General features: G+C 37.5%; 1 protein-coding gene and 1 non-coding gene across 4 annotated transcripts; one reads left to right on the top strand and one right to left on the bottom strand.

Moving 5' to 3' along the window:
• Nucleotides 1–33,317: 33,317 nt before the first annotated feature.
• LOC121375980 (protocadherin-9-like) lies at nucleotides 33,318–56,729 on the top strand. 3 transcript variants are annotated; one of them, XM_041503727.1, is made up of 4 exons: nucleotides 33,318–33,582; nucleotides 49,699–52,663; nucleotides 54,353–54,449; nucleotides 55,080–56,729. In XM_041503727.1, the coding sequence occupies exons 2-4, from the start codon at nucleotides 49,805–49,807 to the stop codon at nucleotides 55,481–55,483; spliced, it is 3,360 nt and encodes a 1,119-aa protein (XP_041359661.1). In that variant the 5' UTR covers nucleotides 33,318–33,582; nucleotides 49,699–49,804; the 3' UTR covers nucleotides 55,484–56,729. The 3 variants fall into 3 exon arrangements, with proteins under 3 accessions (XP_041359661.1, XP_041359662.1, XP_041359663.1); XM_041503728.1 differs by lacking the exon at nucleotides 33,318–33,582 and adding an exon at nucleotides 47,215–47,780; XM_041503729.1 differs by lacking the exon at nucleotides 33,318–33,582 and adding an exon at nucleotides 49,113–49,212.
• Trnal-caa lies at nucleotides 46,264–46,384 on the bottom strand. The gene is made up of 2 exons: nucleotides 46,347–46,384; nucleotides 46,264–46,309 (listed from the first exon to the last, which is right to left on the bottom strand). It is a non-coding gene; the product is annotated as a tRNA-Leu (tRNA).
• Nucleotides 56,730–72,089: the final 15,360 nt, after the last annotated feature.

The following is a 72,089-nucleotide window of genomic DNA, read 5'->3' as shown; positions in this document are numbered from 1 at the left end:
TATTTACAATACTTCTTTTTGTTGTTTGTCAATATATCTGTTTATTGATATACGCATATGTCAGGTAATTGTTTACACGCAGGGGATGATTGTCAATGGTTAGAGCGATCACTTGATAAATTATCATACTTTATCTATAAATTGCCCGGTGGTAAAGCGATCGCTTGATGCGCGGTCGGTTTGGGATCGATCCTCGTCGGTGAGCCCATTGGGCTATTTCTCATTCCAGCCAGTCCACCACGACAGATATATCAAAAGCCATGGTATGTGCTATCCTTTCTGTGGGATGGTGCATAATAAAAGATCCCTTAACCATATGTCTGATGCCATATAACCGTAATTAAAATGTGTTGAGTGCGTCGTTAAATAACACATTTCCTTCCTTCCTTATCTATAAATCTGAACGACAAAATCGTTATCGACGATTAGGTATCTGCATAATACAAATTGGAATCAGCATTTGGCAAAATGGTTGATTCCATGAATCTCTATCTAGTGTCTCGTCTATATCAATATTTAATATTCAGCATATTTTGTTTTATAATAGTAGTCCAGTGGTAAAGTGCTCGCTTGATGCGCGGTTGGTTTGGGATCAATCCCAGTCGGTGGGCCCATTGGGCTATTTCTCGTTCCAGCCAGTGTATATCAAAGGCCGTAGTATGTGCTATCCTGTCTGTGGGATGGTGCATATAAAAGATCCCTTGCCTCTGATGGAAGTTAATTAAAAGTTAATTATTGAACCCCGCCCCCCCCTCCCCCCCCACAAAAAAAAAAGAAGAAAAAAAAAGAAGCCCAAACACACCACCCCACAGAAAACCCAACAGCAACAAACAAACAAACAACAACAACAACAACAACAACAACAACCAAACCCAAACAAACAAAAAAACCCACTTAACTGAACTCACGGTTTTTGTTTTGTTTTGTTTTATCCTAACTGCAGTGAGTGACAGTGATTATTAACAATAATTAGAAGGTTATGATATTTTAAAAAAAATAACACTCGTATGATATAACAAGTATTTCTTAATCGTTCCTCTGTTTATGTTATTACTCTTCGTACTCAAACTGTTTTGTACTATTTGAAAATACTCTTCACTTTTTATCGGTAATTTGAACGCTGTGATTTAATTCATTATTTTCGTGTGTTCCATTGTGTTTAATTATTCAAGTGATGGCGACAAAGAACGAAACTGGATCAAACAGCGACAGACGCTCACGTTCCCATGGACGACTCGATAACCGACTTAATTATTACCTACTTGTTATAAATGATCACCGCTTGCGCAATGTTTACACCACGAACTGGTTCTATAGACCACATTTTATCACCAATTAGTGGAAACAGCAGGTTAATTTGCACCTTTCTTTGTGACGACTGAAGCCAGCGAGACTCGTCTTTGATCTTACACCACAGGTACGAGACGACCTTTGCGTCCAGTTCTCGTTAGCAGAACATGACAGAACAGAACAGAACTTTATCACACCAGGCAGTTAAGCAACGGCGTAAATTAAAGTTTGTTTTGTTTAACGACACCACTAGAGAACATTGATTAATTAATCATCGGCTATTGGATGTCAAACATTTGGTAATTCTAACTGAGGAAACCCGCTACATTTTTTTCTAATGCTGCAAGGGATCTTTTATATGCACTTTCCATCAGACAAAAAGCACATACCATGGCTTTTGATCAGTTGTGGTGCACTGGTTGGAACGAAAAAAAAACCCCAATCACCTTAATGGATCCACCGAGGTGGTTCGATCCTGCGACGCAAGCACAACAAGCGAGCACTCAACCGACTGAGCTAAATCCCCCCCCCCCCCCCCCCACACACACAGATAGGAAAGCACATATCATTTTGATATACCAGTCGTGGTGCACTGGCTGGAACGACAAATACACCAATGGGTCCACCGACGGGGATCGATCCCAGCCCGACCGCGCATCAAGCAAACTCTTTACCACTGGGCTATGTCATCGTTCTGGAACTCTACGTTACGAACACATCTAAAAACCATGGATTAAAGATTACAGTTATTGTTTGATAACCGATTTCAGTTTAATACCAATTTCTTTTAGGGCTTTAAAACTGAAAGAAAACCAATTGTCCAGCATTCATCCGCTGACCTCCAGACGGCGTCTGGGAGTTTCTGGTTACGAAGACGTCACGACACCACCCATGACGTTGACGTCTTCTCGAAACACGATGCTGTCGCCACTGTCAACGCGTAACTCGATTCTGTGTTTTCTTTAAATTTGTCAAACTACTTACGTATGGCACCACGTCAGAACTGAATCTGAAAACTGTCATGACGCTGTCTCGGTTCAATTGACCACTCGCTTGTGGACAGGGGATCCGCCCCTTGACCAGTCCGTGCCTAGGGACCGGATTACAGCGGTCACTAACTCTATTAGCGGACTCAGATACAGTGTCAGTATAACTCAGTATAATGAAATTAAAAACGTATAACACCACTGTCGGCTCGTTATGTAGTGATTGTGTCTCGAGGTATGTTTGCGGGTCTTCGCGGTCACTGGGCGAGAACAGAGAAAGCAGCTAGAGACATGGAGCTGACAGATGTCCGACTGGAAATAGACGAAACACGCAGACGTCCAGTTCAATTCAGATTTTCATCTATCAAAGCACGAACTTTGGAAACAACCTTCTTGGAATAATACAATTATGATCATTATACTGTTGCTTTCAAATGATCGTTCTTGTTTATGTTGCTTTCGTAGGATACTTTTATGATTTTGCCGTGTTTACCTTTTATCCCTTTCTTTATTCTTATTTTTGAACTGGAAAAGGGAAGCAATAAACAAGGGCCGCTGGGCACCACATGCTGTAGAGGGCAACCGAACTCGGTGGTGTCGTGGTTAAGCCATCGGACATGCGACTGGTAGGTACATGATTCGCAGCTCTGTACCGGCTCCCACCCAAACGATTAACGATTCAGTGGGTAGGTGTAAGCCCACTACACCCTCTTCTCTCTTACTAACAAATAACCCACATACGGCCCAGATAGCTCAGGTGTGTGCCCAGGACAGCGTGCTTGAACCTTAATTGGATATAAACAAGAACACAAGTTGAAATGAATGGATGGTATGATGAGCGACAGCCATACCCCCCCCCCCCCCCCCCCCCCCGCCCCCTCATTCGTTTTCCCAAGAAATGGTGTTCAGAAATGCCGCATTTGAACACCAAAAACTCAAACTTTTCTCGCAGAGCATTTTCCTATAACACGTTTAGGTCCTTCAGTCTCTCGGATGTACATCGCACTAACAGTGACCCTCCACGTTCAAATACTAGCACACACAACGGGCTCTAATAATTGTTATAGTAGTTACAAATGTTTACCAGCATTAACAAACATATATTTGATGCTGCTGCTATACGCACAACCCATTTGTCGCGTTAGCATTGGCATCAGAATCAACAAACCAGCTGCTGTTAGCTGTTTTTAAAATTTCACCTTTTTTTTCTAAATACCCATTGTGTAACATTGTTAATTCTCTCACGATTGTGACTTTCATTGACATCCTGGCCGTTACATATTCAAGCAGTCAGTTAGTCAGACACGGAGTCATGCAGACAGGAAACCAGTGAGACAGACAGTTACTCATTCCGTCATATCACCCTACATTTAAAACACACATACATACATACATACATACGTTCAGTATAAGACAAACCAAATTCACATACTTTTACAATATAAAAAGTTTGTTTTGTTTAACGATATTACTAAAACACACCGATTTATTAATCATCGGCTATTTGATGCCAAACATGTGGTAATTTTGACATATAGTCTTAGAGAGGAAACCCGCTATATTTTTCCATCGGTAACAAGGGATCTTTTACATGCACCATTCCACAGGCATGATAGCACATACCACAGCCTTTGATATACCAGTCATGGTGCACTGGCTGGAACGAGAAATAGCACAATGGGCCCACCGACGGGGATCGATCCCAAACCGACCGCGCATCAAGCTAGCGCTGTACCACTAGGCTACGTCCAGCCCCTTCACAATATAGAAATCCCGAACCGTTACCCATTGCCTATTGAGATGCTTACCATTTTAACAGCTGCTGTGAGTTTTATGTGAATCCTTATAGTGCTTATTACTTTACGTTTGCATTTTTCATTAAAAAAGAACTTAAGTTTAATAGTCTACAATTTTTCGTCGGTGTTTTCTTACACGATTTCACAATGAAATATTTATTGATATAGACTATTTATACCAATATAAATTTGTTAGCCACACAGTTATTCATTGGCAACCCTTTGAAGAGAAATAATTTATGAGAATGCTCTCCCGTGAACTCTCACAAAACAACGCGAGAACCTCTGGCGATGTAAGGGGAAATTACTCCAGTAAGATAAAACGTTTGTTCAGCGAAGCGTTTAACAGCCTGACTGTCATTAAATCCACCTGCCGTGAAGGGTCTTTGTTCATCTCTGCTCCAAATACGTGCTTCGCATTTCCTTCTCACAGATACGGATTAATAGATGCGTAAAACTCAGAGTGTGCGGTAAAATACCGATCGTATGCAATAATGCAATATACGTATTATAAGATACGAGTGAAAAGGGAGTAAGTCAATTATATAATAGTTCGTGTAGAATTTAAAAGGTTTTTACAGGTGACGTGCATGTAAGGTATTATTATATTAATTGGCGAAATTAGAAACAGTACCCACGGCAAACAATCATGCTGGAACATTCTCTAATCATGGAAAGAATGAATGGATGAATGGATGAATGAATGAATGAATGAATGAATAAATTAATTAATGTTTAACAATACCCCAACACACAAAACTAATGGAAAAATTACCCTTACCCGCATTCACAAGTATTAGTTACAACAAGTGTCTCCCAGAGTCATGGATAACATAGTATATGATGTATTGTTTCAAAACATCTTTTATTGCATAAACAACAATATAATTAAAACGAATCTGCCAACTTACTAAGCCCTCTTCTATATGTATACAATATAATAATGATACATTGCTAATGATCCATGAACTGAAGACAATATCTCGTACGTTCTGTAACAACAAAACCAAGAAGCTCACATAATTTAAATATTAGTATTGAAACTGAAAAATATTAAAATCCACAAATTACAAGACAACAAAGATACTCTCCGGTGTGTTCAAACATCAAACGAATTTTATCATTAAAAATAACCAAACACAAAAGGCTGCCATCCAAAATATATTTAAATTAAGTTTATTCATGTTGAACCCTTTAGTTAAAAATCAGCCCGAGTATTCCGTCGTTAGAAAGCTAAACGGACATACGGACAGTTGTAATCACTCTCTACTGATTATAACAGTCCGAACGTACGTCTAGCTCTCTAACGACAGAGTACTCGGGCTAATTATAAACGAGAGTACTAATTTAAGTAAGTTTATAATCAAGGCTTAAATAGTAAGATAAAATTATATATAATAGTATACATACCTATTGTGACAAGATTTAAAATTATTTTTAGTACTTAATTTTACATTAATTTTTATGATTACTCTTAATTAATTAGATGTGTATTTGTATATACATTGTAATGCATGTATGTGTGGGACACGTTGTGAAATGCAGTGGTAAAGCGCACGCTCGATGCGCGGTCGGTCCGTGATCGATTCCCGTCGGTTGGCCCATTTGGCTATTTCTCGTTCCAGCCAGTACCCCACGACTGGTATATCAAAGGCCGTGGTATGTACTACCCTGTCTGTGGGATGGTGCATATAAAAGAACCCTTGCTGCTAATCGAAAAGAGTAGCCCATGATGTGGCGACAGCGGGTTTCCTCTCTCAATATCTGTGTGGTCCATAACCATATGTCTGACGTCATATAACTGTAAATAAAATGTGCTGAGTGCGTCGTTACATAAAACATTTCTTTCTTTCTTTTTTTTCGTTGTGAAATGATTGGCAATTCGAATTAACACATTCGTATTCGCATTGTAATGGTCAATGCATTTTATCTCCATTGTTTATTAATTTATTTAGATTTGACTTTGGAGATTATCCTTTATGCACCATCAATGTGTAATTATTAACAGTGGTGCTTTAACAGGTCTGGGTGTCTGGTCTTAGTGCAAACACAATTAATAAATAATCAGTTAAATCCGATACCCGTTAATTGCTGATGTCGACAATATCGATTGCAAGCTGGTAAAGCACTTCAAGAGATTTTTTGTAACCAGCTCCTCTGTTTTAAGACAATTCTAAAGGAAATCTGACGCAATTCAAGTTTACCATGTACATAATAGGGTAACTTGACCAATATCATTTTCAAACAATGTACATTGCCCATCTGACTGTATATTGTGTTTTATCAATATTACCGTGAACAGACTTGTTTTTTGGGGTGGACATTGTGGAGCGAATATCACATTTTCTTCACATAAAAAACATTTGAAACAAAACCCCATCAACTTGTGATTGCAAACCGAACCTATATTTGAATACCACGCGCTGTCATGACTTTAAGCTTTGAGTTCTTTTATTCTGGTTTATTGTACAACGCGTCTCTCGCTATTCTGTCAATATTATAGCCCGACGTTAGGCGACAGTGGGCGACACATCTCACTGTAATTGGTGAAATATTGTACGATATGAAACATCTGAAGTACCCTTACTCGACGTTAACGAAGGTATTTGCCGAGGATGTAATAACATACGAGTTTTAGTAAACAGTACAACGCCCGGACGTTTTTTCCCCTCTGTTAGATGCATCCTATTTAATTACAGGGAGCAAGGTTTAACAGTTGTTGAATGTCCGTCTCATGAGCAATAAGGTTGTAGGGCCGATTCTCAATTCCTACCTCATTTCTCCATTTCTAAACAGTGTTTTACAATTACTATTAGTGAATATGAAAGCGATGTTTGCAGTCGTATACATAGAAATGTGCACACATATATATTACTGTTAATCCAACAGAGTAACCTATGTGGCGGCGAGTTTTTCTAACTCAACAAACAGCATGTGTAAATGGTTTTATGTTTGAAGTCTTATGGTTTTGTCAAACACAAAACTTCAGCTAACATTTATCTAATGGTTTTGTCCAAAACGGAAATGAGGCTAACATTTTTCTAATGGTTTTGTCCAACACGAAAATGCGGCTAACATTTATCTAATGGTTTTGTCCAACACGAAAATGCGGCTAACATTTATCTAATGGTTTTGTCCAACACAAAAATGCGGCTAACATTTTTCTAATTGTTTTGTCCAACACGAAAATGCGCTCACATTTTTTTATGGTTTTGTCCAACACGAAAATGCGGCTAACATTTATCTAATGTTTGAGTCCAACACGACTGCGGCTAACATTTTAATAACACGAGTAATCAAGACGCTAGTATATTCTTCATCCAATACATAACATGGGGCTGGACATAGCCCAGTGGTAAAGCGCTCGCTTGATGCGAGGTCGGTCTAAGATCGATCCTCGTCGGTGGACCCATTGGGCTATTTCTTCTTCCAGCCAGTGCTCCACAACTGGTGTAACAAAGACCGTTGTATGTACTATCCTGTCTGTGGGATGGTGCATATCAAAGATCTCTTGCTGCTAATCGAAAACGAGTAGCTCATGAAGTGGCGACAGCGGATTTCCTCTCTCAATATATGTGTGGTCCTTAACCATATGTCCGACGCCATATAACCGTAAATAAAATGTGTTGAGTGCGTCGTTAAATAAAACATTTCTTTCCTTCCAATACATAACATGGACGTTCATATATTACATATACAGTATTGTCTATAAGTAAAGTGCGCAATAGCGTTTACAAGTGTAGCAAGTACAGAGCCTGGATTAGTTATGTACCACTGTATAAATCAATTATAGGTAAATAAGTCACCTGGGAATGTAAATTGGATTCCTGACACTGGGCTTGTTTCATCCGTGAAATACCACGTAATATTGTTATTGTCGATAACAGTACAACTTTGAAACCAGTCTTCAGAAAGAAGGGCATTCGAAGGCAATTGGCCTCTAAACTTGACCTCCAATCCATTCATTCTTTCATTTCAACTTATTTCCGTGCTTAAATCCAATTAAGGTTCAAGTACGCTGTCCTGGGCACACACCTCTGGGCTGTCTGACAGTGGGTTAGTTGTTAGTGGTTAGTGAGAGAAAAGAGAGTGTAGTGGTCTTACACCTACTCATTGATTCGTGGAAACTCGTTCTGGGTGGGAGCCGGTAATGGGCTGCGAACCCAGCACCTACCAGCCTTATGTCCGATCGCTTAACCACGACATTACCGAGGCCGGTCCAAAACAACGTTTTACAGAGATTACGCCAGCGTCTGTATGATGGTGTAGTGGTTAAGCCATCGGGCATAATGCTGGTAGGTCCTAGGTTCGCATCTCGGCACCGGCTCCCACTCATGGAGCGACTCGATGGCTAGGTGTAAGACAACTGCACCGACTTATCTCTCATTAACCACTAACAATTAAATACTAACCCACTGTCTTGGAGACAGACAGTTCCAGATACCTGAGGTGTGTGCCCAGGACAGCGCGCTTGAACCGTAATTGAATATAAGCACGAAAATAAGTATGAACAACAACAATGAGATTGTAGCATGCTTTATTTCCCGTGTGATAACGATTTTAATAATGCATTTGTTATAAATCTGGTAAATCATACACACACATTTGTTACATTAATTGTTATAAGATCCCAATTATGCAACCCCCCCTCCAAAAAACCCCTCAAACCCCCCCCCCCAAAAAACCAACAAAAAAACCAAAACAAAAACCTAGTAGATTCTCTACTTTTTTTCCTATTTTCCCCGTCGTGTTGTATGTCCGTGATCGCAAAGGTCTACAGTTACCTGTGTTATTTTACACGACTACTCTCAATGTCACTAAGCCATAAGAATTAATGTCCCAAAGAGGTGTCATGTCGCAGCTGGTTGTCAGATCTTTATATACAATATAAGCGTGACATACGATATTTACTGGGCAGATTAGTGTGGACTGGACGGGTAATAAATATATTAATTACAGCTGAACATGTGGATACGAGAATCAGAACGTTGATCGGCTGTTGGCCGAGATCGCTCGTGTGACAGGTCATGGGATCGACATCTCTCAGTAGACCCGTTGTTTTAATAATGTCCAGTTCCATCCAGTGCTTAAGGATTAATTTATAATATGCTGTGGTATGTGGTGTTTTGTCTGCAGGGAATCGCAAGTCATAAATGAATAAATTTGAACGAGAAAACAGTTATCGGCGACGAAGACCGTATCTCTGCACAATGCAGAGTCGAATGGGTATTTAGCAAAGTAGTGATTGATTCCCATGGACCTCTATCTAGAGCCTCGTCTATAGGAGGACAGCCACTCCAGAGAAAGTCCTTTATTGGATATTGCATTCTTCTTGCTCTGTCATAAAGAGGACTGCCAATCCCATACCAGTTCACCACTTGAAAACTAGCACAGGACAGAGTTCAAGTGCAATAAATACAGCTGTGATGACCTTCTGATTAACCTTGCTGAGTAACAACCAATGTTGCTGATTAACAGCCTATATTGTCGATTTAAAGCTCATTTTGCTGAACTACGGCCTATGTTGCTGAATTACGACTTGTCCTATTGACTGACAGTCTATGTTGCTGATTAAGAACCTATATTGCTCATTTACCGTCTGTGTTGCTAACTATTTAACGACATTTCAGCATATAAAACTGAAACACCAGCTTCTGGGTGTTAAACGAAGATACGTATATTAAAAAAAAACCTTCTATTAAAATTTTAAATGTTGTAAGGCTATGTTGCTGATTAAGAGCTGGTTGTAGATTTGCCGTCTATGTTGTTTATGAACAAGGTGAGTTACAGCAGACGATTCTTCTCCTATACTAATGTTTTGGACAGACTTAAGTATAGGCAGGAAGAAATATATATAGAATACTATACGAGTTTTCGCTAGATATCATTTTTACGAAACGAGTGAACTTCCCAAGGTATCTGACCTCACTTTCGTTCGGTCAGATACCTTGGGAAGTTCACGAGTTTCGTAAAAATGATGTCTAGCGAAAACGAGTGTGGTATTTTATTTATTACCTACCTTCAAACAATTGAATATTTGTCATAAAAAATTGAAATTCCTGCATTTCGAATATGTAAACATTTTACACTGTGGCGGAATGATATCACAAGACTGTGCACTACAGTATGTCCCAAAGGTCGCCGCTTAACAAAATAGTTTGTTCTACTTCCGGTTTTTTTTAAATCCATATTTCGTCCCCAAACCAGTTCGCTACCTGTCTGGTCGTCCCAGTTTTACATATATACATGTATATTTTTATTACAGAAAAAAATGAATGAAATATATAGTAAAATTTGTGGAATGTTGACAACGTAATTTTTCATGAATAAAAAAAAAGTCCCGGTAGACTTACTGTCCAACCAATGAAAAGACGTACATCCGGTACGACCCTCGTGGTGCGTACCGTATTTGTACGACACCGCTATACGTTCCCCAGGTGGGTGATAACTTGTATTACTGTCCTTAGTGAAATAGAAGTCGATTCTTGAAAAAAATGCATGCTACTCGTTTCAAATTACTTAGAAATGTGTGTAAAAACACCGTAAGCTGTTTTCTGTGAGTCAAATTCACCATATTTCAGCAATGGCACACCAGGCCACGAGCTTATAGAAGTTTAAAGTGTAGTCAATGCTTTAGTTAATCTCGCTCATACCAATCACATACAGTTAAAGTGTGGACACATCTCTATAGTTCAGAGTCTGGACTTTACAGTTATATATACTAGTAAATCTGGGTCCAATTCACAAAATTCTCTTAACTTTGTTATCTCACAGTGCAATACAAAAAAGAAGAAGACTTGCATGGACTATGTCATGTTGCTTATGAGAGTTCTGTGAATTAGATCCCTAAAAGACAAAACAGATCAAAACATATTCCAAATCGCATAGATCTCTATACAAGACACGAGTCGTTTGGACAAAGTCGTCATTTTTCCCTGTTTCCTTTTTTTAATAACTGCCATTTCTTGGGATTATAAATCCAAACACGTACCATGACTGTTCCTAGAAGCGTGGGGGTAGGGGCGTTCACCTTCCTAAACATTATTCGAAACGGTGTCTGTCATTTTAGCTTTTTTCTCTACCTAGAGAAGACCCTATACCCTGTTTGTGTTCAATGCAGCCCCAGTTATTTTAATCTAAACTTGGCCCCGCGGGTCCAAATGATATTATACACAGATTCTGTAAAACCAACAATAAACAATACAGCCATGAAACCATTTACATGTATATTTATTACCTGGCTGACCACGTGTGTAGGTGTGTATGTGACAGGCGTCGGTCAACCCTTCACATCGTCTCTCATCTCCGACCAGGTAGATGAAGGTAAAACCGGACTTAACTTTTCAAAACGCTCACCTTCTCTTACAGCTGCCGCGGTGACATTTATACACGTTTAATTCCAGCACAGAGTCGGGTTTAACATGATCTGTCAGTTAATGGGGGTAAACTCCCGAGAACAACAGGAAACCCCCGTGCAGATTACTGAGATATTTTTATTGCTTCTTAATGTGGGAATCCATTTTGTTTTCATTATGTATAAGGCGATATAACACAGAAAAAAAAGCTTATGTGGTTGAGGTGTAATGTTCAGTAGTGAAGAATTTGACTAGAAACGAAAACCGAGATAAGAATAAATGCAGGTCAGCTAGAAATAGAAGGAAAAAAAAAATGTTTTATTTAACGACGCCACTAAAGCACATTGATTTTTTTATCTTATCATCGGCTATTGGACGTCAAACATATGGTTATTCTAACACTGTTTTTGTGTGTGGAGAAAACCAGTTGTCGCCACACATGCTACTCTTTTACGACAGGCAGCAGGGAATCTTTTATTTGCGCTTCCCACAGGCAGGATAGCACAAACCATGGCCTTTGTTGAACCAGTTATGGATCACTGGTCGGTGCAAGTGGTTTACACCTACCCACTGAGTCTTGCGGAGCACTCACTCAGGGTTTGGAGTCGGTATCTGGATTTAAAATCCCATGACTCGACTGGGATCCGAACCCAGAACCTACCAGCCTGTAGACCGATTGCCTAACCACGACGCCACCGATGCCGGTCAGCTAGAAATAGAAGTATAGCTTAGAATTATAGACCTAGTAATACAAGTACTATTATGTAGCAGCAGTAGTAGTTGTAGTTGTAGTGGTGGTGGATTTTGAATTAATAGTAGTACTAGTAATATTAGTAGTAGCAGTTATTGTAGTAGTAGTTATTGTAGTGGTAGTCATTGTAGTGGTAGTAGTGGTGGTTGTGGTGTTATTAATTGTAGTAGTAGTAACAGTAGTAGCAGTTATTGTAGTAGTAGTTATTGTAGATGTAGTAGCAGCAATTGTGGTGGTTCTTTTTGTAGTAGTAGTAGTAGTAGTAGTAGTAGTAGTAGTAGTAATAGTAGGAGCAGCAGCAGCAGCAGCAGCAGCAGTAGTAGTAGTAGTAGTAGTAGTAGTAGTAGTAGTAGTGGTGGTAGTAGTAGTAGTAGTAGTAGTAGTAATAGTAGGAGCAGCAGCAGCAGCAGCAGCAGTAGTAGTAGTAGTAGTAGTAGTAGTAGTAGTAGTAGTGGTAGTAGTAGTGATAGTAGTGATAGTTATTGTTGTTCTAGTACTATAGCAGTGTGTATGTGGTAGTAGTAGTAGTGGTAGTGGTAGTAGCAGTAGTAGTGGTAGTGGTAGTAGCAGTAGTAGTGGTGGTGGTGTTAGTAGTACTAGCAGTAATAATAATAATAATAATAATAATAATAATAATAGAAGTAGAAGTAGTAGTAATAGTAGATGTAGTAGTAGTTGTAGTAGAAGTAGTAGTGGTGGTAGTAGTAGTAGTACTAGTAGTACTAGTAGAAGTAGTAGTAGTTGTAGTAGAAGTAGTAGTAGTACTTGTAGTAGTAGTACTGCTGATGCTGCTCCAACTACTACTATTACTAGTATAGCAATGACCTTTTTGTGCACCGTCCCACAGACAAGACAGCACATACATTGAACGTCTGGCTAGAGTAAGATGTTGATGTACGTACATGTAATGTCTCCAGTCTCAGGTCAACGACAGCCACGCTGAGGACATCATACAATGGATGTTTCAGCCTCATGTTTTATGGAAGCGAAACAAAAACTTTATTACGTGCAATAAATGATTTACTTCTGCCCCCACATAACGGTTTACAGCGACTTCAAAGCGAGGGTGATGCATCACCTCTCACTGGTGGATGACTTCTGCTGGTGGGTTTGTTTTAAATGTGCTGTAAACCTGACACGACGGCTCATCGTGTGCTCTGTCCGTCCGTATGCCTGCCAGTCAGTCATGCACAGCACCAACGGTGACCTCATAGTCCCGCGTCAACGTCAGTCCAGAGATTCAGAGTGTACATTATAAATATTCATGATGTTTTGTGACAAAATACAGCAAACTGAAGAACACAGATGAATAGTAAAGAGGCTGTTTGTAAAAAGTACATAGATGACTGGATGGAAAGGTATATGGATGGATGGATGGATGGATGGATGTATGGACGGACAGACGGATATGCGGATGGATGGCTGGCTGGCTGGATGGAATGGATGAATGGATGTACGGACGGACGGACGGATATGTGGATAGATGGATGGATGGGTGTACGGACGGACGGACAGATAGGTGGGTAGATAGAAGGGTGTACGGACGGACAGACGGATAGGTGGATAGATCTATGGATGGATGGATGGATAGTCGGACAGACGGATGGACGGACGGACGGACGGACGGACGGATGATTGGATGGAAGTATGGGTGGACATTGGGTGAGTTGATTGTTTGGAGGGACGAATGGGGGTGGACTGTAAAATTAAATATCATCCATGGTATACCACCCGTGAACTGTGGAATATACACTATTACTTAACAATATGAAATTAGGATTATGTAAAACTGACTGAGCACATGATATTCCGTTGAGATCTAATTTAGTTATGATACAAGAACAATATAACACAATATAAGCTTGTTATTTTAAGCATATCAGTAATTGGAATCGATTTTAATTACAGGTTCATCATAACTATGATTTTTTTTTAAGACAGACAGACAAACAGATGAAATAAATGTTTATTAGTCTCACACTCATAAATTTAAAATATATTAATGTTTAAAAGCGTACACGAGCCACAAGTTTCCAACGAAAAATCAACATTGAATTGTAGTAGTGACTGGAGAAAGTGCTCCTACTGGCAGTAGCTAGTGGGAATTTCCCTATTAGCTCAGTTGGTAGAGCGCTGCCTCTCATACTGAGAGTCGATGGTTTGAATCCCCTCAGTTAACGTTGATTTTTCTGTTATAAATATAAAATATACATAAAATTGAAGTGTTTATAATACACATAAAATATATCAAAAATTGATATCCATTTCCATTGGAAATACGTGTTTGTGAAAATGTAATATGACTACGAGTTTTGTGAGTTTTAACCAAATATATCCTGCAATGTGTATAAAAACAATTTGACAGTGTGGTAAAACTGTACAAGAAATTCAATCCAAAAGTATGATTATTTTTATTTTAGCCAAGCGCGAAGTAACAAGAAAAAGTATCATAACATATGTGAACTGCAATATGTCCAAATAAATACTCTACCATTTGGAAAGTGCACAATTCTGCCAAAAAGGTTTGGATATTATTTTCCCATACAGCGCCGAGTACTGTCTGCTAGTGGGTGGCTGTGTTGAATGTTTGAGTGTACATCTAACACCGTGTATAACTTTGATATAGATATATACATCGGAAGCACGCGGCGATCGATCGTGCACAGATGGAGAGAAAGATTGTGGTAAACAGCTGGGAGATATGAAAGTGTAACGATCAGACTACACCCAGTCTGCGAGACACACTTGATTTCAGTCATTCTATACATTGTGCGTAGGCATGTTTTCATGTTGTTATAAACACTACAAGTGACATCCATATTCGTCGAACAAACAATCCACTATCCTCTCTCTCCTCCCCCGCAAATACAAAACATATTAAAAAAAATTATATATTAAATATATAATCCACTATCCTCCCCACCCACAAATAAAAAGTAAATAAATATATTTAAAGGGACATTCCTGAGTTTGCTGCAATTTTTAAGATGTTATGGACTAACAGAGACTTTTAACGATTGTAATTACATAAGAAATATATTTTTCTGCATAAAATATTAGTAGCTGTATATTAAACGTGTTTCTGATGGTTGTAATATTTGTAATAGGTTAAATTTCATTTTATTTCCTAAAATATAGTTTTTCGTACTTACGAAATTATTTGAAGACAAAATCCATTTTGGGTTTCTTACAAATATTAAGACGACCAGAAAAACATTGAATATACAGACACTGATATTCTAAACAAGAAGATATATTTAATATGTAAGTTTAATCGTAGAAATAATTTGTAAGTCGGAAACATCTTACAATGCAGCAAAGTCAGGAATGTCCCTTTAATAATAATAATAATAATAATAATAATAATAATAATAAATAAATCAATAATAATAATAATAATAATAATAATAATAATAATAATAATAAAAATAATAAAGCATACAAAAAAATCCCACGTAACATATTACAGCAAAGATAAAAATAACTCACCCCTAAAAGATTAAAACCCCCACAGCGCCAGTATCTCTAATAGATGAGTGCTGTGCTGGCACATACGTTACATATTTCAGTTTACATGGAACTATATTTTACGTACACGGCCCATATTGGTTGGAACGGAAAATAACCCAACAAATCCACCGAGCCAGTGACACACCGCTATTGTAAACACATTCATGCTTTTACGTGGGCTTTAGTTCAGTCGGTAGAACACTCGTCTGAGTTGCTTGCGTCGTGGTAAACACTGTCTTGTATGTGGAAAGGTGCATATAAAACATGCCTTGCTGCTAATAAAAAAATTTTTTAACGGGTTACCTCCGAAGACTATGTCAGAATGTTTGACATCCAATAGCTGATGATTGAAAATTCAATGTGCTTTAGTGGTATCGTCAAATAAAACAGACTAAAGATTTTATGCGACATATGTTGCGCAGTGATAAACCCACAAACACAAACTTGCATTTCGCATCAAGTTAATGTCCCGAGTGAAATAAGTTTCGCTTTTCAAGAGCTTTCGCAAACGTGTGCAAAATGCAAATTGTTTTTCTATGGACACTGATGTCTACAATTTTGGATGTATGTATAACAATATTATGATGTTCTGGTTCTACAAATAGTGTGTGTTGTAACCTTTAAACACACTGTTTAATTCCAATGTATCAGGTAAGTTTAATTTCTTTGAATGGTGAAGTATTTCGACTTTGTGCATGGACAAACAGCAAACGGTTATCACGGTTATAAACATTGATAAATAGCATCTATAATGGTTGTTTAGTAAACTCGTTTTGAGACTCAAATCATGAAACTTAGGTCACATTTCTTGTGTAAAATAATGAATTTACAATAATAGCGTAAACTGCAGTTAAGTAATCGTCGGATACTCTATTGTACAAACTGTCGGAATGTCTACGATCAACGCTCTATAGGGTGTATACTACCAAATCAAATCCCATAGACGACAATAGTAACATATGTGGCTAAAACTCCTACCTGCAGCGTATCAAACGCCACAAACGCCACGGATATAAATACTACCACTCTTCACCCTTAAAGTGAATCAGAAAATATTGTGGGTCAAGCTGCTCATTTCTGAGATAACGGGTAGCGTCTGTGACTACCCTAGTTCCGCACAAAATTTGAGTACTTTTTTTTACAGGTACCCCATACATGTTCCAAGCACAAGGCTACTTGACACAGTGATACTAGATGAAATAAAATTGCATACATTTTTTGTCCAGATGAAACTATATTTTTCTTTACAACCAACACACTCACATTTATCACCAATCACAGGACTTGTGATGTTCACTTCTCTATCAAAACTTGGGTGCACCTCGAACTTTGACCCACCCGGAAGTTATTTGGTTTATTACTACTTTTAGCTACGCAAATGAACTCAAAACCTGTTTCACATACCTATATCCATTAAAGGTTCAGGCATGTCTCCCTCGGGTCCGACCCCTGGCATGGCCAGCGGTTTGATCCAGGGGAGAAAGAAGCTGTTTGGGATAATGGGAAAATTAATGTCAAAAAAGGGAAGTGGGAGTTATTATTTTGGAGTGTCTTTTCTAAAAAGGTAGTTCAACGACATCCCAGCACGAATAATACATCGGCTATTGGGTTAAAAGGGTATTGTTATGGTAGTATTAACTTATAATATATTTACTATGACACATAACTTAGATCTTGCCAATATTAAACAATACAATTAATTATCTTTAACTATTTACGGCCCTAGAGGAAAGGTTGACGATTTTTAGCTACTTTATTTTGATTACTTATATTCTGCAGGTTATTTGGCAGTTTCAACGTTGTTCTATACACGTATATTTCTGACTTAAGAATCTCGATTAAGCATTAAGTAAACGACGAGTGGTAAATAACGAAATATACAATGTATAATCCGGAAAGTCAAGCGCACATTTGTGTACCGGTTTAGTACCGTTTAATAAGGATTTAATCGTCATTGAGGCCACTTATGATCAAAGCTATGATTAATTGTGTGTCGGTCGGCGTATCAATACACCCCCACCAGTGTTTGCTCTCTCCCCGTTTCACCTGTCAGCAGCAAGCGACCATGTTTGATCAGCAGGCAATGGACGACTTCTGGTCCCAAAAGTGTCGGCGTGGAGACAAACCATGTTTGACTGGAAGCAAACACTTGTTTGTAAGAACTGGGGTCTCTGTAGCGAGGCGTATTGTAGCTAGAAATCCTTGTTCTACACTTGAAGATGAAGAATACGCGAAGCACGTGACATTCAAGTATAACACATTAAAGATGAAAGAAAAATGTTTTTGTGTTCTTTATCGCAATGGCGTTTCGCCTGGGTTTGTTTTTTAATTCTAACTTTAAACTGCTGACCTTCATTAACTTTGGCTCATTGACAAAAAATGAGCACTTTAGATTTGGTCTCTCTATTCGAAGATGGGTAGCTACTTTTTACAATAATGCTGCATCATATATTCTACAAAACGGACATCTCTCGGAACCTTTTAATATCGAAAGAGGTTATAGACAAGGAGATCTTCTATCGCCATATTTATTTATTATTTGCGTAGACATTCTTGGAATTTTAATCCGAAATAATCCTAATATTAATGAAATCGGCGGAGTAGAATATAAAATTGGACAATTTGCAGACGACACACAGTTTTACTTGGGTGGTTCTCGCAAATCTTTGATATGGGCTCTTCAAGTGTTGGATTTATTTAGAAATATAACAGGTCTAAGAATTAACAGAGATAAAACCCCAAACTATTGGATTAGGTCCCCTTGCAAACACCATGGCAGAAATGTACAAATAATTCAGTCTCGATTGGTGCGAATCGAATTTCAATATTTTTGGAATAATACTAGATACAAATTTTGAAAATATTTGGGAAATAAATTTTAATGACAAAATTTGCAAAATACAATCCTTATTGAATTCCTGGCGTGGAAAAATGTACAACAATTTCTGGAATTTCTGACGATTAAACACTTGCTCTTTCAAAACTAATTCATATTTTTGTTTACAAATTTACCACATCCACCATCTGAATGCATTACTAAGTTAAATCGCAGTGTTCTCGCTGCTCCATTTAAGCGGGGCGCCCCGCCCCGCTATTCCATTTTGCCGCCCTCCTTTCACGTTCCCCGCCCTCCTTTCACGTTCCCCGCCCTCCTTTCACGTTCCCCGCCCTCCTTTATTTTTGAGCGCCCCTCTTTATTTTCCAGTACCTATCTCCGCTATTTCCAAATGCACACTTTTTTCCACACAAAAAACAACGATCAGTCTGCATTCGATTATCGAATTATTTTTTCTTTTATATGGAATGATGGCCCGGACAGAAGTGAAAGATCAGTTATCATTAACAATTATAAAGATGTTGGACTAAGACTGACTGACGTATCTACTTTTGTTAAATCTATAAAGGTGTCCTGACTTACACGTTATTTTCTCAGCGACTGTAAATAGAAATTGTTTCTTGACAAATATGTAGAAAAAACTCATTTATCCAAACTTGGTACTAATTTTAGAGAAAATTAAAGATAAGATTAAAAAAAACACAACAATTTTTGGATAGACGTATTGGAAGCTTGGACAGAATTAGGACAAAATATACAAATTGAGACTTATGAGCAAATAATCGATAAGCCGTTATGATATAATGGTTACTTTAAAAACAAAGCACTGTTTATTAAACAATGGTATAATAAAATTACTATATATAGTCGAGACATTCTCTCAGAAACGGAACACATTATTCCTTTTATAGACTTAAAGGAAAAATATAATATCGGTGGGACGTTTTTAGACCATGAAACATTGATACACAATATACCTGAAAATTGGAAAGACATTATTAATAAAATACCCGAAAAAATACTTTTATGCGAGTCATAAGTAAAACAAATAAAGATTGTGGTTTATTTACTAATATTCTTTCTACAAACAGTCGTGCCAACAACGCAAACTCGCTGGTCCACAATTTTGGAAAATAACACCCAGTCTGTGTACCCAACTATTATCACTAATTGATTTTCAATAAAAATTCTATAGCTATTTGTATAAAATTGCATTACGCGATGATGCATTATATACTTTTTTTAAAACTCGATAAAGAAACTATAGGACATTTATTCGCAAAATGTCCAAATGTAAAACTGATTTGGAAGGATTTGGAAAAAATGGATTTTTAACACTACAGAATTTTTTTAATTATCAAATGAAAATGTTTGGTATACAGAGAGGACAGTTTATTACTGTATTTCTTGTTTTACCTTTGTTGTTGTTTCTTGTATATTGCTGAACAAATTTAGAATTATTATTGTTTGTAAGCTACTTGTATATGTACATGTATATATGTTTTTATACCAATACACACACACACAAAAAAAGAAGTAAAAAAAAAGAAAAAAAAAAAAAAAAAAAAAAAAAAAAAAAAAATATATATATATATATATATATATATAATATATATATAAAACTTTGATTCATTCAATTAGTTGAGCCAGTCTTTCAGCTCTGACCAACCGTCTTTAAGCCATCGGACATAAGGCTGGTTGGTACTAGGTTCGAAGCCCGGTACCGGCTCCTACCCAGAGTGTATTTTAACGAATCACAACACCCTTTTCACTCTCAGTAACCACTAACAACTAACAATTAACTCACTATCCTGGACAGCCAGCCCAGATAGCTGAAGGGTGTGCCCAGGACATCGTGCTTGAATCTAAATTGGATATAAACACGAAAATAAGTTGAAAAAAAGAATGGCTCTGACCAGGTTCTCTTAATATGTTGTCCTTTGATTTATTTTAAATTTCATGTCTAGATCTGTAGCTTTTTGTTATTCAGTGATATATGAATTAAACAATAATAATAGCCATTGTTATATATTAATAACAGGGCGAGGCGTAGCCCAGTGGTAAAGCACTCGCTTGATGCGCGGTCAGTTTAGGATCGATCCCCACCGGTGGGCCCATTGGACTATATTTCTCGTTCAAGCCAGTACACCACGACTGGTACACCAAAGGCCGTGGTATGTGCTGTCGTGTCTGTGGGGTGACCCCTTGCTACTAATAGAAAAAATGTAGCGGGTTTCCTTTCTAAGACAAATTACCAAATGTTTGACATCTAATAACGCTGATTAATAAATCAATGTGTTCCAATGGTGTCGTTAAATAAAACAAAACAAACAAACACATATTGATAACACAACTCCAACTGTAATATTGAAATGTAGTTCAGTATTATTACTGTAATACCTCGTCCGCTTGGCCGCGTACGCTTACACAATGCACCTATGTCATTTGTATTACGGGCGTACTCCGTCACTTCCGATACCTCACCTCAAAGCGTGCCTCGGTAGGTAGAGGAGAAATTAAAATCGGAGTACGACGACTGGATACAAAACGCCAGAGTAGGAAGCTGGGACGGAAAGGCGCGTTTGTTTAACATCATACCAATACTTAGTTTGTTAGGTGTTACAGGTGTCACAAGGCGTGAAATATGAGACAGGAACTCTGCTAATACAAGTCAGGGTATCTGTTTTTAGATGCTAGTATCCGGTATTCTAACCTCGCCAAAAGTAAACTGCTGACTCGCTTTTTTTTTAGTTAAAAGTTTGTTTTATTTAACGACACCACTAGAGCACATTGATTTATTAATCATCGGCTAAGGGATGTCAAACATTTGGTAATGTTGACACATAGTCTTAGAGAGGAAACCCGCTACATTTTCTCATTAGTAGGATGGGATATTTTATACCATCCCACAGTCAGGGTAGCACATATCACGGCCTTTGATATATCTGTCGTGGTGCACTGGCTGGAACGAGAAATAGACCAATGGGTCCACCGACGGGGATCGATCTCAGGCGAAAAAAACTACAAATTGGTTATTTCCAAGCAACTATAAAACAAAACATATTTATATTTTATCACTGGTTTTGTGGACGTCGCCTGGACTGTACCCATAAGCGTACGAGACAGGGGGAAGGGGCAACTGACCTCCTCCCTCCCCTTTCCTAGTGCTGGAGCAAAACCTCAAATTCGGGCAAAAATTATAGAGATATACTCTATATAGCTGTTTTGTAGTAATGCTAATATGAATAAATTTTGTTGTCCAGATTCGGGCATTTTCGTTTAATTCGGACAAAAGCCAGCCTGCTCCCCCCTCTCCCCCTATAACATGGGAGCCCGTACGCCTTTGACTGTAGCTCGCCTAAACTAAATGGAGTAGTGGAAAACAAAATAAACCAACTAACTAACTAACTAACTATCTAAATAAATAAATAAATCACAACCAAACAAAAAATATATAATAAAAAAAAAAAAAAAAAACCCACTCCAGAAGAACCAGAAGACAGACAATAATATAGGGTAATTTGGAGCTAAACAAAAATGACACTTCTAAATTAAAATATTGTTCATATCTTTGGGTTAGCAACTGTCCCTTGTTGCCTTCTAGGTTCGGTCATATCTCAGCTTTGTACAGATCTCACTTCAACCCTTTCTTGTACAAAGATATCAATTTCAATATGACAGTTCCCGTTTTTGGTTGCAGTAGTAATTATTATTTATATATACATTCCACACCATTAGTGATGTGATAGTAATTGCAGAATCCACTCAGCAAATATGAAATTAGAAAGAGAATACGAAAATAAAACCGTTACAATTATACCAAGTGCCGTTTGATGTTCAATCAAAGGTGTTTTCGTGGCATGTTGATGTGCACTGACTTTTCTGTGACATCTTCCATTGTGTCGGGCAAGCTTCGAGAAGCAAGGGGATAAAGCCTCAAACGACCCGGCCAGATTCACGAGATTGGCACATAATCGTCTGGAACAACACGCAAAAACAGATATGCACTGTGCCTTGTCAATAAGGATGAAACCGATCCTCCTATATTGTCACTTATGTTTACATATGTCTGAAGTAGGGTTTTCACTAACGGGTTTAAAGGCAAAAGCGCAGGTTCATTTAGCTTAGCGCGGGGCTGCAGTCGCTCTTGTGGGGAAACACTAATCTGATAAAAGTAGGAATTCTCGTAAGACCATGTTGACGTTCCTTGATGGCGGAATGCCTCATTCATGGTGTTGCCGAGAAGTAGAAAATCTAGTACATTAAGCTGTGGAGATTACGCTATTTCAGAGAGACAGAGCGTTCGATACACGCTATCGGTATAGTTATTAACTCAGTGGTATGATATCCACTGGGAGGTGGTCACGTCGATTTCACTCAGTACACATTTCAGCGAGTTTACCGTCGAAATAACTGATTTTTTTTTTTTTTTTTTTTTTGGGGGGGGGGGGGGCGGGACGTAGCCCAGTGGTAAAGCGTTCAGCTGAGGCGCCGTTGGTCTAGGATCGATCCTCGTCTGTGGGCCCTTTGGGCAATTTCTTGTTCCAGTGAGTGCACCACAACTGGTATATCAAATGTCGTGGTATGTGCTATCTTGTGTTACTAATCATACTGATGCAAAGATGTGCAATGCGCAACATTGTCTTATGAAATGTAATCACAAAAGACACGTTTCGTTAATAGAGAAAAGAACACGATAGTTGGCTACAGATAATGTCACCAGTACATGACCACGGTGGGACCGACAACGGATATTCTGGTGTAGGTCCCACACAGTGATGACTATACTGACCACTTTCCAAAGCGCCATAGTTAATGTCATATATTTAGTTTTATGCGAGTTTACTGCATGTTTTAAAATTTACTCTGGTAGAGAAATGTTTAAAAAAAAAAAAAAAATATCTAACGATGTACTCAACACATTTTATTTACGGTTATATGACGTCGGACATATGGTTAATGACCACACAGATATTGAGAGAGGAAACCCCTGCCACGGCCTTTGTCACACTCGTTGTGGAGCACTGGCTGGAACTAAAAATATCCCAATGGGCCCATCGACGAGAATCGATCCTAGATCCTAGATCGATCGCGCATCAGTCGAGCATTGTACCTCTGAGCTACGTCCCGCCCCAATCTGGCAGGGAGTAAATCGCATTGGTCTGTTGTACATTATAAGCTTAATGCGTCCTGTATGCATGGAATAGACATTCCATTTTTAATATCCATGTATTGTGGTTATAAAATACTGAAGTTTCAAGACTTTAGTAAAGTATTCATACCATCTGGGGCGGGACGTACTTCAATGGTAAAACGCTCGCTTGATGCGCGGTCGATATTGTGATCGATCTACGTCGGTGGGCCCATTGGGCTATTTCTCGTTCCAGCCAATGCATCACGACTAGTATATCAAAAGCCGTGGTATGTGCTATCCTGCCTGTGGGGTGGTGCATGTAAAAGATCCCTTGCTGCATTAGGAAAAATGTAGCGGGTTTCCTACGAGTCAGAATTACCAAATGTTTGACATCCAGTGGTCAATGATTAATAAATCAATGTGTTCTACTGGTGTCGTTAAACAAAACAAACTTTTAATTAATTAATCAATGTGCTCTAATGGAGTTGTTAAACAAAACCAACTTTACCATACAATTTTTCTGGGCACGACTTTATAAAACGTCTAGACTCGACGTTAAAGCATAAACAGACACTGGCCATGGTGTACAGATTTAGGCCACGCCAGGAGTATTGACTTTTGTGGAATTTAAATCACAGGTACTGTAGTGCATTTTCCACAGGAACAAATAACCCCCAGGGATCAGTTATAGTAGGTGTCGGCAATATCAACAGTTTGTTTTTTATTTGACCATGGTAACCAAACTCTAAATGTATTACATTATTATTCAGGGTTTACAATATTTCAGCTGAACAAATAGAACTCTTTAAATCTCCACGAACTAAATCATTGTCATAGGTGGTCTGCAATTTGAATATTTGCTGTCAATTTCAATTTAGGTGGATTATGATTATTTAAGAAACTTTTCTTATGTAATGTCATTCCCAATTTATTACTACATCTATTGAAATTGGCGGCAGCTCTCTGTTGAAGTCACACGGAATTCTCACCAGGTAAGAACCAATTTTACCTTCTTAAAACTGACCCTTTATCCATTAAGTTCGTAGACGCATGTCAGAGATTGGAAAGTTCTCCTCTGAAAGGTTTTAGCCCGGGAAGTGAGAACGTGAAGTCATTTGTCGCCTGGATAAGACGTCAATGGCCTCGGTAAAGCCAAGGCAGGTCGATTGTCCCGGCAAATGAAATCCATGACTTGTTCAATGGGTGGTGCTATTTGCCATCAGCGTACTGGTCACAAGTGTTTTGGGTATTAGGGAAGAGATTTGTAGCTTGTTAGGAAATATGAATCAGCCGTGTGCGTGCCGCTGCGATACAGAGAGGGTTTAGTGTCCGACATGCGGAGAGAGAGACACACACACACACACAGGCAGGGATAGAGGCAGAATGTAGCTCGTCGTTTGAGACATCCTTTCCGTTGATCCACGTGCAAACGAAATGCCAGGATAAGAATTCTTCACCATTGTCGAAACCTCACTACACAGACATTTTTGGAATACAAATATCTATTATAAACACAGAGGCACACGAGAAGGAAATACCAGGAAATAACAACTATAGGTTCATGTATGATGTTTATTATAAATTATTAACGGTCAGATATTCAATATTAAAAAGGTACTCTTTATATTTATCAATAACATATCGATAAATTTAATGAGAACATTTTTAATCTGAAAGTTTGCAGAACATAGCATGTCGTACGTTTGCTTTGTTATTGATAACGGTATTGTTGTTTATAGTGAGGTGAAAGTACAAACACTTGCTTTAATTGCCGCGAATAAACTGAAACAGTAACAAAACACAGTATTCCCACTGACTAAAAACAGGATAGCAGTGTCAGTCATCCCTCTTCCACACACACACATACCAAGAAGCAACTTTGCATGTACCGTTTGCTTAATATTCATAATATTATGGAATGTATGAGTTCCAAATTTATTAAAAAGAATGACTACATGAAATGTTTTGCGACTTACTTTACACATGCAATACATGTTTGTTGTTGTTGTTTTTTATAATCTCAACATTTGCCAGTCACTATTCACTCATTCTCTTATCCTAACTTGTATGTATTCCGGCTTTGACTAACATAAAGCAGGATTGAATGAAAACGTTATAAAGGTGAAACGCGCACTAGATCACAGTACTGTAAACGTATTTCCTGTTCCCGCCGTTACAATTACTATGTTCGGCGATTTGTCTCTGCCAGAAGGTCGATCCCTTCGTCTGTCAGTGTCAGGCGGACGAAGTGTGGGATTATCCAGTCGAACAGCATACATCACTGTCTTCCCACTCTTACCTGGTGCGTACTGTCATACTGCGCCCGCTTGGCCGCGTACGCTTACACAATGCACCTATGTCATTTGTCTCACGGGCGTACTCCGTCACTTCCGATACCTCACCTCAAAGCGTGCGTCGGTCGGTAGAGGAGAAATTAAAATCCGAGTATTACGACTGGATACAAAACGCCAGAGTAGGAAGCTGGGACGGAAAGGAGTGTTTGTTTAACATCATACGAACACTTAGTTTGTTATTAGATGTTACAGGTGTAATTGGGACTCAAGGCGTAGAGTATGAAATAGAAAATCAGGGTTTCGTTTTTAAATGCTAATTAAAAAAAAATAAGGTTAGATCCTAACCTCGCCAAAAGTAGAGCCCTCGAATTCCGTTTATTATATACATTAATTCAATTGATAACATAACACAGTTGATTAAACTATGCACATTTCTGGTTAATGCTACCAAATACAGGGCCCAATTTCACAAAACATTGTAAGCCTAGTTTTGCACGTGAACGTAAATTTATGACAAAAACACAATTCTTATTACAATTATAATATAATAAATACGGTTAGAAGTAGATACATTTTATTTTATTTTATTTTGTCCTTAAGATGCCCCATATTCCATAATGATATAATTTTCAGTGTGAAATGGATGTCAAACACGTGTATACGTACGTCCGCTATAACTGATAGTCGCAGATGTAAACTTACAATGCTTTGCGAAATTGGCTCCTGAACAGATCACCCAATAAAAAAGCAACATCGACATCGATTAGTATGTGACGTACACATTAAACTGAAACTGATTATGCTGTGACACATAAATCAACTACAAGCATTAGGGCCGTAAATAATTTTTAGTTGGAAAAGACGTCTACGTTTATTTTTGGATATATGTAAAATACATTGTTTACTACATTGGTGTTCGTTAGATACCATTTATCTTACAACTCGTTGTTTAAAGACGTATTAACTCACTTTTGCTCGTTACACACATTTTGAAACAACTCTTTGTAATATAAATTGTATCTAACAGCGCCTCGTGTAGTATTTAATACAAACTAATAAAACAAAGCATGAAGTCAAGTCAAATTTGTTAGCTTGCACTACAGGTACATGTCTGGTAGATTCATGTACAATACCCATATAGTTAAATCATTTAATAGATTTGAACATTATCTATTTAATCCAATTAAATATATACCCTGAAACGATAATTAAAGATCTGATAATATACACAAGTACTCGTGTGCACGCTGTGAACTAAATCAAAATGCTACATGTCTATGACAATATTATCGTCATTCAATAACCAAAATGTCAAACCCAAATACGTTTATCACACACACAAAAATCATTCACCCCACTGCGTCACAAAGAGTGGTGTTTTGGCTGACAGATTTACTGAACAAACCTCACGGAAAGAACCCATGAGAATAGCTACCCGGGTAGGAAACGTACCCCGAAGCAGACACAAGATGAAGCGATTACCTCTTGGCTTGTGACAAACTTGCTTTGTCTTTATTAAATCCCCAACATCAAACAGACACATTTATGCTCGGTCTAAACCGAACAGGGCCGGTGAAGACCGCCTGGCAGATTTATACTAGGTGCGTGTCGCGAGGGTTGTGCCCACCACCCCCGGGTGTAGCGGCAGTGAAGGGATTAACGTGTTCAAGATTAATGAGGCGTCGTCCCCTGGCCCCGGGCTCGTACAACAAGAGGTTAAGAGGGATGAGGTCCCATAAAACATAGGTTTGAGTGGGATTACCATTTCTGGAAACCGTCAAAGCAGGATTCAGTGATAAATGATACCGAAATGTTAATTGCATCATGTACTGCTTATTAATTAACACCTGTTTAGAATTAGTACTGGGTTAAGAAATTGTCTACAATATTACTATAAAATTTCTATTTAAAAGTCTGTTTGCGTCAAAATAGAACCAATGAATTCCCGTGTAACTCTATACTGAATGATGCTTAAAGAGACAGTCCTGAGTTTATAACCATTTTAAAATGTTTCCGACCAAAAGAGCTTTTTCAATGATGTAACATACAAATTAAATACATTTTCCAATTTAGAAAATCACTGTCTGTATTTACAAGGTGTTTGTTGTTGTCCTAATGCTTGTAGTAACCAAAACTGGATTTTTCTCCCAATAATTTCGTTCGTACGAAAAAAATATATATCACGAATTAAAGTAAACACTGAGTGCTACAAACATTAGTATACGACCGCAAACATATTCAATATACAGCCACTGGTATTCTAAACAAGAATATGCATTTAGTATGTAATAGTAGTCGCCAACAAAGGTCTGTTATCGCAAACATCTCACAATGGCTGCAAACTCAGGACAGTCCCTTTAAACTCACATAAAACAATATTATTACGTTTTAGGCCCGTAACAATTCTCATAACATTTTTGTTTACAAAACATTTATATGTAAATAATAAAATTACCATCAAATTATATAGACTAAATCTCATTTCTAATACAGGGGTAAACAAAATGCTAGATCAGCCAAGGTATGCAGTTTCACCTGCATTATTACTAAAGTAATCGATAATGCGCTGCGCAGGGGTTAAAGGAATACTTGCGCTCATTTTACCTTTTCTGTTCCACTAGTTGTCTCCATACGTATATCAAAAATAATCTTTAACCTGTGTAATTTGATGGTAATTAAAAAACAAAAATTACACTGATTTTTTTCCAGAAATGTTATTGGAGTTGGTATTGGTTTAACAATTAATACTATGTTTGTATATCAATGTTAGCTTTTTTCATTATAGTTACATATCAGTTGATCGATTCCCTTTTGACGCAAACAGACTATACAGTTATTTTTTCAATATTCCGTTTTCTAAAAATATTTTTCAAAAGTTAAAGTTAATCGTTTTACTTTAACCACTAGAGCACATTGATTAAATAATCATCGACTATTGGATGTCAAATGTTTGGTAATTGTGACTCATATTCATCAAACGAAACCCACTACATTTTTTCCATTAGGGCAAAGGATTTTTATATACGCCATCCCACAGACAGGCTACCACGGCCTTTGATATACCAGTTGCGGTGCAGTCAATGGAACAAGAATAGCCCAATTGGTCCAGCGACAGGGATCGATCCTAGACCAACCGCGCATCAGGCGATCTCTTTACCACTGAGCTACGTCCCGCCCCTACGATAGGGATATGCACTAATATGATACGTCCATAATAAGCGCTCAAATATAGACCCCAAAATAACACAAAACGTTAACAGACTGACATAAAACACATTGGAGTGTCTGACACTATATAACAAGGAGTGACACTGACTCATCTGCATAATTCTCTGTCCAGAACATTTCCTCATATTACCAGTCGTCTGCGTTACATACGGCTCGCGTTCCGTTTGACCATTGTCTGAGCCGGACGAATCGGTCAGAATTAGTCTGGAGCGCTCGCTCGGACTCGAGTGGCAGATTTATTTGTAGCCCTTGGTGCTCGGACCTGAAGGATACAAGCTATGAAGAGATCAACTCTCGTTTAATTAATGAGGCGTCCTGGTTTGTCCCCGGGCAGATGGACCAATCTGGTCGTCTCACAGAAGACTCATCCAAGTGGGAACGCAACCATAATTTATCAATAGTGATACAGTATCATGGTCGTCGTATTGGCTTAATTAAAACATATCTTTCACATAAAACCACGCTGCCTGCTATCGGTTTAGTGGTCTGGTGGCAAGGAATGCGACATAAAGATCGAAAAATAAATAAATAAAATGCAATAAAATAGTTTATAAATATTAATAAGATATGACTGTGAGGCGAGCAGGTGACAATACAAGGCAGACAATCGGAACGACGGAGGGACGGACAAAAAGTCGTGTGGAAATCAGGATAGTATTTTAGTAATAAATATGTTATGTTCAGTAATGCATTTTTAAATCTAAACGAATTATCAAGACACATGTTAACATGTTGGGACGCTCTGTTTTCAAACATATTTTAATCATTGTATTTGTTTAATGTGGTTGGAATGTGGTGGTTTTAAGTACTACTAAATGAATTATTGAAATATTCATGACTGCAATTTAAATGTGTGTTCCAAGAATGTTTTCGATCAAAACATATCACATGATTCAGTTTATGGAGAAAGCTAAAACGTGATATCGTCTTTGATAATTTTAGTTCGAATGATTTGGACAATATTTCTATGGTCTTCGGGAAGCCAATAATTGTTAATATGAAAATAAGCACTTTAATTCGTCAGCGACCAGTATTTGATTACATATCGAGGATACGAAATCCATTTGACAAATATGTGCTCCTCGGTAACCCGATGAACGAATGTCAACACCTCAAGCCCAGGTGTCCGTCTGTGACGACATTTTATTGGAGACAACTCCATGATTCATCCAGCAGGTCATTTCACTTTCTACATGATGTTTCTGTCCGGCATTTGAGCGTCATGCGCAAGGGTCGTTTAATATGCAGCGCCACCACAAGGGGGCATCACTGAGGGATAACTTGCACCGCCACCTACAGTCGACGTAGAGGAACTGCTCCGCACTCCTAGCGAGGGCTTTAGTTAAGTGTTTTATTGGTGTTAATGTCCCTCTTTAACCGTCCAATTGCTTTTGTCAGCCACACAGCGGCGCGGCTGGAGTCCTTCACATTACCCTAACAAAACACTCGAAAAACCATTATTTATAGTGCCACTGCAATAAAGTGATAAGTATATCTAACTTCTAATTTAAATAATTCCACGGCTGGAGCGGCCTATTATTAAATTGTCACGGCATCAGTCGATTTGACAAATGTCTAAATAAAGTTAAATCTGCAGATACTTAAAACGCACTTTGGCACGTCACACCGTATTGCGTGTATGGTTGTTAAATAACTTTCAGTTTATTGCAGTCATCAGCTGAGAGTGACGAGTCCGTCATAACTGAACACAACAGAGAGGAATGATGGTTTAATCATATCCCAGCACAGATTAGTGTATAACATCTAGCTTAGTCGGTAGACCGCACGGCTGAGGTGCTAGTGTCGGAGGATCGAACCTTATCGGCGGACCCATTCTCTGGTAGGGTTTTCACCATCTCACCCAGTGCCTCACGATTGGTGGTATATCAAAGGCCGTAGTATGTGTTGTGCTATATGTTGGAAAGTGCTTATAAAAGATCCCATGCTGCTAGTGGAGACAATGTAGCAGGTTTCCTATGATGACTACGTATCAAAATTACCAAATGTCCAAACATCCAGTAATCGATGATTAATGAATTAATCAATCAGTGTGCTCTAGTGGTGTCTTTGAACAAAACAACCTATAACATTTTTTTTTTTATCTAAGGTAAGAAAAGGAAACCATGCTACCTCCACACAGGTTACTCCTATCGAATAATAGCAAGGGGTATTTTATGTGCGATTTCCCACGGACAGGACAGTGCTCACCCTCTCATCTGGTAAACCACTCATAAGACCCTAGTCAGGACGTAAAACATACAGTGCGTTTATCAAAGAACATGGATCATATGACCCATCACATCTCTGGTGAGACACTGACATCCTATATCTTCTAAGTGAAAAAGAAATTCCTCTTCTTATCAACTAATGCATATAAAGTTTGTTTTCTTTACTTCACTAGAGCACATTAATTAATAACTGATTATTGATATGAATGAATGAATGAATGAATGAATAAATGAATGAATGAATGTTTAACGATACCCAGGAACGAAAAATACATCAGCTATTGGGTGTTAAACTATGGTAAATGTAAAAACATAAGTGTGATTATTGGAAGTCAGACATTTGGCCATTCTGACTCGTAGAGGAAACCCGCTACATTTCTTTATTTGCAGCAATGGGCCAAATAATTAATTTGGGTGAACCTTGGGTGTAACCATGAATATTCGTATGATCATCGGTGCATTGTACATTGTGGCTAACTGTCGACGTCAACATCACAATATACTTGGTTATAAGAAATAGGGGATATTTCATGTTTTTGTTAAATATGATTTATATCTCATGGAGTGAAGTTTGCAATCATATCTCACGAGTCGCGCTTTCGCGACAAGTGTCTTATGATTGCAAACTTCACGAGATGAGTTATAAATCATAATTGACAAAAAACATGAAATTTTCTATTTACAGTGTATTATATAACTTTTGGCAATTTACCTTTATTTTTAAAATGACAACAGCAAAATAGTTCTGGCTTTCTTACAGTGATGATAACACTTTCTACAGTGACGATAACACAGCTTAGTGTGAAATAGTGAAATTTTCACTTTAAAATCTGTTATCGTCACTGAGTGACTGATCACACTTTTATTTCACTGATATTTTCAGATATTTCACTGCATGTTATATAATTTAAAAACCCTATATCTGACGGGATTTTAAACAAATATAAACATGTTAATGTTATTTTTGTTTGGTACTCGGCTACATATTTGAGTTTCATTTGAACATATTCTTACCAAAATGTGCGCACCACTTTGTGTAGGGATGATGTAGGTATAAAATATACTTTGCACATTTATGTATAAATATATAACTTTGGATATCTTAACGAGTTTTGGCGGGTTTTTTTTTTTTTACTTTAACGCTAATAAATTGCGGATGCTCCAAATCATTATGAAATGACTTAATTTCCTGCACGAAGCCGTGAAACACGTTTTCATTCACAGATTTGCAATGATTGTAATCAAGTTGTCATTGGATCTGAAGCTTTCTTTCAAATTAACCTTTAAATAAAAGGAAACTGTCAGTTCAGTTTGATCATATTTTAATAATATTACTTTGGTGAAAACCAACCAAAATTCTAGACAGGCAGAAGTGACAGCACCCGTCCCGTTTGCTAATACCGCGCTAGAAGATATGGGTTAATCATAGTCAATTTTATCCGCAATTTTAAATTGAAATCAAATCTAATCACTTTGACAGTTCCCGGCAGGAGTTAACCTTCCCAAAACAAATCTTTGACAGTTTTTTTTTTATTCGGGCTAACTATGCCAAAACCGAATGTCTATAATCACAAACGTGCCCTCTGACCTCCTCATGGCTATATCACCTCATCCACCCCTTTAACTCCCGCTTGCCATGTTTACTCATGTCCCGTAACACAAAAGCGTGAAAAATCTGAAGAAATTTTCCGCCTCGGCTGTCTCACAATGGACATTATGGAGTTGCATGGGCTCTAATTTACACATACCCTCGAGGATAGATTCACAGTGTACGACAATGGCAGTCTTCTCTAGCCTCTCATCTCCTGACAGCGGTAACCACCGCTAGGCGGCGCTGCGGCCAATCGATTGGCAGAGTGTGTGCGCGCTGGTTGACAGTCAAGGCAGGTCACATGTGATGGGGATACCACGGAGGTGTGTTGTGAATATCGGGACTGCGCTCGGATAAAGGGACTAACTGTGCACATGTCGGCCTGGCTATCTAAGCCGACTTCATACGTCTACGAGTGACAGGCAACCCATCCCGAACCGTTAGATCCGCGTGTGGTGTTTTCCAGGTTAATGAAGCTGCGGTATAATGCACCAGGTAACTTTCTGCCATAATAACAATGTTCACGGATGCAACTAGCAGATCGTCACAGCTTTGACAGAACTCAAGTTATAGAAAGTTAGTGGTGAGTATGCTTTGGTAGACTATTTTGTGTAAATGTAAATAATTGTGTGTGTTGTGTGTGGTATGAAAGAGAGAGAGAGAGAGAGAGAGAGAGAGAGAGAGAAAGAGAGAGAGAGAGAGGAAAGGGGGAGAGACTGTGTGTGTGTATGTGTGTGAGAGAGAGACAGATCGGGGGGGGGGGGGGTAAGCTAAGCTAAGTATTTCGTTTAGCTAAATTAAAATAATGAAACAAAAATAAGTAATTTAATCAAAGAAAGTTTTTGTAAAAGTGCATGTTTTAGCAAAAATAATTTAACTCAGTATTATTTTGTATTCATGTGATAAAACAAAGATATTATTTAAAAATAACTAATAGTCAACGAAATAATATCTCTATAAATATAATAGAAATAATTTCTCTAGATATATTAGTCTGTAGGTATGTGAGACATGTTAAATACAATTACACTGTGACGCAATGCAATGTGTAATTTGTTGTATTTTCCTATTAGACGGCACACAATGAACGAATTAATATTTAATTGTTTAATTTAAAGGGTGCCCTCAGTGACGTGTACAAATAATTGTGCATCGACATAGGGATATATTTACCATTTTTTGTTTATTGCTGAATTTTGCAAACGTCAAAATATAAAACGTATCAATTTACTGGTATATTTTTTTTTATTTGTTAGTTGGTGGGTTTTTTTTAGATATTAAAAATATTATATCTTCGTATTATATTAATGATATATACAGCTTTGTAGAAGATTCATCCGCCATACGTTTCGTACTTTCTATACACGAGTGGATGTAATGTACGTTAGACGAATCACCACCTCCCATAACAACATTCTGCATGATCAAATATTTCTTTCTCTGTTGTTCATTATATTCGTATAAAACGTTGCCACACATAGCTGTACAGTAGCAGTGTTAGACCGCCTGTATACACAGGTACAGTAAATATGCCTTTAGATGGACGAAGATGACGAATCTCGTAGCCATGTTGAATCTCACATAAAGCTGGATGTCGGCTTCTGCGTGTTGGCGTTCCGACCAGCGACTGGGGATTAATGTCTATTTAAATTACATGTGTGTTCTTACTCAACCAAACAGTCGCTAACACTTTGTGACACAACGAACGGGAATATAGCTTTTTATAACGTTAACTTGAGAAAGGAAAAACATATATATATATATATATATATATATATATATATATATATATATATATATATGGGGGTTTTAATTTATTTTATCGTTTTATATTTGTGTTATACCAAACAACTACATATATATTAATCTACGACAAAACACGTATACAAATGTCTTACTGTTATATAGACATATTTGATCACAATACCTATTTAAATGTCTATTTAAATTACATGTTTGTTATTACTCAACCAAACGGTCGCTAAAACTTTGTGACACAACAAATGGGAATATAGCTTTGTATAATGTTATTGCGAGAAAAGGTAAACAAAAATATATGGGTTTCATTTGATCGTTTTATCTTTGTGTTATACCAAACAACTATATTAATCTACGATGAAACACATATACAAATGGCTTACGTTTATATACACATATATGACAATGCCTGCGTGAATAACAAATTATTGATAAAACGCTATCTCCAGAAGGCCTATAGGAAATGTTTGAAAATGAAGCTTGTACTTGTAATCATTGTGTCAACTCTGCTCCAAGTACAGTGTTGTGAGGACAAAACCTTTGCCTCGTCATATTTGAATCAATGCATAATTATTGTTTAAAGTTTGTTACATTGTATCATGTTTACGACTAACAGATCCTTCTTGATAATAAATTACATATTAAACATATGTTCCTGTGTAAAATATCACTGTCTGTAAAACAAACACGATGTTTGTTGTTGTCCTAATGAACATATACCAGTATATTACGAAGTAAAATGAATAAAGATTGCTACAGACAATAGCTCACAATTTGAAAAACATTGAATATATAGACACTGGTATTCTAAAAAAGAAAATGTATTGAATATATAATTGTAGTCGCCAAAAAGACACCGTACAAAGGCTGCAACCACAAGACAGTGGATTGAAATCAATGCGTGTGTTTAAATGTAGAAATATATCTTAAACTGTCCTTTATCTGATTCCTGACAGGAAACTGTTACTAAATGGAAGTGTTTTTTTTCTTCAACATTCACTAAATAATAAATGAAAATGTTTATCCTTCCAACCGTCCCAACTGATACACAAGGTATAATGTCGTAATATTCCAGTGTGTTTCGACCACCCCATCACCTCCTCAGCAAACCCAACCCCATCCCGTCATCGTTCATGCCATTATTTTCAAAATAGCCCTTAGTGTGCAACCTTTGAAGACATAAAGGAACAACACATACACGGCAAGGAACATCCCTGTTGTATTACATTTTTAAAATCGTGTTTCCCGGAAGACTAGATGAATATTTACATAATTATTAAACCTAGAAACATGGCGGCTCCCACGTATGCTTTGATCCTGCAGTTTTCGTCGTCTGTATTTCCAACCCAAACTGGCGCTTGTGAGTATTTCAGTTTCAAGATGAATGCCACATTGAGTGCCTATCACTGTCTTGTATATTTTTGTCAGATTTATCAACCGGGCGATCCATACCTGATGTTACAGATCTTTGTAATAGAATAGTTTTTTGCCGGGTCATTGCTAAACATGCCTAAAGCGGGACGCCTTCCTGTTTTTGTTCTGCACGTGGTAGCTGTAATTGTTGAGATTACTGTAGCACGTTGGGTCCAGTGGCGATATTCTCAACATATTCTGTGGCTCTTTATCTCACACCCACGAAACGTGGAATAACCTTATCTGGGTGTGATGGCACCACGCAGTTCCTCTAGTCTGGATGCAGTATTACATAAACACCCTGTTCCACCAGGTTGCACATTGAATACATTCATTTCAATTTATTTTATTGCTTATATCCAATTAAGGTCCAAGCACGCTGTTCTGGGCACCCACCTCAGCTATCTGGGCTCTCTGTCCAGGACAGTGGGTTAATTGTTAGTGGTTAGCGAAAGAGAAGTCAGTGCAGTGGTCTTACACCTACCCACCTACTTGCTCTGGGTGGGAGTCGGTACTGGGCTGCGAACCCAGTACCTACCATCCTTATGTCTGATAACTTAGCCACGACACCACCGAGACCGGTACATTGAATGCAGACCAACATACATCATTTGCAGGTAGGTGGGTTGGGGTGTAGTCAGTCGTGATGATGGGGTGACAAATCTGAACGACAGAATTGCAATACGTGATTGGGGACGTACCTCTGCCTAATACAGAGTGGAATCGTGCTTGGTAAAGTTATTCCAAACAAATGTAGTAAATAAATTAAATTTGACAAAATATCAAAGATGTGTAACAGCTGTGGAAATTATATTACTGTGACATATAGTATTCATTATCTGATTTATGGTTTTCGAACGTAAGGGTTTGGCTGAGGGCTGGCGTTTATGCATACCGCATACAGCATTAATTAAATAGTTTTGTTTTCAATAAATAATATGTATTACTAAACTCCACAGGCATATAAAACTGTGCTTGGTGTTTCCGTTTAAACAATATAACCACGGGATATTATTTTGTATACGCCTATACGGATTGCAGGACTGCCAAGAATGTAGTAACTGTATTTTTACATTGTTTTAAGAACAAAACCTTACCTTGAATGAATGAATGAATGAATGTTTAACGACACCCCAGCACGAAAAAATACATCGGCTATTTGGGTGTCAAACTATGGTAATGGAAATAAAGTGATGATCAACATCAATATAAAAATTCAAGATTTAAATAAAAACAGTGTAAAGAACTGTGCATAAATACAAATATCACAGATAGATACTGACTTTTACTCAAAATTTTAATTTTGTGCTGTATTGGCCATTCGCAAAGAGAATGTTACATCCCTGCACCACGGTGAGGTTACAGCACGCGCAGGGGCCTTACCTTGAATACAAAACAAGGTAGGTCGAACGCACTACACTTTGCAGTCACCTTTCCTATGTCTGTGATTTCAGTGGTATACTCACATGATCAATAAATAAGTGAATAAACAATAAATAAATAAATTACAAAATAAATAAATAATACATATAACAAGTAAGTATTAAGTAAGTAACTAGTAAATTATTATTATTATTATTATTACAAACTAATAAATGCTATAAAACATGAACACTCCCAGCATCATTTTTGCAAAATCATCAAAGTTTGGTTGGGAGTACATTTTCATTTCAACTTATTTCCTTGCTTATATCCAGTTAAGGTTGACGCACGCTGTCCTGGGCACACACCTCGACTGCCTGTCCAGGACAGCGAGTTAGTTGTTAATTGTTAGTGGTTAGTAAGATAGAAGAGGGTGTAGTGGCCTTACACCTACCCATTGGGTTGTTAAAACTCGCTCTGGGTGAGAGCCGGTACCGGGCTGCGAACCCTGTACCTACCAGCCTTATGACCAATGGCTTAACCACGACACCACCGAGGCCGGTTGGTAGTACAAAGGGTACCGTACAAACAGCCTCGTAAAGCAGAAAGTGGAATAAGTCATATCCCTGGCCATCCTTTCACAACATCCATCGACCATCTCGCGGAGTTTGTATAAATACCACTGAAGTATTCTTAAGTCGTGTACAGAAAGTTATTGCTAAGTAAAATTGCTTGGGGACTGTCAATGCGTTGCCATGGCTCCAGTAAACGCGTATGATGCCACAATAAATTACTCAAACAGCGCCTGTTGACATTAGCATGGAAAGTACACTAACGTAACACTTCCCACAAAACGGCGTGGATGCGGGAGTGGGGGGCCACTCCACTTTAATCAGTGACGTAGGTAACGCTTACAGCTCGCAAACATCTAATGGTGGCCAATGATTGGATAAGTATAGATGGTCAGCGAAAGAATTGCAGGTGTTTTCGCTGGACGTCTTAACCATTGTTCTCTGACCTGGGCATCAAAGTACCGACAGTCTTGTAGCAATCCTGACCTCTCATTGTTCGTGTTTGTTGTCGCTGCGAGTGTTGGTTGTGTAACGCTACAAATGTTTACTACCTCTTTCATACGCCCTGTCTTTTTGTATCATTGAAAGGCGGCAGGGAACTAGTTTTTGCAAAAAAAAATACGTTTACCACATATAAATCAATGGGAGTCAATTTGTGCTTTGTTTACTGCGTCATTTGACAACTAGTTTATAACCAGCTTGTCAATAGTTCGCAAATTAAAGGCCATTTCGGTGTCTGTGTGATTAAATTGTCTCATTTGTTACTGCGTCATGCGGAGAAACGAAATTATAGAACACATATATCACTTGATTTATGATGTAGAAACTGCAATCAATTCTAAACACTTTTGTTAAGCAGATATGACAATATCAACATGCAATGGGTATTACCTGATAATACTGTCTTAAGATACCGGCTTTATCCTGAGAAGATTAGAATGGCGAATGCTGCGTGGATATTCGACCCGCTGATATTTCATTTTGCAATCTAAAATGAAGAGTCGGAAAATTATGTTTATTCCAAACGTTTTCTAAGCAAACTGTTTACGACCAGTCTAATAAGGGAAGTTCGTTCTATATACACGACGTCATCGTTGTTTGTAAGATGCTACATTTTATCAAGTCAATAAAAGATTTTTTTTTTTAATTATTTCTTAAATATTTAAGCTTTGTTATGTTTGTCAATACATAAAACCTGTTCGTGTGATCATGTGATTTAGGTATGCAGAACATTTCGCCAAATGATGTATTACGACTTTAAAAATTGCAGAAAATTCTCGAATGGCATATTTGGCAAATGTAAAACATATTAAGGCCTATAACTGAAAATCTAGTCTCAAGTAAACGAGTCGAGACAGGTTTATTTGACGCGATAAGCTATACTTGTGGTCACTGAACGAAATTACAGAAATTGATATCGTGATATATAATTGATATATTATAATTTATATAAAGATTGCAGGATAAACTGTACTAGTGCACAAGGTATAAAGCAAAATGAATTAGACTAAACAATCACTTTATGTGATGTCATAAATCTCAGAAGACGTGTTGTTTAGCTCTTACAATGCTTATCAAACATTTGATTTGTAATAGCATCTTCGTATTAGCAGTAGAATAATTTGTTTAACTATATTGGCAATAATTTTGTAATTGCTTTGTCAATGTATTTTATTAAATTATGTTTTATACAAATATATCTGAAATGTAGTAATAGTTTTAAATTTTTTTATATATATATATATATATATATATATATATATATATATATATATTAGTAATAGTAGTAGTAGTATAATGTATAATTAAATGAAGATACCTTGCTAATTAAAATAAAAAAAAACCGATCAGTACTACATGTGTTAAATATGATATACTAGTAATTGTAATTGTCATTTAGGCCAATTTTGTGTTAGTATTAAAGGAGAAACCTGTAACCGTGTTTATATTTCAATACTTTTTGCCATGGGATATGGATTTGTAAACATGAATCTAACTGCAATAGCATATAAGGAAGAAATGGTGATTTTTTTAAATTAATTATTATATATATAATATGTATATATGAAGATGTTCCTAAATTTCGACTAACTTTACACAGTAATGATTATATACAAACAGCGAGTTAAACAGCCGTAGCGGGGGTTAATGAATCGGGCCATGATCACTGTAGAGATAACGGCCATCGTTTCGCACATACACAATGAATCGTTTTCCAAAGCGAGTGTCGAATTTCTAGAACCATAGGCGCCATTTCTACGGGTGGCTTTAATTTGCATCTGAACAGGCCCGTCTAACTAAACGAGGCACGCAAAACGACATTGCGTGTTAACCTGGAGGTCCGTGTGAATTATTTACACCCAGTTGGAGAGTGTAACCTTATAGCAGCTTATATAAGAAACGATTTGAATAGCGTGTGTGAGACATCGATCGTCGTACCCTCGCACGGGAGATGGGGAAATAACAATTTCATGTGTTAAGTGACCAATGACCTTAAGTAGCAAACACGAAATTTATACCAGCTTCTTATTGTTGTTGTTGTTTGTATAGGTTATTCACATGCCACGGTTTTCGGTATACCTTGTAGTTATAAATACGAAAAACTGTGGTATGTGCGTTCCTGATTATGTTTGGTGAAGTCCATATCAAAGTCCCCTTGCCGCCATTCAGTATGTGGTGACAGCAGGTTTCTTCTCTCATTCTATACCAAATAAGGAAATAACTGTATGTTAGACACCAAAGGGCTATAGCTTAAAGTATGCTGATATTTTTAAATAAAGATTCTGAATGTACTCATGGCCCAACACAAGTTCGTATCTCCTATCTTCAAGGGCATAACTATTTCAAAATGGGCAAATCCCCATGGAAGTCAAATGGGATATACAACTCTGTACGATAGAAATATACACAACATTTCATCTAAAAAGTTAACGACACCACAAGAGCACGATGATTTGTTTTAATAATTGACTAATGATGTCAACCATTTAAAAACCAGCTACATGTTTCTATTAGCAGCAAGGGATCTTTTATATACAATTTTTTGAAGCACTGGTTGGAACGGAAAAATTTAAATCAGAGAATGGGTCCACGGAGGTAATTCGATTTAGCTCAATATTGTGAGGTATGATGGTAAATGTCCGGAATAATATACATGTATGTGAAACAGACGGACAGACACGGAGACAAAAACTAAAGTTATCTCCGGTTGGAAATCTAGGGGACTATTAAATATACCTTGGAGTGATGGGGGCGCTTACCCAAGGTGAGATGAGTTGTAAGAGCGATCCCCCATCTACCCCCCCCCCGTCTCTCTCTGGTCTCCTCTCTCTCTCTCTCTCTCTCCCTCTCTCTCTCTCTCTCTCTCTCTCTCTCTCTCTCTCTCTCTCTCTCTCTCTCTCTCTCTCTCTCTCTCTCTCTCTCACACACACACACACACCGGTGAACAAACTCTTATGGCTCTATTTCTGTCAGTCGGTGTTCTGCGACTGGCATATCACAGGTCATAGTATTTGACAATAACAAATATATCGCTGGTGGAGACAGCGGGTTTCGTTTCTCTTACTGATTAACCAGATAATATTAATCATGTTTTAGCCAAAATCTACTGTTTACCATAGTACCCTTTCATCTGTGCTGTGCAATTTAGGAAGCATATCAGTTGAGAATAACGATATTTTAAAATACTGATTTATCAATCATCGGCTATTGGATTTGAAACATTTGGTAATTATTAACACGTAGTCTTAGAGAAAACGCTCTACGTTTTCCATAAGCAGCAAGGGGTCTTTTATATGCACTTTTCCATGGACAGGACAACACATATCACTGGTTAAGACGGGGGAAAACCCAATCAGCAAATGGGTTGCTGAGGTGGTTTCATCTTTCGACGCCAGCACGTCAGACGAGCGCTGTACCGGCTGTGTTAGATCCTGCCCCTGACAGAGATACAATAAATGTAACTGACGGACACGGATACATGACGATATTAATCGTTTCCGTTTGCATGTTGCATATCTTAATTTTTAATCAGCGTTAATGTTTTTTCCTGGTGGCATATAATATGAGGAAAATAATTTATGGGAAATAATTGCAGTTGAAATTGTTAAAGATTAACTTTTAAGAAATATTACTAGATACTGTTCAAATGTTATACTTTTAATGTACTTATTTGTTTTATTTTTTATTTATTCATTTATTCATTTATTTATTCATTCATTCATTTATTCATTGATTTATTGATTTATTTAAACTATTTTACTATTTTAAGATATTTTTTTCTTAATAGATTTAATTTAATTTAATTATTTCATCCTTTCGTTCATTCTTTCTTTGTTTCTTTCATTTATTGATAATTATTTAGGCATATAATTTTTAAGTAGTATTATTAATTGCCAAATTTGTCGAAGAACTATATAGTCTTCCTGTAATATGATAATGGTCATGTACAGAGAACGTTTATTTTGTAAGGACATTACCGTATTTATAAATTGGAGGGAAAAGAAAACAAATCTATATGGAGTTAGGTTGTTAGTTTTGCGATGTAAACGGTTATTATCGAGTCACTTTAGAAATAATATTACACAACTCTTAAGAAACCGAGGCGGTTGTGTTTCCGTGAAATCGTTTCCTGAGGTGTCACAGAACCCAAACAAAAACCTTTGATTTGATGAACCTAATCGTTATTACCCGCAATTGTTACCACCCAGCCCTCTCCGACAGTAATCTTATTATGTTCCCGATTGACATTTCGCGATAAAATTGGCAGGTTAAAATTGACAGAACGCAACATACGTGACACAATCGTCCAACACGGGACCCGTTCAACCCCCCATCTCGAGTGCGAGACTGCTGTGACGTCAACATTGTATCCCTCCACGGGGCGCAGCGGGCGAAAAATGGGGCGACTGTTCTACATGTTAAAACAAGTGACTGGGAGGGTCTGCGGGGATGATAATGGTAAGTTAAACAAAAGCAGCGAGGGGGCAGACTCACCACAAAGGTTTCCTCTGTAACTGGAAATTACGGCGACGTTGTGCGCACCGCATGACGAAAACTAGACAATTAATGATGAGGGTGGTCCTGCGTTGAAAGACGTTTTTCACACATCGCGATTCACACTTAAACATAATCAAGTCCGTATTGTCGACTGAGAACATATTTATCAACAGTTGTGGTCAATGTTGAACACAACACTTTATATTTCTGTCCGCCAGTGTGAGGTGGCCGCGTCTGTCGCGTTCAAACAGAGGTTTTCTTTTCATCAAGTAGCTAAAGGTAAGATTAAACCATCTATAATATTACATATTATTATATACGAAATAGCGGGCTCAGAAAAGTCAAACGTAGTCCTTTTTCAGACTTTGCAGGTGAAATAGACATTTACATTCCAAACGAACCCTTCACCCCTCCACCCAAGCTATCTTGTTTCCAGCTGGCCATACATGTTTTTCTATTTAACAAAACAAAACGACAGCAGACCATATTTCACATGTTTCGAGCCCTGCATAATATTAAACTACAACGACCACAAGCATTGTGTTGACTATTCTTTCTAGAGTGGCAAAATAAATATCTACGCTGTTTGAAAGACGGATGAAACATACATCGATGTTACTTAGCTTTCTCTAGAGGAAAAAAAGAAAAACTGAATTAAGGAAGAACCGCCCAAGCGCGCTAAACATTAGTTTGTTGTAAGAATTATAATTAATTTTACATAAAATTAAGTAAGATATTTATATGTAATATTTTAACAATGATTATATTTCCAGTCATCATTTACCACATTTGTTAATTATGTGATTTGAGTGCGTTTGTGTGTGTGTGTGTGGGGGGGGGGGGGGGGGGCATTTTAACAATGTATTGTCAGTTATAGTTATAGAGTTTGTCACTTTGAGTGATGTCACGGCTATGGATACTTATTAGGATTACACATTTTACTACGTAATCTTCCTGTCAAGGATTAAGATGGCGGCCATGTGTGGTTACTTTCCGTTTAGTTCCCAAGAGCCACATACTTTGCATCTATTTGGCATAGCTACGAGCATTAAATTCAGGTGCGGATCCAATGGTATGTTAGGAGCGTACCCATGCTTCGAACGTTAAAGTGTATCTAAATTCCTGTGTTTAGCATAAGAATTATACATGTGTATACAAATATTTCATAACAGTTTTGTTATAGTCTACATTTTGATCACACTGCGCCATTTTTAAAGTGGCACCGCCTCCGTCGATGAATCCTCAAATTGAAGTCCCGTAGTAACCAGGGGTGTGTGGGGGGGGGGGGGGGGGGGGGGAGAGTAGAGATGAAAAGAAAAAGTACATTACTTGTTGTACTGTATATAAATAAAGATAAAACTATAGCTTTTGCCACCCACTAAAAGGCCTCAGTTGTCTCTAATTTTCACAATATGCAAATAAAAATATGGTTTAATAGACTTTATTTATTCGCAAAACACTGAATAAATAATTAAAACATACGAAGGAAATGGTATAAACAGCAATGCTAAACTATTTTATCACTGCTAAATATTAGCGGTCACAGCCATATGTATATACTATTAAAGGAGATGTTTACTTCTTCTCTGTATGTCTTCCTGTTTTCATTTTATTTATTTAAAAATAATTTCAATAAGATATTTTTGAAAGCACTAATCCTGAACAAAAATGTGAAGATGAAAACAAACTGGCGCGGACCAATACGTTTCACTTGTTGCCGAGTGGACGGTTCACCTCAGTACACACCAGCAAATAAATCCCCGGGATTTCGATGTCAGTGATTTTAGGATTTAAGTTTTAGGAAAGTAAACAGAGGGTCTTGCGAAAAGGGGCGGCGTTTGACCCTGCGCCAACGGTCGTGTGTGTCGGTGTGTTCTGGACACGATTTTCGGTAAACACTCGACCCGAATGGAGAGGAAACGACAACACAAATTTGTCTTCCCTCTTCACGATTCCAGCACCAATACCAAACACGTCTTTGTCAATATTGTCGCATACAAGTATTGAATCAGCCGCTTTCGTTTGTTTCTTCATATACCAGGTTACGCGTATTATAAGACTTGTATTGATAAACACACCTAGTGTAACTAACCATTCGTTTCATTTTGATAACCTCGAATTGAAGGCGGAGTCTCAATTAGTATTTTATATTACGCCCAAGGTATGTGCAGACCGCATTGTACAGTGGTATTATTGCTGTTTCAATATTATGTTGAATCAGAATAAATTGGTAGAAGAAACTTAAAAACAATCTTAACCCGATTCAGGAGAGTGGAAGGAATAGTTACATTTTTAGTTTTTAAAATGTTTACTCATGAATTTCAATGTTAGAATTGCCAGTATGTAATGTATAAACGTTGACTACAGCTAATTTGCAGTTTTTGTTATTTTCCACAACACAGTATTATATGAATATTTTCTAGTATTATGATGTTATAAGTAATTTAATTTTCCATACTACATTTTTTTATTTTCAATTTAAGAAAGACAAAATCAGTTTAAAGTTTAGCCTTAGTTTACACAAAAAATGCCGTCAAATAGTCTTTTCTACAACTAGAAGAAAATGTAAAATATAATAAGCAAGAAGAAGCTAAGACTAAAGGATGTTTACCTCTTCATATTTTCAGATTTTATAAAATGTCTGCATTATATACTTGTTCATTTATCCCATGATGTTTACCGGTTAAATTAATCGTTGTTTGTCGCTGTCGTCATAATCTGGGGATATAGATAAACGTAGTGACACGTAATCAAAGTCTCGATAACGGCAGTTCAAGAAACACGTGCGTGTTGCGGATTACGATTGTAGACGTTGACGGTTAGTTTCGTATCTAGATTTTGAGTTGTAGTTAAGTTTTGTGGATACTTTACTGGCAACTGTGGGAAAAAACATCACTGTCAATGGCACTTGTCTAGTAATAAATGATCTTGTTGAACGTTGAGAATTGTATTTGCTGATGATGAGTGGTAGACACTGGCGATGTGAATTATTTAAATAGGTGCAATCGGTTTACTAGACATACATAGGGATTAGTTTGTCAGGTTCTAGCATTTAACTATCAAATGCAACAGAAATTTATTCTTTTATTGTAAATAAAATATTGTTTGTAGAAACGGTATAATAGTATTGTAGAATAGTTGTCGCAAAAATAAAAAAAGGTTGTCAGAAGTGGGATTTGAACCCACGCCCACATTCGTGGACCAGAACACTCATTAACACAGAATATGTATAAAGCTTGTAAGCCTTGAGTCTGGCGCCTTAGACCACTCGGCCATCCTGACAATATATGTACAAGCGTCACAAGAAGTCATGATTAAAACTTTTGACTAAATCTGCTTATAATAAGATGAACATGTTCGTCAAAGACATTCCAGAGTTTGCTGCATTGTAAGATGTTTCCGAAAAATAAAATATGTCTACGATTAAACGTACATATTAAAAATGTTTTCTTGTTTAGAATATCAGTGTCTGGATATTCAATGTGTTTCTGGTCGTCTTAATATTTGTAAGAAGCCCAAACTGGATTTTGTAATCAAATAATTTCGTACGTACAAAAAACTATATTTTAGGAAATAAAATGAAATTTAACCTAGTACAAATAGTAGAACGGTCAGAAACACGTTTCCTATACAGCCATTAATATTTTATGCAGAAAATATATTTGATATGTAATTACAATCGTCTGTCAGTCCATAACATCTTAAAAATTGCAGCAAACTCACTGTTACTCATGAATGTCCCTTCAACAAATAATAATCTTATTGCATTAACTCGTATTAATTTAATTAACTTAAAATGGATACCAAGACAGAATTACACAAATATACCAAATAAAATAACACTGACTTTGGGCTGTATTTAGTGTTTTAATCACGGACTTATAAGTCATTTGTGATTTATCCTGTTGACGGACAAACCCTGCAACACAGAATTCTGTTGGAAACGAAATATTATTTGTTGTAATGTTAGCGACTTTTTAAACAAACACATAAACTAATTTCCCTCTAACTTCACGTGGGATTCATTTCCAATAATCTATATCATATACGCAAACCTTGCAAACAGATGTAATGTGACCTTGTAAATCTATGTAACAAACCCTTTTGCCATGGCTACAAGGAAAATTCAATACTTATTTCAATTCTCTTTGCCCCCAAAGACACTCAGGCTAAAAATATAATTGAAATCCAGTAATAACCGTTGACAACACAATACCACTTAACAAGCGTATTAACATTTTCTGTTTTTAACCGTCCAATGATATATAATTGTCGTTATTGACTTCTGGCCAGCAGACGACTCTATTGGACCGCGCGCCAATAGGAGGCAGGTCCATGTTGTAGCGGTGTATGGTAAACTGGCCGCGGCGGCTGTGGTCACAGCGAGTTGTTTGTGTAGCACTGGCGGCGGCGGAGGCTTTATCTTGTCAACTGCTGCCACTGTCATGTAGGAAGTCACACTGTCCACTCGAGGCCCGTCAACCCCCGTACACACATGCGGAATATATAAAACAGTATATCAAATGAAATGCAAGTGTTTTGTTGCGATGATGTGTTAGGAAGTTGGTTGTTGCCTGTGTTAGTGATCATCACTGGGCAGTTCGTCATTTAAGTCTGGATTTACACGTCTCACTTGTGGATTATATATTCCAGTGTGCTTCAAATGATTTTCTAAAAGGTAACAGTATTAATTATAAATAGAAATTTCATATGCTATTATCTAAAATTTTTTTTTTTTTTTTAATTTTTTTTTTTTAAGTGGTCACCAGTAATGTTCACCTTTTTCAAAATGTCAGTGTTAGTATCGAAATTAGTATTATTTTCTATTTTAACGACCCCTTGACACATTGTGTATTGAATGTATATTATATGTGTGTGGCTTATAATGGTGACATATGATCGATAGTTTCAAAGAAGAAACCTGTTGATCCCACTCAAAATATATTGTATGCATAATTTCCTACAGAACAGAACACACCATGTCCTTTAATATACCAGTCGTGGTACACTGGATGGAATTAGCTACTTGAAAAATCAGATAGCAACAAGTCCATCAATGGGCACCGAACCTAAGATCCTTGGCTACCCGGTATAGCCACCGAGCTATACACCCGTGTCTGTGTTTGAAATAATGCGTTGAAAGATAGTATCACCAAACACACACGCAGTTATTAAGATTAATGTGATTCACGTGAGCAGTTCTACCCACCCTGGGTTTACCCTGGCGGCTTTCTCCCTCCCCACAGGTGTTTTGTATTCACACCACATAACACTCTACCCGAGATGTTCCTGGTTCTTTTCACAATTCTCTACCTCATTGTCATCATCTTTCGTTACTTTATGTTTTCGGTAGTCAGTGTAGACTCTGCCGCCGTTTGAATCCTTTGTAGGACTTTATCCTTTTTATAAGTGGCAATTCTTCTCCTTTTGTATAGCTTATTAATTTTCCGCCGTGTAAACACAACTCTGACATATCTGCGACAATAATTGTGTATTTGTATTGTGTGTAAAGTTTACAGTTGCTGAGCACGAGATCCCACCTTAATAAACGTTATAGAAACACGGCAGTTATAAGTCAAAGGGCTTGGAGACGAGGTATTGCGATCCCACTACGGACTGTTAGGCACTGGCGAGCGGGTCTTCCTCGTAAATTACTGCAGATGTCATATTACAAGTTCACAATCTGACAATAACAGATCAAAATCTGTAAAGACCTTCTTCTGACACTTGACGACTTTGAAAACATTTCGCGAGGACACGACTATTTATTATGTCCCTGGAGTTGCGTGTCGCCAGTTGACAAGTGTCCGTTGCCGAAGCGAAGCGTAACATCCCGGTCTTGACGGGCCGTGGCAAGTATACGACCCATGATTCAGTCTATGCCTACCGACTGACAGATCATGCCCCTGCCTCCCGGCGAACAAAGGGAGGTTATGACAAATCATGTCATCTGAATAAAGCTTTTGTGTTTTATGTCTTAACTCTGACAACGGAAGGTAATCCGTCTTTTAGGTGTATCCAGTGTACTAAAGCGTAGCAAAGAAAGAGGTTGGGTTTTCGTTTCTCGGGTTGCTAATGTGTGTACACGGTGGTGGGTCAAGACACTATTGGTGAGTTAATAAACCACCACAAAGCACAGTGTTATTATTAACGTGGATTAACGCTTTAGCGACGTTTTGTGCTTAATCGTCATTTCTCAAAATTGATTTTCTGTTTTTGTGAAGCTGTAGTTACCCTTCTACCCAAATGGAAGTTGTTTTCCGGCTACACGTTTATATAAAGATGTGTTTTTGCACGTAACAGTCTGAATCGTTGCTGAATAATCCGAATCTATCTTGGATATGTGTCGCATAAATCTTTTAATTGATAAAATTATCGTTTTAGTGCCTATATGTGTATATGTGTGTTGTGTATGTGTGTTGTGGATGTGTGTAATTGTGTGGGTTGTGTTTTGTGTGTATCTGTCTGTTTGTCTTTCTGTGTGTGTAGTTTAGGTTTTTTTGTATATGCTGTGCTTTGTATATTTATTTCTCTAATGTCATGATTAAAAACCAAAATAATATATTGTCATTATAATTGTTTTCTTCATATTTCAGAATTTCACAGCTAACGAACTCCACCGAGGATTCAAGCAGAAAGTCATGACACACGTTCATCATACAAATTAACAGTAAAGAGAATCAACGCAAGAAAGGCTTCAAAATGTACCCGTTGGCGTGTTTTATGTTTATCCTTGATATGGTGTATTTGTCACAAACCGCAAATCCAGATTTGGTCTTCCGAATTGACGAAGAGCTTCCCATTAAATCATACGTTGGAAATATTTCGGATAACAAATCTGTATTCAACAACATATCATCCGCAGACAGACAAAAATTAAAATTTGGAATCCTGGATAAAACCGGAACTGCGGCGTCTCTGTTCGAAACAGATGTTTCCACTGGTGTGATGCGCGTTGCAAAACGCATTGACAGAGAAACCGTTTGTGATATTTCTGAATCTTTTTCTTGTTATCTCGATCTAAACATCGCCATTCACTCGGTTTCCCCGACTGTTATGTTTAATAACGTGGCGTCAGTGAGGATTTTCATCCGGGATACGAACGATAATCAACCAACGTTTCCTGCGAGCGAGGTGCGTCTTGAAGTGTCTGAAGGGGCAAAGGTTGGAACCGTCCTGAAGATCAGCGGCGCCGTGGACAGAGACTCGTTACCGAACAACACCATTCAGAGATACACCATCACCGAGCAGCAGGGCATGTTTTCACTGACATCAGAGAGAAACCCTGATGGAAGTTCGATTGTGAATTTAAAATTAGAGAAGCCATTGAACAGAGAACAGAAGAACCTGTACACGTTTCGAATCATAGCCTATGATGGCGGCTCGCCTCCCAAGACTGGCGGTCTAAACGTTATTGTGACAATCACAGACGAGAACGACAATCCTCCAAAGTTCCTAAAACCTTCTTATGATGTAACTGTTAAAGAAGACGCGCTGCCGAATCATTTGGTGGTTCGTGTGTCCGCGTCTGATCCAGATGAGGGTGACAACGGACGAGTGACCTATCACTTCAGCAGGATGCAGTCTTCAAAACTACAGTCGCTCTTCTCCATCAACTCTACAACTGGGGAAATCAGAGTTCTGGGGAAGTTGGAATACGATGCCAGCAAGCCGCATCAGTTGATTGTTGAGGCACTTGATGGAGGTGTCATTCCGCTCAAAACTCAAACCGTTGTCACGGTAACGATTCTCGATTCTGGGAATAATGCCCCCATTGTGAATATTAATACTCTTTCAACAGAAAATACAAGAACAGTAGAATTATCAGAAGCGGCGAGGGTTGGATTTTTCGTGGCGTATGTAGATGTTGAGGATTCAGACACGGGTAACAATGGTGAGGTGCAGTGTGAAACACCGAGCCAGTCGTTCAAGTTGGAGAAGTTGACTGGAGGTAAAGGGTACAAAGTGCTGGTAAAACGAAAGTTGAATCGTGAAATGATGGACAAGTTCAAGGTTATTGTTTTCTGTTGGGACAATGGCACCCCTTCACTGAACACCACGGCGTTTTTTCAAGTTGTTATTACTGACGAAAATGATAACAGTCCTCGGTTTGTAAAGAATCCGTATACTGCTTCGGTTCCCGAAAACAGCAGTAAGGGGACCACGATAACTCAAGTGCTGGCCGAGGATTTAGACACTGGTGAAAACGGAAAGATAAAATACCATTTGGAATCCAGTGTAACAGCAGTTCTCCGGATTCGACCAGATACTGGCGTTATTACTACTAACGGTGTCTTGGACCGAGAATCCACACCACTCATCAAATTCAAAGTATTTGCTACAGACAACGGAATACCAAAGTTGACGGGAACAGCTGAGGTGATATTAACAGTTATGGATGTTAACGACATAACCCCAGCGTTTAAGACATACATATTTGAGTTCAATATCACCGAAAACCAAGAACACTACGTATTAGTTGGCCGGGTGGAGGCATTTGATAACGACGAGGGAAGAAATGGTCAGATCGAATATTTCATCGCAGAAACGCCAACTGGCATGGTTCCCTTCACGGTGCTGTCTAACGGGACTGTCATAGCAACAGAGAGTCTAGACAGAGAGTTAAGGAGTGCTTATAGATTCACCGTGCTAGCGAGAGATAAAGGTTCACCTCCAAGGACCAATTCTACTGAAGTGAGAATCAACGTCCTAGATTTAAATGACCACGCTCCCCAGATTCTGTTTCCAAAATCTCCTAACCACACAATACATATAACAGATTTACCTAAGCCGAACTCAGTCATAGGGAAGATCGTAGCGTTTGATCCAGATTTTGGTGAAAACAAAACTCTGCAGTTTTTCATATCCAAGGGTAATGACGAGGGCGTCTTCACCATCGACAGAGAAAACGGGGAGACGAAGGTTTCCAATGTGTGGAAGATGCAACGCGAACATGTCTATGAGCTGAAGATTTCTGTGCAAGACTCGGGGAACCCTCCCCGCTCGGTGGACACGAACCTGTTTGTCGATGTCAGAATTGCTAATGAGACCAAGCTTGATATGTACGGTGAAAAGAGTGAGAAGTATGTGGTGATCGCTGCGACTGTTGCAGCCGCTACCTGCATTCTGTCTATCGTCATTATCGCCGCCATATGCTACATTCTTAGATCAGACAAACGAAAACCCTATACATCGTCGAACCGTTTCACAGAATTCGACAAGGTGGCCATCACGCCGGAGAAATCGCACACAGCTGTGGCAGTTGGGAAACAGACTAACATCGACCAGTCGATGCAGATTAAATCTCAGACAGACAAAAACACTCGCGGGGAATCTGTCTCTCAAAAACCTATATCCAAACCGGATTCCGGCGGCTATAGGAAGAAAGAAGTCAGCTTTAGTATTGACGAATCCGACGGTGGTCCATCCCAAGACTTAAAATTCAGAGAAGTGTTACGAGGCGTCCCAGATCCAAATGGGCCAAGAGGCAACAAGCCGAATGATCTGCTCTTCACTAATCCAACCCTATCCTATATTGACGACAAGGACAAGATTCTACATGTAAGTTTAAGGCGTGTTTTAATTTTATAATAATTTATTTTGATACTTTAGCATATAATACATAACCATATCACTTCTGAACTAAACTGTTTTTGTTCAATTAATGTGTACAAACTGCCAAATCAGTTTGTTTGCGTTCTTTATAGTTTGTGTACAAAACGCCTTCACCCAATCGTCTTTTTTAGATTTTTAAATTACCTCCTGGTGGGATTCATTTGCTTAATTATGACACATAGAGCTACACGTATTTATAAAACATCAGAAATCCATTAAAAAGCAACTGTGTGGTGAGAAAGAGACAGTTCGTGGGACAGAGCCAATATTGAATCAGCATTCACGGTGTTTACTCTGTCGTGTGTACCCAGGCGGTTTGTATTGCAGGGACGTGCTACAGGTTCAAACAGTGTTGCAGCAGTGGGGTGGGTGCCCGGATTTAATATTTATTTCATTACTCAGTGAAAACAAATTTTCTCCTAATGTTTGTCTATGTGTGGCCGGTAAACACTTAAAGAGGCTGTACCTGGGTGTCATGCTGTTGTAACATGGTTTCGACTGATACATTCTTTTCGGTCGCATATTAAATTAATTTCATTGTTAAGCCCTAACAGTGGCTTTTTAAAGACTAAAACTGTATATTAAAACCATGTTACTGAAATGATCAGTATCGGTAGATTCAAAGTGCTTTGGTCGTCCGATTGTTTGTAGTGGCCCAAACTGGATTTTAACTCCCAATAATGTCGTACATACGGAAAAAAAATATACTAAAAATAAAATGAAGTTTGGGCTACTACAAAGATTAGGGCGACAAGAAACGCATTGAACTTACCGACATCGATCATTAGAACAACATGTTTTAATATACAGTTTTAGTCTTCAAAAAGTCACCGTTAGGGGAAACATCTTATGTAAGCAAACTCAGTGCAGTTTCATTAAACATTTAAACTGATGTATGGTGCTCTGAAGAAACTACTAACAGATTATGTACTATGTTCTCTCGGATAGCCGATCAACTTGTGACCTACTTTGAATCATTCAACCATAGGTCAACACCAAAATCTCACCAAGAAACAATTAATGTGCTCTAGTAGTGTCGTTAAACAAACCAAACTTTGACTTTTCATGTCAGACGTAGTAATTATTTTACAAACATATGTTTAGTCAGATGCTGTTTTGGCTACATGTTAGATCCAAGGCCAAACCGTTTTTAAAATTGATTTTGACATCTTCATTTGGGTATCTCAAAAAGACCTGTACAGTATACAATGTCTGTAAATTATGGCCATCTAGTCATACATACAAATAAATCTCACGAGTCTAGATGTAAAACACTAATTATTGATCCTTTTTGTATTCACCTATCTTAAAATAAACTGTAAAGCAAATTAGCATACCCAATTTTCAATAGCTGAAACTAAAACAACACAATAACACAATAGCACTTATCATTAGTGACAACATGCGTTATATCACATAGCCCATTGGAAAAGCGCGGTCTGTCTAGGATCGATTCCCGTCGAATATTTCTCGTTTCAACCAGTGCTCCACAATTGGTGTAACAAAAGTTGTGGTATGTACTATCATGTCTGTGGGATGGTGCATATAAAACCGTAATTAAACAGTGTCGTCCGTTCTTAAAGGAAACCTTTCTCTCTTGTAGTATAATATTTATATTATGTCATTAATTTTCAGCTTGATGACGTGCATAGCGACACATCAGGAGAGACAATTCCAAGTGACAGCGGGAGGGGCGGAAGTGAAGAAGAAGTCAATTTTCAACACAGCTCAAGTATGTACACATATTCAATCTCCTCTCTCTCTCTCTCTCTCTCTCTCTCTCTCTCTCTCTCTCTCTCTCTCTCTCTCTCTCTCTCTCTCTCTCTCTCCATGCTGTCTAAATCAATCCATTTCTCTCTCTCTTTCTCTCTTTTTTCCTACGCTCCATTTTTTGTTTCTGTCCCTCTCTCCCTCTCTGTCTGCCCGTCTGTCTTTCGCTATCACTTTCTCTCTCTCTCTCTCCTCTCTGTCTCTCTCTCTCTCTGTCTTTGTCTGTCTGTCGGTCTCTGTCTCTATCTGTCTCTCTCTCTCTCTCTCTCTCTCTCTCTCTCTCTCTCTCTCTCTCTCTCTCTCTCTCTCTCTCTCTCTCTCTCTCTCTTTAAAATTTCTCAATTCCTCACATTATTCACATTTGAATAATATGAAACAAATTATAAAATGAAATTAAAAGAAATGTAAGTTCATTGATTTAATATAAATGATTTATTTCGACTGTTTGAGATTGGTATAAAAAAAGAAACAAGTATAATTTTGAATTAAAATAAAAATGTTTATTTTAAAATTCATAATGCTAGTATGTAAATGAATAACTAAATTAATATTAATATGTAAATTAACATATGTCTCTTCTTCTGTTTTTCAGATCCGCATTTTTCGTGGGATCCAGAACGTGTTCGTAGTAAAAACAATTCGAGAGACAACTTCAGTGCTCCACAAACAAAGCATAATAATATACCCGTGAAACCAGAAAGACAGAACCGTGTAAGGTTTCTACACACAAACAGTTTTCAGGAGGGGCGTACGTTTAATCCTCACCCTCCTACCATGACACCCTCCTCCAGATTTAGTTCCCCGGGGGTGCGGCACCCTCTGTCCGTGCAGCGGGAGTCGTGCGACCTGATCCCCAGGAACGATCCTGTCTTTATCAGACAGCATTCTAATCATTCTCAGGATGATGACGTCAGCACGACGACGTCAGGTAGCTACACTGTAAACAACGACGACTTCCTTGGAGAGAGTTTCTTGGGAAAAGACGTAATTGTTTAATGTTTAAAGTGGAATATACTGCCAAACTTCATTAAATCGAACTTTGATATGTTGAAGTGTGTAAGCGTTCCAGGCATCACACGGATGTTTGAGGATAATTCGTGGATGATAAAACAATGGCAATGATGACGATGATGGCGATGATTCATTATTACGAAGGTGAAATACCGACAGCCCATCCATGAAAGTTCGAGACAAAGATGTTTGGCTCGACTTTCAAATGTGTTTCAGTGTGTGAGAGAATAGTTTTATTTATGTGCTTACCGTATCAGAGTAACGTGGTGCTCGAACTTAAAACTGTCTTGCCAAGTTAAATAAGAGTGGACTTAAGCCAAACACGGTTGAACTTTAACGAGTGTGTAATATGTTTGATTTATACACAACTGTAAAGACTGGTTACCTAACGTTGGTTTACATAATATTGATTAACAGAGAAAAGTATTGATTAAAACTTATAAAAGGTATTGTTGATACTAAGACATGCAACAAACATCAAGTAGTCAGTATTAATAGGTGTATATAAGTTACACAAATAAAGTCTATACGTGTCTCTATGCGTGCGTGCGTGCGTGCGTGTGTGCGTGCTTGTGTGTGTGTGTGTGTGAGAGAGAGAGAGTTGGAGAATTAGAGAGAGAGAGAGAGAGAGAGAGAGAGAGAGAGAGAGAGAGAGAGAGAGAGAGAGAGAGAGAGACAGACAGAACAAGATAGAAAGACAGAGACAGAGATATAAAGACAGACACAGGGTAAGAGATAAGACGTTACTGTTAGAAAGAGACACAAAGGCAGAAAAGATATAGAAAGAAAAATGAGCAAGTAAGAATGAAAACAAAAGAGTGAAAGTAAGCTAGAAATATTAAGGATAAAGTAAACATAAACGAGACAACATTATCTTGCAATAACCTAGATTTTATATGTACATGTATTTCAAACAATCAATTATCTGTTTTCCAGTTTGCATTTGGAAGTTTGCTCTTTCTGAAATAACATTTTGTTTGTAACAAAGATAACATGGCATTTCCTATTTTGTTTTTACCCGAAATTGTTGTTATTTGTGTGTTAATATGATTTTTAAAGTTTAAAATACTGAGCTAAATGATCAAAACACCCGTTGGTAACAAGAGCCAAATACGTTTAACACAGATATATAACCGACACATTCTTACATATGGATAACACATGTCTATAGTATGTTTGTTTGTTTGTTGTTTTTATTTTTCTACTCATGTATTAAATTATAATACATTGACTTGTAGTAGTGTTGTTATTTCAGACACGTATATCGTGTAAAATACTTATGGAATTCAGTAAAATTATTTTATTGCTTTAAGCCTTCAAGGATAAATAGTAGAGCATATATACACACTGATATATAAATACGCAAGACTATTCCCAGTATTTGTAGAATGGGGTTTTGCTTTTATTGTTTGTTTTTTTCATGATTAGGGAATCGGTTGTAATGTAAATCATTGATTTATTTAATGAAACAAAGTAAACCTATCACGTCAAAGTAGTACCATTAAAATTGAATTTAAAAGGTGTATTAAAGGAAGAATTCTGAATTTGTTGCACTCTAAAATGTTTTCGTCTAACAACATTTTGTAACGACTAGTATTACATATTAAACATATTTTCTTGTTTAGAATATTAGTATATTTAATGCGTCTCTGGTCGTCTTAATATGAGTAAGTAACGCAAACTGCAAGATTTGGTCGCCAAATAATTCCGTACATACGAAATAATATATATTAAGAAATAAAATGCAGTTTGACCTAGAGCAAACACTACGACGATCAGAAACACGTTTAATATACAGCCACTAATATTTTATTTAGAAAAATATATTTGATTTATAATTACAGTCATTAAAATGTTTCTGTTGGTCGACATCAACTTAACAATCGCCGAAAACTCAGGATAGTCCCTTTAAATACATTATGCTTAATACACGCCAAAATTAAATAAACAAAGTAAACGTTAAGTAAGTAAATAACTAGCTAACTAACTAACTAACTAAATAAATAAATAATACAACCATTCAGAGCATTTTTTACAAGTTTTGTGTGTTTGTTTGGTTGATTAAAAAAATATAATATTATTATTATTGTTTTTAGTATTTCTGTTTTGAGTAATGTCAACCAAAGAAATCATAAAATATCTAACACTCTGTTACCAACAACAGCACTTGTTATTTATTCCTAACTCCGACAATTTCAGAACCTTTCTTATGTGACATTGTATCTTTCACAGAAGCAGCACGTGACCTAAGATGGCCACTGTTGTGTAAAATTGGCAGTAAATAACTAGCTGTCCTGGATTTCTATAGCCTTCAGATAGGAATATTCACAAAATAATTAAATCATGGGGTGGGAGGCTGATTTTCCTCAATACCCACCTGCCATGAAATAAGATTAAATAATGTGATGCTATTTACATTGTTAAAAACGCAGTGGTCTCACCTGCCAGCAAGTATACTATACATTTCTACCCATCACTCTGTCATTATTTCTAGAAAACTGTTCGTAAGACACTAAATGTATTGGTCTTCAACACACGTGTGATCTTTGGTTTGTACACGATAGCTGAAGCATACATACACACACACACATACACACACACACACACACATATATATATACACACACACACATATATATATCTATACACACACACACATACACACACACACATGTATATATATACACCACACACACACACTCAAACACACATACACACACATATATATATATATATACACACCACACACACACACACACACACACACACACACACACACACACATATATATATATATATATATATATATATATATATATATATATATATATATATATATATATATATATATATATATATATATATATATATATATGGGTGAAATGAAATAAGTGTATGTATCTAGTATATAGGGTACATTGTTTTAGAAGGCAGATTACTGTACACATTGTTTAGAAACCCGCCTGTCTTGGGGTCCATGTTTTCACATAAAATATCTCAGAATACGTTCAATCTTTATTGGAGGAATATGTTGTAAATATTCACGTGGATTCATATAGTGATATACTGTAGGGTCAAGTCACTACACCATCAAATCCCGTTCACAGATGTTCACAATCCTAATCAAGATCAAGGCGGATCAACCGAGGCGTGCGAATTAATTTATTTCTGGATTCCTCTGTAGGTAAAGAAACTATTGTGATCCACAAAACAAGCATTCAGCTTTGATGAAACATGAACTATTTTGACCCGAGTGGATGTTTCTACTGCATGTTCTTATCTAATTAGGGTTCAAGCACGAAGTCCTGGGCACGCAATTTAACAACTTAGGCTGCCTGACCAGGCCAGACAAAGGTGAAGTAGAAAGAGATTTTAATATTAAAATATAAAATTTAAAAAACTAAAAACTATTATTTAATTTTGTTAAAACAATAATTTTTATTATTGTCTTCGTTGAATTTGTGCCATCTGTCTACTGAATGCTCTAAGGTATCATTAAACAAAACCTCTAACTGTCTAGTGAATGGTTAACAAGACAATATTGCAACTGTGTCTTTGTATAATTGCATGCCCATCTGGAAGACTGTGTAAATACGAGTACACTGGTTTTTATTAGCTGTCTGACCCGATGACTGTACAGACGGGTTGCGGTATCGATAATGGAGTGTGAATGTGTGATGACAGGCAGCGTTTGACAAGCGCATTACTCGTGTTAATAAGCTCCTTGATAAAATGCTTGCACTGCATCTGACCTGCACATGAGCATTGTCCGAGATTGCGCATCCGCATCACAATGACAAGTACAATGATACTGTTGGTGAGACTCAGATTGTCGTTATTATAGATTCATCACTTCAATACCGCAGGTAAGAATCTGGCCTTGGGACTCCGATCTGTCTTCAGTTCTTGTTTTAGCAATTTAAAAATACTATTTCGTATGTTCATTGGAACTGAATATGCCAATAACCAATGCATCCGTTGAAACTGTTTTCTCAATACACTAATTTTGTTTGATTTTTTTTTTTTTTTTTTTTTTTGTATTTTTGTATTTTTGTTTTTTTTTTTTTTATATTTAATTTATTAACTTTCATGCTTACATGAAGTTCCTATACATGTTTTTTCTTCAGTAACGCCTCAGCTATCTATCAGTTTATTTGTGTTTAACGACACCACTAGAGCCCATTGGTTAATCAATCATCGGCTATTGAATGTCAAGCATTTAGAAATTCTGACATGTAGTCTTAGAGGAAACCCGCTACATGATTGTATTAGCAGCAAAGGATCTGTTATCTGCATTTCATCCACAGACAGCATTACACACGCCACGCTCTTTATCGGATGATAGATTTTAAATTCAGTAATGAGCTATCAATACTAAACGTTAACCGCGAGCCAGATCGAACAGGTACGTGAAGACATTTTTCCAAACAGAGGTCCGGTCCGGTTTTACGACTGTGACTGCGATAATGGTTAAGTCGATCTGTTTTACAATGACTTCTCCATTTTAAATAAATAATCATTAACAACAAAGCCAACCACGGAAATGCCACCTCTCCATATCATAACTTACCTCCGGGTGTGACAATATTACCATAAGAAGCTTTCTCTATTTTACAAGCTACAATGGTAGCTGGGTTCCTGGGGTATCTTTAAAAACAGCCTCGAGATTTCTGTTAAACGATTTATGGTACATGTTCATTACGTTAATTGCTCTCACTGTTATTACTTCGGGCACCTTTACTCTGTGGACCATACCAGCCCGCGTTGTAAGTCAACCGGTTGGAAAAACTAATACCATGCATCAATTACAAAACTTTATTTCTTGCTACCATCTTTATTAATTTATGCACCCCCGCTGTGTCGCCCTCCCCTCATATTGTAAAGCAACCACATGGAAAGCCAACGCCATACGTGAATTAGAAAGGTTTATTTCTTGTCAATATCTGGATCGGGAATAAACCACACTTTGATTGGACATGCTATAAAGCTGCCAGATGAGTTTTTCATTCCCACATTTCCCCCACTTGTTGTTGACGCGATGATTAATGGGTTTTGCGGTGCGTTTCGTCAAAAACCTCCCAGTGCCACTGTCAGCGTTGTTTACCCTCCTACTTTTTACCTGATCCGCGGACGCATACGTGTTTACCTAGCTTCATTCTGATGGATCGGGGGTCTCCGCGTTTTAGCTTTGGTCTGTGTTTCTCTCTGTTGTGCCCGTCACAGACAACAACAGAGCTTTCACTTCACGAGACCGCCGTGTCACTTACAACACAATACCACAGAAACAAAACTAATTCACGTCCAGCATTCGGCCAGTGAAAGCGATCGTTTCACAAATTGTCAGTAGTGGTAGCAATTTGCATGACAAAGAAATAGGTGGGCACTTTAATAAAGAAAAGACAAAGCTCAGTGGCTTAACCGGAAGTAGGTGGGCATTTCTGCAGGTGGATTCTAAATGCATTAGTTTTTACCAAAATAACATTATATTATAAATCTGGTTGCCACAAAATATAATATTTCCATTATAAAAAACGTATGAAAGTATTTATCTAGTTTTATTTGTTATATTTAAATAAGTCATGAAATGACATCTCGTTGTGTCTTTTGCCTGCCACTTAAGGTTGATAAAAAAGGAATATACATGTTGTATTTTGTATTTATTTTATTGAGGAAGCAATACTTATATAGGTTCATGATACAAATACACGATACAGAATTTAAAAAAGAACTCATTTAAAAAAAAAAAAATGAAACCATTATTTCTCTGAGAAATCTAGCGTTCAGACTTGCTAATAATAACACTTTTTTTAATTATTATTATTATCTTTTAATTGATTGTTTTGGTTATTAAACAATAAGGCAAAGTGACGTCATCAAATGCTGGCTATACCAAACAGAGTTTGTCACATATCTCAGAAATATTAATGTCAGGCACTGCAGTATTTTGTTCTATTTATAGTTGGGAACATTTCCCACTTTGACCAATGAAATGCCATTTGGTATAATGCTACCTGTAAACCTCTGAACTATAGTGTATTGAACTGTATTCCTATATCAAATTCATTTTTGTTGTCGTCAAAATTGAGAAAGAGAAAAAAATATATATAACTGCAGAATGAACGAAATGCCAAATCTTCTCAAACAGTCTCAGCAGTCACTTATTGTGCCAGCTTAAATAATTGGTCAGTTGTCACTTTATCCACTGGCCCGTGCCATCCTACTATTGTCGCTGTAAAGGATTTAATACGTACGTTCACTTCAAACATTTTAGATGGTTCTCGAACTTTCTGAAAGGGCCACTGCTTCATCGGGTCGAACATTTGAAGGTTCATTCTTGTAACTGGTAACACAATGGGAGGTAATTGACGAACCGTCCGGCTCGGATGGTGTATAAAACTCCAGTACTTCTGGCTCGCATATCAAAGCAGTCGGCGCGGATAATGCTCTTTCTGTGATAACGGCCACTGGGTACGTATAAAAGTTAGCACAGTCGAAGAGTGAAACGAAGCGAATATACTAATTTCTGAAAAAAAAGTAATTCTACTGAAGTCCAAACACACAAGCGCATTGTCATTGACCGGTTTCAGCATGATGTGTTATTTACCAACATTTTTATTAACCGACTCATGTTGGCTGTATTTTTTCTAAAACAAATATGTATACATTTACAACACAAATGCTATATGTGTAAATTAAATGATTGACAAAAAAGCCCACCCACAATTTTAGAACTAAAAATTCAATAATATTTTTTTATTTTTTTATTTTTTTATTACAGATAATGCAGATCAGTTTTAACAGGCTCATTTCATTATCAGTATATGTGTCTGTCTATCTGATATTAGTTGCTTGTAGTTGAAACGTTTGTGTTTATTAAAGCAGTAGCTCGGGGGTTGGGGGTGAGGGTGGAGGGTTTCAATTTTTTTTAATGATTTTTTTTTATTGGTTTGTTTGTTTGTTCATTTGTTCGTGTGTTTGTTGGTTTGTTTGTATTACATTACATTACATTACATTACACGACACAAGTCGAGTGTGAGAGGAATACCTAACAACAGTCAGTCATATCTGTACTGAATGTGTTTGAATAACACCACGTTAACACCGGGAGAGCACACCGCTCGATACCCAGTGGTGCTGTGTAGTGTCGTTGAGCTGTAAATCCGCCGCAGATTTCACTGTGGACGGACGATTAAACCTGAATACAGCGTGGATCTGTGGATGCAGTTTTGCATGCTGATGCTTGATGCTGCACTTTCACTTACATTCGCGGCTTATCGAAAAATACTACACAACTGTTGTAAATCTAAAAACAAATAATAGGATCCATTGCCGGTAAAATACAAAACAACAACAACAACAACAGCAGTAGTAGAAGCAGCAGCAGCAGCAACAACAACAACAACACATAAGAGTTCTACAGGATTAAACATGTCCACAGGGGTCAGAAATGAAACAAAAAATATCTCGTCTTTCAGGTTTAAGTTTCTGCCGAATAGAGCAAAGAATGTTCTCTGGCCAATGGACAAATAATTGAGTAGCAGATTTAATCTAATAATTTCTGTGTTACCTTAATTGTTTAATAACTATTAAGATTACTTTTAAATTATCTTTAAATTATATCTAAATAAAACAAGACAATTATACAGACGACGCAAGTTGCTAAAATGATTCAGTGGTTGTACTGATGAGTCTCATGAAGTGTGTTGTAAGTAGAGATGTTATGGTCATCATAACAAATGACAACAAACTCATGACGTGTTGCAATGTGCACTAAGACGTGGATCAAATGAAGGTGATAAAATAAATAAGGTTAATTAAGGTTACATTATTTCACTTTGGGCAGAGGAAGTTTGTGTTGTTTAACGACACCAAGGGAACAATCTGATTAAAATTAGCTCTACTGGTCTACCAGTAGATCTAACAGCATTGCGTGGACTCCCATGTCCAGGTGACATTTCATCTATAAATAACAATTTAAATATCGACCAATTACACTTCGCCTTTTATAGCGTTATTCGGGAGCATACAAATTCTAAAAATATCGGGCGAGACTATTTATGTAATGGGCGAACTTGTTGGTCTATTTCAACATTGACAAAACAGGGGGGAAAGTATAAACAGATTTTATGGCTATAGCATCACGTGGTTTTTTTCCGTCTTGAAACGAATTTTATATAAAATTTTGTATTGAAATTAGTTTCCGGCATACTTCGTAATTCACTCGAATCATTTCGTATACCCTCGGCATAAGCCCGAATGTTTTCAAATTCTTTTTAAATCACTGGCATGATTTTGCAAGTAAGGTTTCGACTGAACATGAGCTCCAACGGGCTGCTGTTAGATCCACATGTAATAGTGGAGCTAATTTTAATTATATTGCCACTGGAACACATTAATTAGGTAATCATCGGCTACCTTTGGTATTAACTTATGTATTGAATATTTGAGAATTCAAGATCGGCCTTTAGTACTGAATTATGCACTTTGGTACTAAGCCATGAATTTCACTACCGAGTTTAGAACAAACAAATAAAAACAATAATGATAAAATAAATTTAACAAAAATAAATCGTATAATACAAATATTGATATGTTTACTTCAGTATCGACCAGAGGACTTTATTATCGAGCAGTGAAGCTTATATTCTGTATAATTATCCTGTTGTCCGACATGAACCACTATTTTATGAATGCGGTCATTTAGGACAGTCTTTTGAACGAAAACACCTATTTTAATGTTTCTGTCGTATTGTTGGGTGTGGGCGAGGTTCAATTAGTTCCGCGTGGTACCTCACCTCCTCAAGGACAAGACCTTTTACAGGGTCTGTAAAGGTGATAATTACAATAACGAGATGTCCTCCACACAGCCCGCCCGAGCACACTGTAGCACTGGCAAGAACGCTGTGTTGATCATACAATACCGGTCATCGGGTATACGGCTGGCATGTACTGGGTTCGCAGCCCGGTACAGGCTTCCACACAGAACGAGTTCTAACGACCACTACACCCTCGTCTCTGTCACTAACCACTAACAAGTAACCACAAAACCACTGTCCTGGCAGACAGTACAAGAGCTGAGGTGTGTGCCTAGGACAGCGTGCTTGGACCTTAATTGGATATAAGTACGAATATAGGTTTAAATGAAAATAAAATGATCAAACAACGAAACATGTTAATGCTATACACTGCAAATGAATCCAAACACTACTAATATACTTTTACGTTCTCCTGATACATTATATTATTGTTTTGATTATTATGCAATTTCAACTGACCAACCAAGGAAGGAATGTTTTATTTAATGACACACTCATCCACCCACCAGCAGAAGGAAGGCATTTTTATTTAATGACGCACTTAACCACCCACTAACAGAAGGAAGAAATGTTTTATTTAATAACGCACTCAACTATCCACCAGCAAAAGGAAGAAATGTTTTATTTAATGACGCACTCAACCACCCACTAACAGAAGGAAGGGATGTTTTATTTCATGACACACTCAACCACCCACTAACAGAAGGAAGGGATGTTTTATTTAATGACGCACTCAACCACCCACTAACAGAAGGAAGGGATGTTTTATTTAATGACACACTCAACCACCCACTAACAGAAGGAAGGGATGTTTTATTTAATGACGCACTCAACCACCCACTAACAGAAGGAAGGGATGTTTTATTTAATGACGCACTCAACCACCCACTAACAGAAGGAAGGGATGTTTTATTTAATGACGCACTCAACCACCCACTAACAGAAGGAAGGGATGTTTTATTTAATGACGCACTCAACCACCCACTAACAGAAGGAAGGGATGTTTTATTTAATGACGCACTCAACCACCCACTAACAGAAGGAAGGGATGTTTTATTTCATGACGCACTCAACCACCCACTAACAGAAGGAAGGAATGTTTTATTTAATGACGCACTCAACCACCCACTAACAGAAGGAAGGGATGTTTTATTTAATGACGCACTCAACCACCCACTAACAGAAGGAAGGGATGTTTTATTTAATGACGCACTCAACCACCCACTAACAGAAGGAAGGGATGTTTTATTTAATGACGCACTCAACCACCCACTAACAGAAGGAAGGGATGTTTTATTTAATGACGCACTCAACCACCCACTAACAGAAGGAAGGGATGTTTTATTTAATGACGCACTCAACCACCCACTAACAGAAGGAAGGAATGTTTTATTTAATGACACACTCAACCACCCACTAACAGAAGGAAGGGATGTTTTATTTAATGACGCACTCAACCACCCACTAACAGAAGGAAGGGATGTTTTATTTAATGACGCACTCAACCACCCACTAACAGAAGGAAGGGATGTTTTATTTAATGACGCACTCAACCACCCACTAACAGAAGGAAGGGATGTTTTATTTAATGACGCACTCAACCACCCACTAACAGAAGGAAGGGATGTTTTATTTCATGACACACTCAACCACCCACTAACAGAAGGAAGGAATGTTTTATTTAATGACGCACTCAACCACCCACTAACAGAAGGAAGGAATGTTTTATTTAATGACACACTCAACCACCCACTAACAGAAGGAAGGGATGTTTTATTTAATGACACACTCAACCACCCACTAACAGAAGGAAGGGATGTTTTATTTAATGACACACTCAACCACCCACTAACAGAAGGAAGGGATGTTTTATTTAATGACACACTCAACCACCCACTAACAGAAGGAAGGAATGTTTTATTTAATGACGCACTCAACCACCCACTAACAGAAGGAAGGAATGTTTTATTTAATGACACACTCAACCACCCACTAACAGAAGGAAGGGATGTTTTATTTAATGACACCCTCAACCACCCACTAACAGAAGGAAGGGATGTTTTATTTAATGACGCACTCAACCACCCACTAACAGAAGGAAGGGATGTTTTATTTAATGACGCACTCAACCACCCACTAACCGAAGGAAGGGATGTTTTATTTCATGACACACTCAACCACCCACTAACAGAAGGAAGGAATGTTTTATTTAATGACGCACTCAACCACCCACTAACAGAAGGAAGGAATGTTTTATTTAATGACGCACTCAACCACCCACTAACAGAAGGAAGGGATGTTTTATTTAATGACGCACTCAACCACCCACCAGCAGAAGGAAGGAATGTTTTATTTAATGACACACTGAACCACACATCCTTAGAAGGAAGGGATGTTTTATTTAAATTTAATAACGCACTCGACTACATACTCTTAGCATTAGAAGGAAGGGATGCATTATTTAATGGCACAATCAACCATCCACCAACAGATTCAAATCAATCAATAAAAACCGTACATCCATCCATCGTTTCGGCTCTCTAGCATTCACCTACCAAGTCATCATAATGTAAAAGAAACAAAAACACCTCAAAACAAAAAACAAAACAAAAGCAGAAACAAATAAAACAAAACAAAATCGAACATGAAAAACAACAAACAAACAACCAGGAAACCCACCACCACCACCAACACCACACCACCACCCTAAGTAAATAATAACAAGGCTAAACATTGTTTTCTTACGTGTTCATATATTTACTAGAAAGCAAATATGATCACGTATATTTTGATATCATCCATAACACATAACATCAATTACGTCATTAATGGCGGTATATTCATCCATAGCTTTATATTTAAAATGCGCTTACACTGCATTGTGGTTTATTGTAGAGGTTTTCTCCTTCTATAACTGACTTTGTTTCCTGCAGATTACACTGTGCGATCTCCCCCCCCCCCCCCCCCCGCGCCATTATTTTTGGCAGATAATTTGATTCTAGTTTAAACACGAAGTGTAGACAGATTGTGTGTGTGGTCATCGAAGCTATCTGGCCAGCTCGGGAGATGCTTTGGAAATCCCACTGCACACCAACATTGTGTTAGCTTTCAGGAAAGACAATATTGACTCCCAACACGAGATGCTGGAATCTTCAAAAGATCATTTGTATTTAAAGCGGTTTTAAAGGATTTGATAGCATGTTGTATACATTCGGTGCGGTGTTAGAATGATTTGAACATTTCATAAAGACAATATCATAACACATAAAGTTTGAACGCAAACATCCACCCGTCTCGAAATAACAAGGAGCTTTGTGCCTTCCGGATGTACGTTTGGAACTCACCATTTTTGGAATGGCCGTTTTTAGCACGTTCCTCTGGCGATGTTTATGTGTAAGCTATTTTAATTGTAAGGACAGAAACAATTTTCGAATAAAAATATCAATGGAATGAGCTGATGCGAAGATTCAAAGAAACAGTAAAAAAAAAGAAAAAAAAAGATTCAGTGATGATCATCAACTAGACAGCCTGACTCGATGTATTACAGTGAAAGAGTTTAGCGAAATTTCAGAATTTTTTTAAGTACAGTGATATGCTGTTTAGCACAAATATAAATAATGGTTATTGCGTAAGAGAGAGTCGTGTGTGTGTGTGTGTGTGTGTGTGAGAGAGAGAGAGAGAGAGAGAGAGAGAGAGAGAGAGAGAGAGAGAGAGAGAGAGAGAGAGAGAGAGAGAGAGAGAGAGAGAGAGAGAGAGCGATGCAAACACAGCAACAAGTGGTTATTTATTTGCATGTTCACAAGAAGTAGCATAGACACACTGACGTCCATTAATATATCTTATAATAATCAGTATTGCAATTGGTTTCATGCTTGGTTAGTTACGTGACTCACTGACACAAGAACAGTGTTCGCTGTGGAGGGGTACAAGTTCAATACGCTGATTTGTATCTTACTAACAGCTAACAATTAATATTTGCCCTCAATACAAAGACCATATAACTAACGTTTGTCCACACTAGCGTATTTAAGGATAGTCTGTTATTTATTTTACGTTCATCGGGGTATGAACAAAAGAAAATCATACGCAAACTGTGTGAATCGACGATGCCGTTCTCACATACGTTTGAGGATGTGTTTTTTTCATACCTAGATGAAAATAAAAGAAATAACAGACAATACTTATAATAAAATTTGAATCATATTTGCTAATAATAACGCTAAAACTTCATATTTTATTTTGAATTATTTTTGGTCCATAAACAATAACGCTCCATAAGACAACTTGCCCACATAAAATGACGTCATCAGATATGACGTTCCCTGACGACGTAAATTTTATGTTCATCGAGTATTCTAATACAATTTTCATATAAGCCTTTTTTCCATTGTTTAATTTTTGTGATAAATCGGACGATAGATGTACGCTGTCGTGGGCAACTAGCATTTATCACGATAACAAAATTCCGAGAACTCGTCCAATATGCAGTCACTTAGCCTCATGTGTGGTGTTTTCGTTAGTATATTAATTTTGCGTCTTCCATTATATTTAAACGTCGATATAAATAATTTTAACACAGTTACTAACTTCAGATGAAAATGATGTTATTGTTGCTATTTTATTATTATTTTGTGCCATTGTAACTTTTAACACTTCGATAGCAGCAATGAACGTGCACCTACCTACCCCAAGTAAGGTCCGGTCACTGATCGATCGCAGCGGTCACCAGAATGTGTCTTGTGGTCTGCTCTTCTAGTTTGTGTTCTTAAAACGGGTGCAAGCAGGTTCATCAGAAATAATTATAACACAATCTCAAGTACCTTATTTTTGTTTAAAACATAGTTTTTGTGACAAAAAAAGCAATTTTAAACAGCATTAACTGCTTTAAAATATCGCACAATTCTGAAAAACATTTGAAAATAATACTTTCCCTTTAGTAAATGCATATTATTTTATGTGTTTATAAAAACTTTAAGTGAAAATATGTATCACAGAATTTTTGGATTTAGGGACTCGAATTCGTCTCGTCCCTAAATCCAAATTTTGTGATAAATCCTTATAGTTAACAACGAAACGCAATATTATCCCCTAAATGAACAAACTCCCGTTGCTACGTCTGGGCCAATGGGATGACGTTAAATGGTATTGAATGTGACGGAAATTTAATTATATGAATCTTAATTAGATACATTTTTTGCATTTACCATAGTTTGACACCCAATAGCCGATGTATTTTTCGTGCTGGGGTTCGTTAAACATTCATTCATTCATTCATTTAATTAGATACATGTATATTCAAGAGCATGATGATGTCTTGTTTTACCATGTGCATGTCAAGAGTCATTCTGTATTTTCTGTATTTCTATATCAATATGTCATCATGCCATGCGTTTCTCTAGCAATATAGACCATTGCATTTATGAGCTGAAACAATTGTAACAGTCAAAGCTTCTAACGGTTAATGTGTGATCTATCGCCCCTGGTGGCCTGGCCATCTGGTTATTAACAGTAATGTGATCTGTAAAGCCAACACGTGTTGCTTGGGCATATCATTTTAGATGAACGTTCAGTCATAACATTGTTTATAACTTCGAGGATATTTGATACTGGAAAGTTCAAAAGGTAACGTCGTGGTTACAGGCTGATAGGTAATGGGTTCGGATCCCAGTCGAGGCATGGGATTTTTAATCGAGATACCGACTCCAAACCCTGAGTGAGTTCTCCCGCAAGGCTCAGTGGGTAGGTGTAAACCACTTGCACCGACCAGTGATCCACAACTGGTTCAACAAAGGCCATGGTTTGTGCTATCCTGCCTGTGGGAAGCGCGAATAAAAGATCCCTTGCTGCTAATCGGAAAGAGTAGCCCATGTAGTGGCGACAGCGGGTTTCCTCTCAAAATCTGTGTGGTCCTTAACCATATGTCCGACGCCATATAACCGTAAATAAAATGTGTTGAGTACGTCGTTAAATAAAACATTTCTTTCTTCTTTCTTTCGAGGAAACGTTCTGTTCATCAAACCATTTGTTTTCCTTCTCAATGCGAATGATAGAAATCATGTAATAATTACATTTTCATTTAATACATTTTGTGTATAAGGAAATAATAATTCACACTGAGGTTTGGACATGTCTCTCAGTGGACCCATTCTCTGACTATATTCCTCCGTACTTATCAGTGTTCCACGACTGGTATATAAAATACTGTGGTGTGTGCTGTCCTGTATGTGGGAAATGCATATAACAGATCCCTTGATATTACTACGAAATGTAGCAGGTGCCCTTTGCAGATTACCTGTCAGAATGACCAAATACTTAATTTCCAATAGCTGATGATTAATTTATTAATGTTTTTAGTGATGTCAGTAAACATAACAAACGTAGGACATTCGCAAGTGCATGTATAAAGCTCAACACAAATATCACCGGGAATTGTTTTGTCCTGAGAAGTACTTCATTCAGTTGCCAAATCATACATGGTTATCGATACTTTGATATAAAACTAACTTCTGGCAACGGAAGTATAACTTTACAAAAAAACCAACCCCCCCCACCCCCCCAAAAAAACACACACACCCCCCCCCCCCCCCCCAAAAAAACAACAACCCAAAAACCCCACCGAAACGAAACGAAACGAAACAAAACGAATCAAACATAAAGCTTCGTTTATTTTTAGCTAATGCCAAGAGTTTAAATAGTTTGTAAAACGACTTATTGTAGCAAGCGTTATCAGAAGAGGATCGTACTCAGTGTATATTTCAAGTCACGTCAGTTATACAAGTGTTCCTTTAAGATCACGTATTTATTCCTATATTTACAGCAATAACCGTACATATCTAAGTCAAATAAATAAAACTTCAAAATGTTTCCCTGGATTCACATGTTAAACACGACTGTATGGTTACTATTTTGTCCTAGCAAATATTAAATGATAAATATAAGCACACCGAGTGTATGGAATTCCTGCTATATCGGTTATTTTATACTTCTAGATATGAATAAATAATAAACACTAAAAATAGCCGCGTCGAACAATTCTGTTTTAAAAGGGTTTACTGCCCGTGTTCCTCGGAGTAGTGGAGAATATCGATATTCCTACTTAATCGACACCTGATGACTAAAATATTTTTTAGTAGATAGTGGCCCATCCATTCATCTATTATTAATTTAACTGTTTAATTAATAAAATAAGTGTTTCATTTTTTTTTTTTTTTTTCAATGGGCGTTCCTGAAAATTGTGAATAATATTGATATTCTACACCTGTTGGTCAGAATAAAACGTTAGTACCTTGCTTTCGTCCATCCCTGCATTAATTATCATTTTAATTAATTTTAATTAATTCATTAATTGTTTAATTAATTCATTCATTTCTTCATTCACTCGTTAGTCCATATTGTACACTATCGTTCTCATTTAATTTGTTTCTGCCCTCGACGTATATAAGATTCTGAAAGCGATATTGGTTAGTAATTCTGATTTGATACAGAAACTTAATTCCCATCTAGATTTCTAGTGTCCGTGTCGGCCTCAGATCAGGGAAATTAATTGGCGTGGAGTTAATCTGTATTGTAATTAGAGAATCCAGTGAACGTTGATAGCTGTAGTTTACAGTGTTTCCGGCTTGTTAACGAGAACAACAGCTGCTGCTGACACGTCGGTGTTGACGTCACCCGAGGCTGCGCAGTAAGTGGATGATCTAGTTCCTGTTCCGCCGTATCAGGTTCAAGTATGGCGAAGGTTTCCGTTTTGAACAATCTGGCCTCAGACCACAATTAAT

The sequence above is a fragment of the Gigantopelta aegis genome, chromosome 6 (assembly GCF_016097555.1).
Source record: "Gigantopelta aegis isolate Gae_Host chromosome 6, Gae_host_genome, whole genome shotgun sequence".
Taxonomy (NCBI): Eukaryota; Metazoa; Mollusca; class Gastropoda; order Neomphalida; family Peltospiridae; genus Gigantopelta; species Gigantopelta aegis.
This window is presented reverse-complemented; position numbering and strand designations above follow the sequence as displayed.

Bases quoted from the DNA above. Each gene is read 5' to 3' on its own strand.
- LOC121375980 (XM_041503727.1), top strand. From the start codon at position 49,805: ATGTACCCGTTGGCGTGTTTTATGTTTATCCTTGATATGGTGTATTTG. The intron at 52,664-54,352 runs GTAAGTTTAAGG...ATTAATTTTCAG, and splicing joins ACAAGGACAAGATTCTACAT to CTTGATGACGTGCATAGCGA. The intron at 54,450-55,079 runs GTATGTACACAT...TCTGTTTTTCAG, and splicing joins CAATTTTCAACACAGCTCAA to ATCCGCATTTTTCGTGGGAT.